Here is a 71,144-nt window from a genome sequence, read left to right on the forward strand (position 1 = left end):
AGTATTTATTGAATGAAGCAACTAGCATCCATAAGTTACTATTTACAGACTTTACAAAATAAAAGAAACAAAACATAAAATCTTTCCTCTCTGTCTCTGTCTCTCTATACTGACCATGTTCTCTACACTAACCACACTAACCACGAAGCTCTCACACAGAGCTCAGTCTTTAGGAACTCATTGACCAATCACAGGTCGTTGCTAAGGGTCTGAGAGAGAGCAGATCTGGGCTTTCTGCCAACTGCTAATTGCTTGGAGATAGACAGCTGCATTTCTGCATGTAGGCAACTCTGAAATCTCTAACAGAAAGCAGACGCCAAAGAGGCAGGCGAAGGGGCCGGTTCGGTTGCTGCTGCTGCTCCTCCTTGCTTTTTCCCCTTTGAGGAGAATGAGGAGTCTGCTCATGACCCCCCCTTCAAACCTTGGTGTTAAAGCGCGCGCGCATGCGCGCAAACACACAAAAACCACCCCTTTCCTCTGGTTCCTTCTCAGCAATGCAAACATTGCTTTCTGTCTGTAAAAAAGCAGAGCGAGGAGCGTGGGAAAAAATGGGAGAAGAGCGCGGATGCCGCGTTCTAGCTGCTCCACCCACTTTTGCTTCTGGCTCCGCCCACCACTGTCATGTGACTGTCATAGGTGAGGCTGCTGATTCATTATTTTCAAATCCGAAAGTTGACAGCTATGGGCTCCCTCTTTTTTTCTCCTTGCTCTTTTTCTCTCTCCCTTCTCCTTCGCGTCTCTCCTTCTCCGTGCGTTGGCTCCAGGGTTTTCCTGGTCCCGGAGCGCTGCCGGGCACTCTCGCTCCCAGCTCGATTTGGGTCACGTGTGTGTGTGTCAGTGGTTCCCCCAGTTGACGCACCGGGCATCCCCGGTACCCCCTTGGCAGTGGCGGCGGCAGTGGCAGTCTCAGCAGCCCAGAGCCAGCCTGATAGCACAGTTGGCTCTGGCTGGCTTCAGGAGCTGCTCACTGCCATGGTGCCCACCATTTTGCCTTGCCAGAAGTCCCCAAATGATGTGTCTTGTGCCGTTGCACCAATCACGCAACGTTCATTCCATCCCAATAAATCTACAACACTTAAAATATAAATCCGGGGGCAATAAATGAAATCTGGGGACAGATTTGTAAATCCGGGGACATCCCCAGGAAACGGGGATGTCTGGTAACCATATTCTAGACCCTTTTCACATGTACATGTACTACCGGCAATCAAGGTTCTTCCTGCCTAAATGTAGAACCTTACACACTCCTCTCTCACAATGGGCAAGTCCAAGTAATGGTTTCTCACCCTAGAGCAGAAACCACTTCTCTGTCACAATATATCCATCCAGCAATATACTTGTTAGCTCCACATTAACTAGAGCCTAGAGAAAAATAAATACACATCTACTAACCCAGGATACAACACCCAAGGATGCTCAAGAACAGGCTCACATACTGGAGTGTAAAACAATTGTTCTCCTTCTACTAGTATCTCCATCAACAGATAATGAACATTCCATACAACTCCATACTTTTTACCTAATGGTCTAGATTTTAAAAAATGAAAGTCCACAAAGAAAAATTCAAAAAAGGGCACATCACTCTTTGGGGTCATTCCATTGAGGTTGGTGGTACTTATGTGCAGAAACTGTATGAAACCAAAGCTGTGCTACTACAGGGGTTCCCTGAGGAAGGCCAAGGGTGAAACAGATACAGTACCTGCAATTCCAAACACAGTCAGACACCTGCAGCTCAATTTTTTAAGCTACTGTTGACTTTAATCATTTGTTTTTAAATCCCCTTTTCTGCCTTTTTTTTACTGAGAAATCTAATGTTTTATATCTTTGTAAGACAACCACTGCAGAGTTCACAATTAAACAATATAAAATGTGTATATAAGCGATATTTTTTGTTGAGTTAAAAAAATCCTTAGTACTTGGTTACTTAGGAGTAAGCACAGTTCAGTTCAATGGGATTACTCTTAAGTAAGTAGGAGCAAGAGCGCAGCCCTAAAAGTAACAAATCATGCAGAAATTATTCCATCTGTCTCTCGCTTCAGTTTCAAAACGATTTAAAATAGGCATCTGCGAGAGGCCACTCTGTGCGCAAGCTCAGCTTTCAAACCAGCCCTTTTGAAGAGGGCAACAAGCCACTGTTCGGACGCACGTACAGTTACGAGCGCGGGAGCCAAGGTAGGCACGTCAAAATCCGAACGGCCCGTCCTATTGGACGCGGCGAGCAGAGACGTGCTGCACCCAAACCATCGCGGGGCGTGACCAATAGCAAAGCGCGGTGCGGAGCTCTCGCGAGAGTTGCTCTGAAGCTGGCAGCGCCATGTTGAAGTAGGGAGAGGCCACATCCAGCTTATGTCGTTCTTCGGGTTTTTTAAATTTTAAAAAAGGGACGCGGAGGCCTCACGGAGGTATTTGGATCTTCGCGGCCTCTTAAGTGTGTTTTCGAGCTCCCGAAAAATTTACGGCGGTCGAAGGAAGGCGGCAGCGAGAGAATGGTGCAGTCTTGCTCTGCCTACCGTTGCCGGAATCGATACGACAAAGAGAAGCCCATCTCCTTCCACAAGTGAGTAGGGGCGGTGGCAGGAAAGCTTGAAAGGAGGGCGCGAGGAGACAGAGAGAAAGAGAGCGGGAGCGCGCGCGCGCGCTCGAGCGCGCCCACCCGGCCGCCTGAGCGGGCGGGAAAGGGTGATGCCGTTTGCTTCACGAGGCGGAGCCAGAGCGCGTGCGCGCTCCGAAGCGGCGAGGGGGAGGGGGGGCTGTTAAAATGTACGCTGCCTTGGCCTTTACTGAAGAGACGCGGAGACAAAGAAGGCGGGGCTAATCGCGCTCCGGTTGTTAATTAAAAACAAAAACAAAAAACCGTGATGGGGGGCGGGGCCGGGATTCGAAGATGCACTTTGTGGGCTGCGCGGTTGGGATGCGCGTGAGGCAGATTAACCGTCACTGACAGGGTACCTCAAGTGCCATCTCCCTCGAGGCTAATTTCTGGTGTGTTCTTTTTCTTTTGGTACAAGCCGTCACTAAGCAGAAAAAAGCGCCGTTTTTAGTCCGTTAGCAGCAGCAACAGCATTAAAAAGAGTTTTCGTGGCTGTATTGGTTGCTTGAGCTGTTGTGACCCCCCCTCTCGAGTTCTAATCTACTGACATTTACGACAAAACAATAAACACTGTTTGTCTTTAAAGCGTCCCAATGTTTTGTTTTTGTTTTAGCCCAGGGGACGTGCTCTCTCCTCTTTCCGTTCTACAGCACCCCATCTATCTTGGAACCACTTGCTATACTATCACCCTCTGCTTCTTCCATAAATATTCCATAAATATCTTGCTTTGTATTCCTGCAGGTCACCTATATCTCTTACCCTCCCACTTTTCTGTTTCCCCCCCTCCCCCTTCCCCCAAATCTATGTATCTCCATCTGTCAACTGACCTCTTTTTCTTGCCCAACAAGACAGGTTTTTTTTTTAATCCACTGCACTGAGTTTTGCGGTAATAACACCATTTCGATGAGTTGGGGTAGACCAGTGTTTCCCAAACATGGGTTTCCAGCTGTTTTCAAAGCTACAATTCCCATCATCCCTGACCGCTGGTTCTGTTAGCTAGGGATGATGGGAGTTGTAGTCCAAAAACAGCTGGGAACCCAAATTTAGGAAACACTGGGGTAGACCCAAGATCAGGGATGGGGGATTGGTGGCCCTCCAGCCGGATGCTGCGGAACTTCTGTTAGCCCCAGGCAAGGTGGTCAATGGTTAGTGTTTATAGCGGTTGTTGTCCTGCAACATCTGGAAGGGCAGAGATTCCCCATGCCTAGATCTTTCCACAAAGAGGTAGGAAAGAAGCACAAAAACAGTCATTTGGCATTTCATATCCAAAGACTAAAATCAGAAAAAGGTCCACAGCTCTTTCACAGGCCAACCAGTTGTTCACATCTGCTGACTAGCAAATCATTGAAGGCATTATAATCCAGAAGTCCTATTCCTAACTCCCCTAATTTTAGCCGAATCATCACTGCCATGTAGCAGCAGCCTGAAAACTGCTAATGGGGCTGTGGCTATAGGTAAGGGTTATTCAAGTGCTGCCCCTCCTTGGCACGATCAAGAAGTTGCACTCTTAACAGGATTTCCAGTTGAAATCCAGTTTGTAGAACCCAAAATGACATATACTGTATATATTTTGCAGTGCTTTGATATAACTGTGCCTCATTAAACAAACAAGCAAACATTTAAAGCTAAGCGAGGATGTTTTTGTTTTGCCTGACAGGCTTTCTGACCTCTGAAATTCCTTGAGACAAGCAGAAATTCATTGATGAGAAAGTTTTTAGCTGTTGAAGCTGCATGTGCTGCTTTGCTTTTTTAAAAGGCGCATAAATTCATTTATCGGCTCCCTTTTGCTGCACTGCTTTGAAAGTTATCACAACTTAAGCTGCATTTGATTTAATGAGGATTTTGTAAGCAACAAACTCACTCTGGATCCAATCCCATGTTTTCTAATAAATTACAAAGTGAGTTGAATATGGTTAAAGGGACAAGGGCTGTCTTTAAAGGCTGTATGCCTGGTAGAAATTCAGCAGGTATAATATTCCCAACATAGATCAATTTGAGGTGCAGCATATGGAATGTCTGTCTATTATGTAGCCTTTTAAAGGCACAGAAGGTTTTTTCCAACTCATGGCCACCACCAATATTGAAGCATATTGAAGCATAATCTGTAGTAATTCCTCTTGTATCAAGTGAACAACTCATGCTTTGATTTACCAGTATTTTATCTGTAGAGTTGTTAGCTGTATTTCTCATTCTAAACATCTGTTATAACCATCTTCCTTCAAACCATTTACTAAAACTAGTATCAAGTGTATCCAGGCTATCTTACGATTGCAGAAGCAGGAAAATCTTCACAGCATTCCATGATTTTGTGGATTTCAGCGCCCAGCATTCAAGCTCTTCATTTGACAACATTTACTGTTAGGATATGGACAGCCCACAGCCTGTTCTCTGGCAAATTTTACAGGCTTGAAGAAACAGCACCAGTTTCCCTCACACTGGTCATATTGCTCTGCCCCCGAGCCAAGTTGAAACATAATCCTGTAAACTTTCAGTGGTACTCTTTGTTCCCCATAAAGCACATTTGCTTTAGTTTTAGCAGATGAAACATGCACTTTAGTTTGACAGTCCTCTTCTCATTTTTTGGCCAAAAACATAGTTCTGTTTCAGCTGTTCCTTCTTACTGCCCAGTGACAACCTATATTTTCAAAGGAGAAGTAAAAAAGAAAGTGAAATCTTTCAATTCTGTCAGATGGTTAGAATTACATGGACTGAAAAGAGGTAGATCTCCTGAGTTTTGTTTTAATTCTTTGTACTTCTTATTTATAAACCAAATACGTAAAACACATATGCTGAATATGTTCTCTTATTTCCATCTTTTCTGCACTCACTGATAACCCATCTACCTTTTTCTTTTTAAAAATTCCAGAGTTTTATTCTGTGAGGATATTTAATTTTGTGAAAAGACTGTTAATGTTTTGTTTGCCACCTTAGGCTCCTTTGGGAGGAAGGGTGGAATAAAAGTCTAATTAATAATAATAATTCAGCAATCAGAGAGCAACATTCAAGGGCACTACAGTGGTACCTCAGGTTAAGAACTTAATTTGTTCTGAATGTCCGTTCTTAACCTGAAACTGTTCTTAACCTGAAGCACCACTTTAGCTAATGGGGCCTTCCGCTGTCACCGCCGCCGCATGATTTCTGTTCTCATCCTGAAGCAAAGTTCTTAACCCGAGGTACTATTTCTGGGTTAGCGGAGTCTGTAACCTGAAGCGTCTGTAACCCAAGGTACCACTGTACAATAAAATGAAATCTCCAGCCCTGCCTACTTTATTTGAATTTTACATTCATTCCTGTGTACTGCCACCGCTTTTCTACAATTCTGATTGGAACCAGAAGCAAGTCCTGTGTGGAACTCCTGTTATTTATATCTTTTAAAATCACATTGAAAACAGCTTCTGGGACAGATTATTACTGTTGCCTCATAGACAAAGTGAGGAAATACCCTTGCTAGTTTATATAGGATAGACCGACGGAATGTGTGCAAATAATAACCTATTAATTGCCTAGCCTTGTTTCAATGTTGCTCTAAGATTGCAGCTCTAAATGCCTTAATTTATGGAAGTCCCATTGCTTCATCAGTTTACTTTAGTTAAACTGCAGTCCCACCATGGTCAAAGGCCAGCTTAGAAGCCTTAGAAGTGGTCGGGATGAATCCTGCGCTGCTAGAGGCTCCAGTTACATCTGTGGGAAGTTCATCCATTGGTGGTGGGGAATGGGATGTGTTGAGGGACGCTGTGGATCTAGAAGAGTCAAAACTTCTTTGGACTCCTGACACAGTATTAGAGTTGGAGAACGAAAATCATTTAAATTGAAAAGCCAGAAGGAGAACAGAATTGGGAGAAAAATCAGATTTGAAATAATGAGCTTTTAAAATAAGTACTTCTGACTTCTGTTGAATATTAGGTACTAGTTGGTGGGTTCCCCAATATTTCTCTGCACACAGGAGTGCACTTCCCTAGCATTTTTTTGATGAATCTCTGTGCTCCACCCACCAAATTCTGCTCAAATTATGTTTTGTTTGTAGGTTTCCCCTCACAAGGCCTGATCTCTGTAAGAAATGGGAAGCTGCGGTTAGAAGGAAAAATTTCAAACCAACAAAGTATAGCAGCATTTGTTCTGAACATTTTACTCCAGATTGCTTCAAAAGAGAATGCAACAACAAGCTACTAAAAGACAATGCTGTGCCAACAATATTTTGCCATACAGAACCAAATGTGAAGGTACGTGAGGTTTGTGGATCTTTTTATAAAACTTATATTCTTCACGGATGCATTTGTTTATACATAAGCAGTGGTTCTTTTTCTAAGCAACAGATATTGTGTGAAGAGGAGAGCAGTTATTAGCATTGGCGCCAAATAGGAGAAGGCTGAATTTCTCAGTTCCTGCTTCTTGATATAGTAACTGGAATTGGCTCTCTACTCCTCTACTACTCTCTTCCATTAATGGAACACTTCTTTTTTTAATTGTTGGGGCCTTCGGTGTAAAAATATGAAAGTGGCTTTTTCATTAGGTTGCAACTTTTAAAGTGTTGTTAGCACTTTTAAACACTTGGTCCTACAAAAGTCCTACACCCAATAAACTTGATGGCTTCCATAAGAGCCCGGAGAGGGTGAATGAGCTGTGAGCAGTGCTTCTCCTTTAGGGTGGTATACTATTTGCTTTCCTCCCCATTGCAACATACTGTCAAACTAAACATATGACAGTATGTGTGGCTACAAAGTACCCCGTTTTGCCTTATGATTCCTGGAGAGGATGGCTGCTCCAAGCTACTCACTGTAAGGCCTGTAGCCTTGTCTGCCAAAGGTTTCAGGTTCAGCCAGGTAATATCCATGGGCTGAAATGTTGGAGACCTGCAGCCAGACTATGTCCACATTGCGGTAACAGCTTAATAAGCATTCAACATGGCGATATACCGCAAATCGCGACGTGTGCATGTGTGTTATGTGAAAAATAATTATGGGAAAACCTCGAAGCCGGTCCTCACTTCTCTCATGATTCCTGTTGCCCCTGTTGCTCTGTACCAGGGGTCTGCAAACTTTTTCAGCAGGGGGTCGGTTCACTGTCCCTCACACCTTGTGGGGGGCCGGACTATATTTTGAAAAAGAAAGAAAGAATGAATTCCTATGCCCCACAAATAACCCAGAGTTGCATTTTATATAAACGCACACATTCTACTCACGTAAAAACATGCTGATTCCCGGACTGTCCGCGGGCCGGATTTAGAAGGCGATTGGGCCAGATCCGGTCCCCGGGCCTTAGTTTGCCTACCCATGCTCTGTACTATAAAATAACAGTTGTAACAATATTCTAAAGGCAAGTAAAAATGTATCAGTTTTAGACTCTTAAGCATAGCTGTCAACTTTTCCCTTTTTTTGCGAGGAATCCTTTTCGGAATAAGGGAATTTCCCTTAAAAAAAGGGGGAAGTTGACAGCTATGCTCCTAATTAGTAGCAGTTGCCAGGATATTACCACATTTGCCTCTAAATACGTCCACCCTTATTTCAGACATCATATGTCAGTATATTGCTATGTTTAGCTGGTGAAATATCACGATGTTGAAAATCAGACGTTGCTCAGCCCTACTTAGAAATTTAAAAGGAGGCATTCCTACGCCCACAGGAATATCCTCTATTCATGGATAGATTATTGCTTTTACACTGGAAAGCTGCTGCATAGCAGCATTCTCATCATCAGCACCATTTTTTTTGGTGCCCCTGGAAATTTTCTAATGGGGTTTATCACTCTTTCCATACACCCTGAGAAGTGCCCGGGTTACTACATGGTGCAGCAGGACAGGGGAGCTGGAGTGTAAGTGTTCAAGTGGATTAATCTATCCTCAGTGTTTACATTTGAGATGTGGCTTGGTAATAAGAAGAGAATGGTATCTTATGGAAGTATAAGGCTTTTGTATCACTCTAAGGAGGGGAAATGGAAGACTGAGATGCTCAGAGATATACCCAACTGTCTTTAAATAGCGTAAAAATGTATAATACCAAAACACGAATGGATAAAGTTATCAATCTCCTGTTAAAACTGGCTATTTAAATAGATACCGTATTTTTCGCTCCATAAGACACACTTTTTGCCTTCTAAAAAGTAAGGGGAAATATCTGTGCGTCTTATGGAGCGAATGGTGGTCCCTGGAGCTGAATTGCCCAGGGGTCAAAACCAGATCGTGCTTTTTATTTTACAAAGAGAAAAGGGGGTGTTGAAAGGACCCCGCTCAGCAGCTGATCAGCAACAGATTGGGAGAGAGATAAGAGCCCCGGCTCCTTTTTGGCCCGCCCCCTCGTCCAGGCCTCCTTTGTTGAATGTGCTGCAGAGGGAGGTTGTTTGTTTCCCCAGCAACATGTGACTGGCTGATTAGATTATCTGTCTGGAAACAGTAGAAACGGCTCCCTTTCCTTAAGATTTTTCAGAAATGTGAGTTGAACCCCATAAAAACGGGGCTTTTGCTCTTTGCTTTTCCCCCTTTGCAAAAAAAGCTGCAAAACTTTTAGCTGATCCTCAAAAAAACAGGGCTTTTCCCTTTGCAAAAAAGCTGCAAAACTTTTAGCTGATCCTCAAAAAAACAGGGCTTTTCCCTTTGCAAAAAAAGCTGCAAAACCTTTAGCTGATACTCAAAAAAACAGGGCTTTTAGAGGAGGAAAACCAGAAAAATATTTTTTTTTCTTGTTTCCTCCTCTAAAAACAAGGTGCGCCCTAGGGCGGTACTTAACACTGGAAATTGCGAGATTACAGTTTTCTTTAAACAAACTATATTGCTTAGCAAATTGTAGTTGCTGCGTAAAAAAATTACAGATGCCTTTAACAAAACAAATTTAAATGGTATGTTCTTGTCTTGTTGTTTTTAGTCTGAAGGCACTCAAGAACCACTTGAAGTACCATCTCCCCCTTCTCCTTCACCTCCTCCACCACCACCACCTCAAACTGATCCAAGACTAGTAGACCCCAGCATTGGATTATTAATGCCCCCGCTTCATACTCCCAATAATATTGCTGTCTTTTGTGATCACAACTATACTGTAGAGGATACAGTACACCAGAGAAAAAGAATTCAGCAGCTGGAAGAGCAGGTGGATAAGCTGAGGAAGAAGCTTAAGACTGCACAGCAGCGATGTAGACGCCAGGAGAAACAGATTGAAAAACTGAGAGAGCTTGTTCAGTTCCAGAAGGAAAAAGACATAATGCCTGGCAAAGGTGGCTATGTGATTCTGCCTAATGACTATTTTGAAATTGTGGAAGTACCTGCCTAGAAGGCTTATGTCTATATTTATGGGGCACTGCCAAATTGAGCCTCATCAGACTAACTCAGAAGTTCATTTTAAAATGCAATGCTTTCTAGTTCTGTGTAGAAGATACTTCAGCCCTTGAGCATATTAAAAAATTGCTATATAAGAATTCTTCGTCACTGACTTTCTGGCATTTTTATTTATCAGTTGCTCAATAATGATAGTTGCAGTAGTTGCAGAAGGTGGTCATTTCGTGCAAGGGTTCCGTTTCCGGCCCCTGCATGCGTCGGCAGAGCACGTATAAGTGCGTTACACCTTGCCCCCATTATGCCTCTGTTCTGCCCTCTTCTGGGCCCATAACATACTTCTGGGTCCATAACATACTTCACTTGTAGCATAATCCTATGCATTTTTATTCATAAGTAAGTCTCACTGTGTTCAGTGGGGCTTACTCCCAGGTAAGTGCATAGGATTGCCACCTTACAGAACACTCCTAAGTATGGCTACTCAGACATAGATCAGTTGAATTGACTGGGCTTGCTGTTGTTGGGTGTTGTGTAGCCAACACAGAAATTCAGTCAAGCAGTTAAGCTTGCCACAGGAAAACACTGTGTAGTAGAGATAGCTTTTACACGGCAAACACACACTATATACACATACGAGTAACAGACAATAAATAAGTTTTACTCTCTGAGCCCAGAGAGGGTTCTTTGCTTTCAAAGTCCTTGCTGTGCCAAAGTCCACAAGGCAGGTACTAAGTCCAGTTGCTTTCGAAGTCCTGCAACTGTCAGAATTCTCTGAGTCCAGAAGTCTTGTAAGTCGTCCAACTACTCTCCCACAAGCTCTTCTCAAAGTCTGTCATGTTTCCACAGTTCCGTAGATTTCTCCAATGGCCTTCACAAGTCTCCACTAATCCCCAACAGTGAGTGCTGTAACCTGACCCCTTTACATACCCAGCACTACATGCTAAACTTACCTGGTAACATGGATAAAACAGTCACAATATGCCTGCAGCTGCACATTTCTGCTGACTCAAGTAAATTAAACCTTTTCCCACTTTCCTTAGCACTTACTTCCAGGGAAAAGGGGTTAGGATTGAGCTGCAGTCCTGGCACAGTCAAGACACTTGTGATTGGTGTTTAAAAGTATGATGGAACAAAGAAGAAAAGGCAGTGTCAGGTATGTAGGGGGCAAGCCATGAAGGTCAAAACCAGCTCCAGTGCCAATAACACCTGTATTCAAATTCCCTTATTTTAAAAGTACTGCTTTAATGTGCTTTCTACAGCTTGCCCACATCAACAGATGCACTGTTGCATCTGCAGCCATTTAATCCAGCTTCGAGATTATGGAGGCATAAATGACCCGTTATACCCTGAGCAGAAACACAGGCTCACAGTATTTTCACTAGAGCATATCTGGAAGGCATACCTAGCCACTGCTCCAGTCTTGGACTGCAGGCGCAGCTGATTACATGGTTGCAAATCTGAGAGGCTGAACGCTATGTGCAGTGGGTGTCCCTGTCAAGTCATGAGACCTGCCAGCCATCACCCTCCCAAACCGGTTTAGGTTCACCTTCAGCCTGCTCAACTTCATTTGATACTCAAGAGTGGAGTAGATACTAGCCAAGTTACCAGCACTGCAGGAACTGGGTTAGTTGAAAAAGGGGTGTATCCGGCTGACATCAGCACACTGAGTGACACCAATCTGGCACAAAATCTTTCCTAGCAGATTCATAAGCAGATTGACAAAGGGAGGTAAGAGCGGACACCTGTGACTCTGCAGAACATTATTGGATGTAGGGAAGAAGCAGATCGAAAGTTACCATTCTTCAGAAGCAAAAAGAAAAAAAGTAAATTATTCCCTCTCCCTTCCAGACAGCTTGCAGAGGAAGCGAGAAAGAGACGTCCGTAGCAATAGTGTAGCTCCTTTGTCCCAAAAGATTGCAGTTTTGGGGGAAAGGAAGATCAAATTCCAGCCAAATGACCGAAGAGGATTCTTGCAATCTGGATTCTTCAAGTGAAGATGATACCTTTTCTCAAGATGACAGATCTGAACAATATGTTCCCCACAGGAAAGCAAATGTTTCTACAGGGGATAATATAGACTGTCTGGGTGATAGATATGCACCATGGCCTCTTCCCCAGTATGTTTGTCGTTATAAAGATGACCGGAGGGCCAGGTGTCCTCAAAGTATGAACCGTCACCCCCAGCGGCCCTGTTTCGTTCATAAACCGAGGGAAATGTGCTGTGCTAGGACTGCCAGCGATGTGAATATGGATGAGGTCCTATCCTTGCTGCCAGGGCGCCAGCGAAAGACACGCCAGCAGCTTCAACGGGAAAAGGAGGCCGCAGTCATTCTCCAGTCTGCCTGGAGGGGTTGCCAAGTCAGAAGGGATATTGGCAAAATGAATAAGGCTGCCACCCAAATTCAGGCAGCTTTCCGAGGATACATGACCCGGAAGGAATTGCCCCTGGGACTCTGTGGTTATGGCAGGACCAATCAACAGAAGTTGCAGAAGGAAACGAGAGCTGAAGACGAGAGCAAACCTTTCCCTGCACTCCTAGATTGCCTTCAGCAGTTTGGTTTGGTGTCTGGAACAAAGCCTCCCAGCCAGGGCATTTCCCTCCCAAATGACAAGCCAAGGAACTACCCAAGAAACTTCATAGAAGACTATCCTCTTTTGAATCCGAACGTCACCTTTTTTGAAATGGAGTCCACCCTCAGACCCAACAGGGAAGTGTTCACATACACCTCTTTCAATGTCTTTGCCGCAGGAATTCAGGACCAGAGATATGAGGATGCTGCCGCCACAATCCAAGCAGCTTGGAGAGGGTACCAAATCCGACAGAAAGCAAGGCCTATGACAGGAGGAGAAGAAAAAAGACCCAGAAACCCTATCTGTTCTAACTTTGCCATGAAGAAAACCCCTTGCAAACACTCATTGTCAGGGGCGACTCACAAGGGGACCAAAATCCGTCAGATCTTTGTTGCAAAGCCGGACCTCCATGACAGATGTAAAGGCACCCTCTCGCTAAGAGATGCACCGCAGATTCGAAACATTAATATATATGCAGTGATAAAGGCCATGCCAGATTCTTCCCGGAAGCCGAACATATCCATACGGGTGCTGAGCCCAAATGCTGTGGTCCAGGGATATGAGAGAGATATGAGCAGTGGGGTGCAGGCTCTCTACACTGTCCAAAATAATAGCGCTTCAATGCCCTCTCAGATCCTCATTCATGTGAACACGCAGAAAAGAAAGGATGTTCTCTTAAAAACTGAAAAGAAGAAGCAAAAGCCCTGAGAGGCCCCCTCCGAAGGTGAAAGTGCTTAGTAAAGGCTTCTCTGAGAAACTGCACATAGATTCAGTTTTGATTGTAGATGACGCATGTGGTCATGCATTGTCTGTCTATACAGGCAGAGGGCCTTCTTGGTGGTGGCTCCCGCCCTGTGGAACGCCCTATCTGACTTTTAGAAGACATCTGAAGGCAGCCCTGTTTAGGGAAACAAAACAAAATAAAAAATAATAAAAATTCCTTCCAGTAGTACCTTAGAGACTAAGGTTTTACTGGAAGGATGTTTTATTATTATTATTTTTTGACTATGGCAGACCAACACAGCTACCTATCTGTAACTGTTTAGGGAAGTTTTTAATGTCTGACATTTTATTGTGGTTTTAATATTCTGTTAGGAGCCGCCCAGAGTGGCTGGGGAAACCCAGCCAGGTGGGCAGGATAGAAATGATAAATAATAATAATAATAATAATAATAATAATAATAATAATAATTATTATTATTATTATTATTATTTATTGTTATACATAGAATGCAGGGGCTTTGGGGGCTTGCAGAACTTCTTCACTGGGGAAAAAGGTGGAACCCAATGTTCAGCCTTTTTTTTAAATATGAAAAGACAGGAACACTGCAAACTAGCCCGTTTTCATCACTAAGGTCCTTTCCATAAATTACATGGTGATGATCCTGAATTTGCCATCACATGTACACTAGATAGGGAACTGCAGCCAATCCTGCCTTTGGTGAGTGTCTCCAATACAAGCAAAATACACATATTAGGGTAAAATGTGTAGTAAATTGCATATATTTGTGAAAATAGCATACAAAATGCACGTTCCAAGGGGAAATTGGTTTGCAAAAATGTGCGTGTTAGGTAAAATTGCTTGCAAACATGTGTACATTAGAGAACCTCGCACTACGATGCTTCTGAATTTTCACGAGGACTTTTAAAAAATTAAAGGAAGCTGGTGTGGAAATGTGGGGGGGGGGATTCAGTCTTGCCTGTTGGATCGGCTTCTTTGCATGGAATGGTGAAGGAGCACTGCCTAGTCTTTTGGCTCAGGCAGCAAAACACACTGGGCCAACCCTGACGACATGCCAAATAAGACTTTCTGGTAAGTTAGGAACCATTAGGAATCAGCGCTGCGTTTGTTCTGTGTTCTTGAGATCACCAAAAGACGCTGCTGCACTTTTTTCTAAGCTCCACTAGATGTCCCCCATCTTCTTTTCTAGCAGTGACTACGCTAAAGCTTTGCTGCTGTTGCAGAATTCTCTGCCACCCTCCTCCCACCAAAAAGGAAACTTCCTGCCGTAATAAATTTGTTAAGTTTTACAGTAAAACTGGACATTGGCTTGAGCAGAAGAGGTTACACTATAGTGTAGTGTATAGTTGGTCCGTATAGTTAAAGCTATGGTTTTCCCAGTAGTAGTGTACGGAAGTGAGAGCTGGACCATAAAGAAGGCTGATCGCTGAAGAATTGATGCTTTTGGTGCTGGAGGAGACTCTTGAGAGTCCCATGGACTGCAAGAAGATCAAACCAATCCATTCTTAAAGAAATCAGCCATGAGTGCTCACTAGAAGGACAGATCCTGAAGTTGAGGCTCCAGTACTTTGGCTACCTCATGAGAAGAGAAGACTCCCTAGGAAAGACCCTGATGTTGGGAAAGATGGAGGACACAAGGAGAAGGGGAAGACAGAGGACGAGGTGGTTGGACAGTGTTCTCAAAGCTACTAACATGAGTTTGGCCAAACTGCGAGAGGCAGTGAAGGATAGATAGGTGTGCCTGGGGTGCTCTGGTCCATGGGGTCACGAAGAGTCGGACACAACTGAATGACTGAACAACAACAAAATAATTGGAAGGGGAAAAAATGAACGGGAGAACACAGAGAAACTTTTGATATAAGTTGTTTATTTTAAAGTTACCGTGACTTTTTTTTGTTTTGGATCAGATTGCTATTACGTGTGTGATCTTTGCTGACTATTTTGTTTTTTTCCAGCTTGTAAACTGCCTTGTAAAATAGAAAAGGCGGTATACGAATTAAAAGTGAAATGGAAATATACGGCCTTGTATACCTGAAGGAGCATCTCTACCCCCATTGTTCAGTGTGGCTGGGGTAATCCAGCCATATGGGTGGGGTATAATAATAATAATAATAATAATAATTATTATTATTATTATTATTATTATTATTATTATTATTGAATAAACATTATACCTCACTCATCTATGCCCTTTACACATGATTAGATCCTTCTAGAAAGGTTGTCCTAGGATGGAGAGGCTGCATGGGATGTTCTGTGTCTCTTCCCATCTCTATGCATGCCGAACATTAGCTTTTTCCCTTTATTTTCTTCTACCAAGCAGCTTTGCCTAAAACCAGAGGTTCTGCCATCATCTCACGTGAGCCGAGCACACATAAACACGTCTGTATTATCTGCCGTCACATCCTATTCCATACTCAGCAAATGGGCAGACTCTGGATGTCAGGCCCATGTAGACGGCGTGTGTGAGATCTGTTAGCTCTGCCACCAGGAGGCCAACTGTTAACTGCTACAAGATTATGAGCAGTCAGTGCTGTCAAGCTGGATTTGGGGTTAGGCCAACGGTTCGGAGAGTCTGTCGAAACATTCCCCTGACGCCGAGTCCTGCTAATCGCCACAGGGACAGAAAAGTCCAAAATTTAGTTGCGCTTCCATTTCTGTCCTTGTCATTCCCTTTTCTGCATAAAAAGAGAACAGAATGTTTGAGAGGATATGATCTGCTGTGTGTAATAAGTGCAGCCCCAGCTTGCTCTCCTGTCCATCTTCTAGTGGAGGGGTGGGGGAGATTGTGTCCACCTCCCTCCCATCATCTCCAGCAGTCCTGGCCAGTAGGGATGGGAATGTTGGGAAATTCCATTCCACCTTAAGTTGCAGACATGGAGCTGTTGCGTGTCACATGTCTGTTTACACACCAGCACAGATTGCTGGAAGCTTCCGTTTGTGTATAGCTTTTGCTTTTGCGACTCTCGGAGGAAACAAAGGAGAGCTGATATGTTTTTTTATGTTCTGATTTATGCTTAATAAATCTGCTTGTATTTATGCTTTCACACAAGCCTCTCTCGCCACTTCAGTTGCGTGGTTTCTGCAAATATAGTGTGCCCTGATTTAATGTCGTACCAGTGATCGGGGATCGTCCAGCGGATTGGCTGGAAGGGCGTGATCCAGCTGGGGGCTAGCCAGCTGGTCTCCCGACTCCCTCTGGATGCCAACAGGGAAGACCCTTTCCAACCTGACAAAATTAGGGATGGGAAGACCTTTTCCAACCTGACAAAACTGCAAAAGATCACTTGCTTGTGACGGGAGCAGTGCATTTAATGTGACAAAGGTTGCACACCACCTCCAATCTCTGCCAAGTGGTGAACAAAGTTCCAGGAGGTCCCAGGCGCTCACCTAGGGTTGTGTTTCCATGGGGAATATTGAGGCACAGCGGAGGCTATTGTCTTTAAGAAAGATAGTTATTGTACACACATTTACACCCGGAGTCTTTGTTAACTTGAAGTTCCCCATGTCTGAAGTTGTAGTTGAACAACATCTACATAGCTCCCCATCCCTGCTCTGGTTGGTGGCAGCTTTTAATTTGGGGGTAATAACCTTCTCTTGTGATCAGCTAGGAGGGCTGCTCCTTTAAACGAGCTCGTGAAAATTGTGTGCTTTTGATCAGAACAATAAAATCCTCATTTGTACCAAATTTGAAAAGCGCAGCCATATAACACTGATGATAAAACTCTGTTTCAGTGGCAAGGGAAGTAAAAAAGAAAGAAAGAAAGAAAGTTTGACAAGAGGATGAGTAGATATTTTTGGTCTATTGGGGTGAAAGGGGAGCAATAAACCTTCATTTTAAAGAGATTTGCACAAGACCATCAAACATAAAGCACTGTTTCCCTGAGAACAGTACAGAAGGTCATGCCAAGAACGCAATAATATTTTTATAGCTCTAGCTGGAAAGAAAGCAAAGGCAAACCCAACTGTTTTTGTTATTAACATTTTTATCGAATTTCAAACAGGAGATTAACATAAATTTCTACAGTTTTATCAGAAAAAAGCAGCAGTGCTATTATTTCCTCAGTGTGCAGAGCCTCCCTCTGCATACTGAGGGTTGACAAACCCCCCTACGGAGTATAATTAAGGGAAAGAGGCGAGGAACATTGAACCCAAGAAGAAAAGGAAACACAAGAAGAAAAGGGGTGTGTGCATGGTGGGGCGGGGGCGGGGCCCCTTTTTGCCAAATGAGCAAGATCAAGCAAAAGATTAAAGCTCAGTTAAAGAACATTTCTGGAAATGGTTGCCAAATGCGTTGAATTTTTTATTCCCAAATAATACTCTTGTGGCACATAACATGTTATTTAGTGGACAAAGCTAAAAAAATAATAATTCACCAACTGCAACCCATTCTTCAATTACAGGTGAGAATAGCGAATGCAACAGTAGAGTTTGTTTCGCAGGTAGTGAGATTAGCAAATGAAAGTCCTTTGGAAGTGTCCGAATGACTGGGTGTGTCTCAGAATGAGTTGACTGAAGGAGAATTCCAGCTTCAAAGAAACTATCACTGGCTTCTGACCAGTTAATGGGAACCTGTGTGACTCAGTTGCTCTTCCATCTTCATTGGTTCCTGGTTCATGTCTGGGGTCAGTTCAAAGTGCTGGTTATTATATTTACACAACAATGTTCTACATGTTTGACAAGGGGGTTTACCCCCAGGTAACTTGATATACGACTGCAGCTTCAACACTGCCTCTGCCTCTTCTCTTAAATGATTGTGAGAGACCTTGTTGCACATCCTAATACAGGGGTCAGCAACCATTTTCAACCATGGGCCGGTCCACCGTCCCTCAGACCATGTGGTGGCCCGGACTATATTTTTTTGGGGGAAATTCCTATGCCCCACAAATAACACAGAGATAAATTTTAAATAAAAGCACACATTCTACTCATGTAAAAACACCAGGCAGGGCCCACAAATAACCCAGAGATGCATTTTAAATAAAAGGACACATTCTTCTCATGTAAAAACATGCTGATTCCTGGACCGTCCATGGGCCGGATTGAGAAGGTGATTGGGCCACAACCAGCCCACGGGCCTTAGGTTGCCTACCTCTGTCCTAATATCTGAATTTATTTAGGAAAAATGTGCACTAAAGCCTTATCGATTGCTGTGTCCCCAACGCCAGGTATAGGGGGCACTATGACTCTAGCACCTTCAATGTTTTGAATCAGGGGGCCCAGCCCCCCAATATTAAGGGAGCCAACATCTCCCATCACCACCAGTTGCCCTCTGGGTTCCCAAGCCCCCATTCAGGAGCTGGATGGGATGAGCAAGGACAAAGATTGCCCTCTGTGTATCCCACCCCCTGGCGCATGCTGTGGGAAGGAGACCGAGTGGCAGAGCCCAGTGCTGTGCTCCACCTCATTCTCCCCATGGCACACCCCACTGGGGCAGATGTGTCATGTGGCATCACGTAACGTGTCACGTGATGCACCTCCCCAAATGTGGGGGGCAAGTTGGCGCCTTTGTACTGTGCCCAGGCTTTGGAGTGCCCTGCCCCACAAGATCCTCTGCGTTCTCTTTCTGTTGGCATTAAATGACAACAGCAGGTGGAACAAATTCTGCTCTAATAGTGGAGCGGAGTTGTGGGGAGGCCCCCACAAGGCAGTGATGAAGAAGGAGAAGGAGAAGAAGAAGAGTTTGGATTTGATATCCCGCCTTATCACTACCCGAATGAGTCTCAAAGCAGCTAATATTCTCCTTTCCCTTTCTCCTCCACAACAAACATTCTGTGAGGTGAGAGGGGCTGAGAGACTTCAAAGAAGTGTGACTAGCCTAAAGTCACCCAGCAGCTGCATGTGGAGGAGTGGAGACGCGAACCCGGTTCACCAGATTACGAGTCCACCGCTCTTAACCACTACACCACACTGGCTCTCATGGTATGAAATGATGATCGTGGTATGAAAACTGGGGTTTGTTACAAGCATGCCCCTCTTTTTCATCTGTCAAATGCTAATTAGTTATTAATTAAATGTTAGAGATAATGATTGTTGGGGCCCTTTTCACAGGCCTCTTTGGCAACAACTGCTTGTGATGATGACCCTGAACCCGATTGCCTACCTCCTCAGGGCCCTTGAAGCTGAGAGCAAGAGGGAAACTTCCCGTTGTGCTCTCTGAGGAAGAGGAGGAGGATGAGACCACACTCTGAAGCTGTCAGAATCAATCCACCTACCATGCAAAGTCATTTCCTCCCTTAGAAGCCCCACTGGACGTAGCAGAGGGCATCCATCGGTACCACAACGAACATGCATTATCCAAAACATTGCTTGAGGGGTGGGTTTTTGGCTGTCACACAGCTCTGCTTGGCAATGTTAGGGCTCACTTTAGTGCTGGACTTTGTTGGACTGATACCTGCTTTTCCTAGGAACACTCCCAGATCCTACAGAGCCCAACCCTTCCTTTGTTATCTGAAAGCTAGCTCCGGATACCTGTTCCCCTGGACTACTATTCCCATCACCCCTCACTTTGGGAAATGCGTTGATGGGATTTGGAGTCCAACAACGTCCGCAGGGCCACAGCTCGCCCATCCCCATACTACAGTCTTAGTCTGTTTTGCCATCAAGGGCACCACACTTTACGATTACCACAGAGCAGGGGTGTGCTGCAGTGAACGTATTTGAACAGCTGGAGGAGCACTTCACGTTACTTATCAAATGGCAAAGAGATTATGACCAGACATTTACGGAATTCAGATCAGGTTCTAAGTTGCTTGGCTCTATCCTAGGTGTTCTTTGAATTTAGCTTTTAACAGTACCTTTGTTATCCTGGATAAGCAACGAGGCAGAGTTTAGGACCCAGGGATTATTCTTATTTTTGGCTTGCAGCCTGTGACAGCTGACCGAAAATCAATGAAGTGTACTTTAAGAAGCTTCGCTGTGGTGCAAGATAAGGCTCAAATGCTATTCTTCCCGTTTCCAGCCTATTAGCCATTGCAGTTTAGAATCATTGTGTCTAAACTCGTATCTTTGGGTGGAAGTTGTTTGCCTATGAAAAGCAGGAGATCCAGCTGCAGATGTTGTTGCGAGGATGGGGGTTCCTGCTTTTATTATAGCGTCCCTCCTTCTTTGCACTAACAGTTCAGGTAAGTGCAATTTATTCAAATTAAACATTAAGTGCTTGATCTGAGACTGCGTGCAACAACAGAGAGATGCATCTTAGGTACTAAAATTAAACCACTGCCTCGTGTTCTTTAAGCGTGTTTGACATACTTTTGTTTGTGTTCATGTGTATTAAGCAAAGGACCTGGAAAGGAGAAAAATAAAATAAAATAAAATAAAATAAGCTGCACTGGTTAGCCAGTGACTCATTTTAGTATTTCCATCTTCTGATCAACATCCTTGTCTTTGAGAAGACTTCAACAATTAAGTGAAATTATGATTATCTCATTCATCGTTAACAAATAACAAATGCAAATGTTGTTATTTAGCACAGGTAGTACACATAGTGGATTACAGTACAGAGAAACATTAGCAGAAGGCAGGTCTCTGCCTGAACGAGCTTACACACTAAATCTAGATGAAAGGGAAAGGAGGCGGCGGAGCAAGGGCAACAAGGAACAGGGGTGCCAACTTGAATTAAAATATTGGGGGGGGGCAGGTAAGCCCCGCCCCACACAATCGGTCACATGATACGGTGCACGCAACCATTTGAATGACAATGCCCATCAATGGGGTGGGGGGCTCAAAATATTTTATGGGGGTGGCCGAAGACCCCCCAGCGCCTACGAGTTGGCTTCTATGGTAAGAGATAAATGGAAGCAAATGTTGCTTCATTTTCAAAGTGCCAAATCGATTTGATAGCATGTGAGAGAGAGGTTTCTTGTTGCTGTTAAATGGAAATAATAGCTTTTACTAAAAAAACAAAAAACCTTTTAGTGGGAACTGCAAAAATACCATTTGTCTTTTTCATAGAATGCCCATTATTCATGTTCGTACTAAATGCACATTCATTTCTCCAGCTACCCACTGCCTTTATTATTTGCTTTTCACTTCTCTCCCTGTCACCCTCTCCACCCCAGAGCTGCAATGGCGCTTCCCCTGAAGTCTGGAAGGTGATAATATTCTTTGCTAATCCCATATGAATGGGGCAGCCTTTTTCTTTGAGTATTCCAAGCGTTTCACATACATTATTTCTGTAATCCTTAAAGCAAACCAGTAAATGGGCCATTTGGTACAGTGGTACCTCTGGTTTCGTACTTGATTCGTTCCGGAGGTCCGTTCTTAACCTGAAATTGTTCTTAACCTGAAGCACCACTTTAGCTAATGGGGCCTCCCGCTGCTGCTGCACCACCGCTGCCCGATTTCTGTTCTCATCCTGAAGCAAAGTTCTTAACCCGAGGTACTATTTCTGGGTTAGCGGAGTCTGTAACCTGAAGTGTCTGTAACCTGAAACGTCTGTAACCCGAGGTACCACTGTATTATTGTCCTGCTTTGCCAGTTGTGGGAAGGACTCAGATTGAGAGGTCATGGTTTACCCTAAGGCATGGGAAAAGAGGGCCAGATTTGATGAAATGAACATGCATGAGGGCCAACCACAGTTGTTGAGCTTTTTTAGGATTTAACCCCAAAACTGTTGAGCTATTGTAAGGATTTTACCCCAGGACATATACTGCCACTGGGGCCAGATTGAATTGACTGGCGGGCCGCGTTAGGCCCCCGAAGCAGACTTTGGACATGCCTGCCCTAAGGCCACATAGTGACTAGTGTGGTCGTGGCGGAGTTAAGATATGTACTGCAGGAGCAATTTCTGCAAATCCCAAATGTAGTCAACGATTTGCATCGTTGTGGATGCATTTTTCCACCTGGGAAAGACTTTTCGTAGTTTCAGTTGCATGAAAATACAGCCCCATAAAATAGGGCCTCGTGGGAAATCCACCATGGACAAGTCTTGTTTCAAAGGTCTTGCATTCCTCCCTGCAGACTTGGTGTGAATATACAGTCCTGTCTCTGTAGACCTTAAAAACAAAAAACAAAACCAAAAGTCTCACACGGCAGAATATTTACCATTAAAGTTATCACTAAATTTCCCACCCCACCCCCTCCTGTTCTTTAAATAATTCTTACTTTTGTCTTTCAGCTTTTACTGTGTCCAGCTCATTTGCCGAGAATGAAGATGCACTTTTGCGGCACTTATTTCAAGGGTATCAGAAATGGATCAGACCCGTGAAACATTCCAATGATACCATAAAGGTGTACTTTGGATTAAAGATATCCCAACTAGTAGATGTGGTATGTAATCAATTTTTCTGGGTCCTCCTTTCCTTTCCTTCTTTGCCTTCTATACATTCACTAGAGCACTTCTGCTAAATTTTAAGAATAAAACAGTTACCACCAAAAAATCCTTTGGACTTTCAGAAACAAAATGGGAATAGGGATGCTGCAATATGTCACACACATTTTTTTTTTAAAAAAAGCTTACTCATACATAGTGTGCCCACAGTCAGTTAACATGTGGTCAGATTATCCTCAGATCAGGAAAATCTGAATTGAATGTAGTAAAAGTGTCGTCTACCAGTTGGATGAGGACGTCATGTGGACAGCATAAAAAAGAAAGGGATGCAAGCAGTTTCAAATCCACATTAAACTCCCATGTGAATGTGAATAAGTCAATCCAGGGGCTAATCTATACTCGTGAGTTATAACGTTATAAATGCGTTATAAAAATGTGACACCAGGGGGTGCTGTACAGCAGTTAATGGAAAATTGCATTGAGAGCTATATAACGTTTTTCTTAGTGTTTGTTTTTAGTTCAGTGTAGATCCAGCCCTTAGGTTATCTGTTTAACACTGGGACTGTCCTGGAAAGTGGAAAACTCTGAAACGGTTGCAGACACTTTATTCTTGGAGAATGCTGGGAGGTTGTTTTTTCTTCTTCAGAAGAATAAATGATTTTTGCTTCTTTCTCCCTCCACAGGATGAAAAGAATCAGCTGATGACAACTAATGTATGGCTGAAACAGGTAAGATATACGACGACACAGTCAGTGTAAATGTTCATCATTGTCAGTGAATTTTTACAGCCTCCTGTAAATGTTCTACAGTGATGCGGTGAGGGAGGTTCTTGAATTAAGGGAATTTAGCCCCATGGACACCTGTGGATATAAGCTATCTTACATCCCAGATACTATGGTCTAACTGGATTACAGCTTCAGGGCAATGCTGATTAATGGTCTCTAGAGGCGATAAATCTATTGCACTTGCAAGGCCGGTCCACACATGAGGCAAGATGAGGCAACTGCCCCAGGCAGCTGGATCCTTGTTCCTGGTGTAGATCTTCACTCACCTCTTCTTCCCTGGTGGGGAGGGGACACACACACACCATTTTGTTGTGTGCCTCAGGTGTCAAAATGTCTTGGTCCAGCTTTGTGCACTTGTATTACAAAATGGGGAGGGGAATCGATTGTCTAGTAAACAGCAGTTTTCAAAATATGGAGTCTGAAGTGGCACAAAAAAGAATTCTCCTGTCAGCTAGCCCACCACTGCAGATAATTCCCTTCAACACCCAGTCTCAGGGTAGTCTGACCAGTACTCTGAGGGAGCCGGCTGTGCATTTCAGTCTTTTAGAATACATAGAGATGTTTGCAGAAGTCCTGTGGCAGACAAGCTGATGCAGAAAAGGGTTCTCTGAAGGAAGACTTTGGGGAAGCCATGACTGTTGATAGTGATATAATATTCCTTTAAATGCATAGTGCAGATGAGGCCCCAGTCTAGAGGAACGGAAGAGGCACCCCTAGAAACTTAGAGTGTGATCAAGGGAGAGATGCCAGCAACTGGCTTTTATATGGAAGCTGTTTCCTTGGGACCGGGTAAATAGAAAGCATTGGAGCATATTCGTGATTCCTTCAGGATAACTCAGAGTTTGCTATGAGAAGACATATGGTGTTGTGCTATGTTTATTAACACTTCATCTCCTCGGCTGTTTTTTCTTTTCTTTTTTTAAAGAAAAGCTAATGCCTAGGGGACAGATTGAGTTTATTACTTGAGGGTTTTTTTTAATATATAAAAATAAACACACACAACATGTATATTTGTTAATATTATAAGTTTTGTTTAGCTTATTATTATACACATGGCTGTTTACATTTGGTTAATGTCTAGTAATTGTGAGTTTTCCCAACGCGTTCCAATATTTTACGATGTAAGCTTTTTCCTGATATTGTGAACTCTTTGAGCAATGGTTTACAGTGGAAAATAAGGTCATGCTGATTTGAGATGGCCCAAATGTGTTGCATTCAGGAAGTGCTTAATGTCTGATGTCTTATTATGTTTTTATATGTGGTGGAAGCCACCCAGAGTGGTTGGGATAATAATAATAATAATAGTAATAATAATAATAATAATAATAATAGCACAGTGAATCAGTGGTGGACTTTGGGCTTTGAAATTTCAGTGGTGGCCTGTGCAACACCAAAATTTTATGGCCCCTGCCCAGGGGTGGAAGAAGGGGACAGCCTCAGTTGTCACCACTGAGGGGAGTGACAAAATGGTGGACAGCACTCACCGCGGGGCCTGCAGTGCGCCTGAGCCACGCATTTCTCCTAGGAGTGACGCGGTGGCTTGGGTGCCTGCAGGCTCCACACTGCCCCAAACGGTCCGCCCGCTGCCTCCCCCTCAGCTGAAGAGTGGCTGGCTGGGAGGAGGCAGGCAGACCCTGGAGGCAGGCCCTGCGGAGCATCCTGCCCCGGCTCGCCCCACCTCAGGCACCCAATAGACTTGCTCTGCCGCTGCTCCTGCCTCCTCTTACCTCCTGTTGTTCATCATTGTTGCAGCATCCCCTGCGGTGCCCTCAGCCTCCAGTGCAGGCAAACTGCTCGTGCTCCCTTGAAATCACCTCTGTGTGTATAAATGGTGCACTGTCCCCTTAAGTCCAAGCCAGTCACCACTCTCTCCCTCTTCTCATACTGTATCTTAGGGTTGGTTGTGGGGAATCTTTGGTTCCCCAGATGTTGCTGATACACTCATCATCCCCATGAAGTATGGCTAATGGCCAGGAATAATAGGATTATAATTTGGCAACATCTGGAGAGCCAAAGGTTACCTGCACCTGTCATAGGGCAATCTGTAGCAGTCCTTGGGCAGTGTGATCCAGCCAGGAAGCTGTATAGAAAGCTTTGATGGCAAAACTCAAATCAGTTGAGTTTTGCCATCAGCTTAAATTCTTTTAAAAGGTTCAGCAGAGAACTCGCTGCAGTGGCCATGCTGGTTCCTGTCAGCCAAAAATATATCTCTGTGGGCTGAAACCCCTTCCCTGTGCACAGCTTGTGTGTGTGTGTGTGGGGGGGGAGAGATCTGCTGAAGCAACAGCCTTCTATCTGCATTGCACCAGTTTGGATATATCCCACCAGGACTGTGAAACAGGGCCAGAGCCATGGAGTAGACCAGGGGTCAGCAACCTTTTCCAGTTGTGGGCCGGTCCACCATCCCTCAGACCATGTGGTGGGCTGGACTATATATATTTTTTTGGGGGGGGGGATGAACAAATTCCTATGCCCCACAAATAACCCAGAGATACATTTTAAATAAAAGCACACATTCTACTCATGTCAAAACACGCTGATTCCCAGTCCGCCCACGGGCCAGATGGAGAATGTGATTGGGCCACATCCAGCCCCCAGGCCTTAGGTTGCCTACCCCTGGAGTAGAGGGAAGAGCTATAGTGTCCTGTTCTTCACAAGGGCTTGTCAATCCCCATCCTTGAATTTTCAGCTCTCATTTTGGAAATGCCACTCATCCTTTCACGTATGGCGATTTAAAAAAAAAAAACTATCAGTCACACAGGAACTATTCTACAATCACCCAGAGGCTCAGTTAAGACATCAATGTCTACTCCTGCCCTCCACTTTCCAGGTAAATGAGTGGTGGTGACTGAGAAACACTTGGCACTTTCAAATGTTAACATTTGAATTATTCGTATTTAACATAAATAAATTTTAATTTGGTTACAAATCACCGTATTTTCCCGCTCCATAGGGCGCACTGGACCATAGGGCGCACCTCGTTTTTAGAGGAGGAAACAAGGGAAAAAATATTTTTCTGGTTTTCCTCCTTTAAAAGCCCCTTTTTAAAAAGGATCAGCTAAAGGTTTTGCAGCTTTTTTGCAAAGGGAAAAGCCCTGGTTTTTTTTTGAGGATCAGCTAAAAGTTTTGCAGCTTTTTTTGCAAAGGGGGAAAAGCAAAGAGGAAAAGCCCCGTTTTTATGGGGTTCAACTCACATTTCTGCAGCTTCTAAAGGAAAGGGAGCCTTTTCTACAGTTTCCAGACAGATAATCTAATCAGCCAGTCACATGTCGCTGGGGAAACAAACAACCTCCCTCTGCAGCACATTCAACAAAGAGGGCGGGGCAAGAGGGCGGGGCTGAAAGGGAGCCGGGGACTCTTATCTCTCTCCCGATATCTTGCTGATCAGCTGTTCAGCGGCTTCATTTCAACACCCCCTCTTATATTTGTAAAATAAAAAGCATGATCCTCTTTTGGCCCCTGGGCAATTCAGCTCCAGGGACCACCATTCGCTCCATAAGACGCACAGATAATTCCCTTACTTTTTAGGAGGAAAAGGGTGCGTCTTATGGAGTGAAAAATACGGTAGTTTGTAGAGTGACTATTAAGTTTTTGCTTCTCCTTCTGCCAAATTTGTGCCTCTGGGCTTGCTGAACTGGGGCTGAGGTGAACCACCAGAATTCAAAATAAACCAGAATCTCACTTTCTGAACTGCTCCCTAGCTCCTTACGTGCCTGACTGCAGCTCAACTTGTACCTCAGGATAAGGCGTGTAAACATACCCTTTGCTTACTGTCTTGGCAAGGCAGACCACACCAGCCTTGGGGGACTATTATTTCTCTCTTAGAGGGCACAAGGGTGATTGGCAATATCATCTGATCGACAAAAACTTTCTTCAGTCAATGTAAAAAGACAAAATGGGGAGCGGGGTTAAGCTGCAAGTTGCTTCTCATATATTGGAATGTGCTGCCATCGCTCAGTGATTTATACCTAGCTGCTCTTCAGGCGGTCAGCAAAATGGGTGACCGTCCTTGCCTCCTGGCGGGGAGTGGAAGACTGTGACTTTTCCACACAGTCTCTGGGGAATTCCCAGTCCCCATACTGAGGACCTAACTACAGCTTGCATTATCCCATGGCTGGCCCAAGACATTGTGGAACCTGAGGCGAACCACAAAATGGCTCCCCCCCCCCGGGGAACATGGAGGGAATAAAAATCTACGTCAGGAACAAGGATGGGAGGACACAAGCAGAGCCTCCAAGACGCCACTGTACAGGAGGCATTGAGGGGGGCTGCTGAGGAGTAGGCAGATCTGGCTTGCAATGGGCTATGTGTTCATTGGAGGCCAGATGTGCAATCTTTGTGAATTCTGCCGCCTGAGGTGGTCACCTCATCTTGTCTCATGGTTGGGCCAAACCTGTGTTAGCCACTTACCTGTGCTTTTGTGGGCCTTGGATTGTTTTTGTTTTTTACAGCATGGTCCCCTTGAGCTGAATGGGAACCATGGTGTGGGGGCAGGAGGGAGAGATTTAACCCTCTGCTTACTGCTATGATCCCTATCCAGATTGGGGCCCCACACCTGCAGTTTGCATAGAGGGGGAAATTTCGCATTGAAGTGAATGAGAGTTTCCCCCTAACGAAGACTGCAAGAGGTGTGTGGAGCCTAATATAGATTGGAATCACAATGGGGATAAATGCCCCTGTCCTCCCGCCAATTGCTAGGCAATTTGTGTAAGACAACCATGCACTTAAAAGTAAAGCACTGCACCTAACGTAATGTATACTGTAGTTTGCCCCTCAGAAGAACTGTTACTGTAGGTGAATCCATACCCACAATAATGCGTTGTGGGTAAACATGTCCAGAGAGAAGAGCACGAGAATAAATGTAGAAGACTTGAAGAAACTGGCACAATGGAAAGTAATTGAAAGCGTTAAATATGTGCCAGCTACTTGAAGGGTATAATTGATTATTAGCATCTGAAGTGTGTAAGCATTAAAGAGGAGGATGATTTGAGTACATTATACAGAGCAGCTTAATTAGGAATAATGACAGGAAATTGAGAAACTGAGGGTCTAACTGCATGTTGCAGGCAAATCTGTGGAGGAGAGCTTAATGTTGACCTTAAAACAAACATACACTCAGGGGTAGGATTTTGAGAGGAGAAGCAGTGAAAGGAGGGATGCTTAACCCTTTTTTGCACTTGCTATTTCATCATTCTAAATTTCTAAATTCTAAATTGTTGCCCAAGTGGCTTCCACCAATGTGGTTCAAAATGCAGGCAAACACAACTTTTGAGCACTGTGTGTGTGTGTGTGTGTCTATGTGTGTATGTCAGAAGCCCTATAAATGCAAGCAATTTGGAGCAGAGCAATAGAAAGAAAGGCAGGGCCGGCCCTACTATTAGGCAAAATTAGGCGACTTCCTCAAGTAGAAAGTCTGGTGGCAATGACAGCAACCCTGCCAGCCATTTCCTACTGTTGGAGAGCAGGTGTCTGAGCCACACGGCCTGTAATAATAATAATAATAATAATAATAATAATAATAATAATAATAATAATAAGAAGAAGTTTTTATTTATACCCCGCCCTTCCCAGCCAAAAACCGGGCTCACCCCCTGAACTAGCCCACTGCTGTCATTGTGCAGTGATGCCAGTGTTGAAGTAAAATTCACTCCAGTCGAGTTCACCACATGGAGTAGGGAGTGGTGCCATCTTGTCTTTCGACTCAGGCAGCAAACTATCTTGGGCCAGCCCTGGGGGAAAGTTTCAAGATGCACAGTGGGACATATTTCTGAAAAAGTTTGCATAAAATCAGGCTACCTCTTCTCATGACAATGTCACAAGGCTGTGCCCGGTTACAGGTTATTGTGTGCTCATTACTTCCTGTTGCTAGAATAGGAAAGAGAGGAGCAAATATTTAATTTTCAACTCAGCATTGCCTGGCACAAGCAATGCAGAGGCCTGGGGTAGAGAGCGTTTGACCCTCCTGGTGTTGTTGAACTACAACTCCCATCAACCTCAGCAAGTGCAGCCTGTGGCTAGGAATGATGGGAATTCCAGGCCCAAGGGTTCCCTTCACCTGGGATAAAGAGAGCCCTAAATTTAGTCTACTGACCTCACACCTTCCCCACACCCAGAATAGTGTATTTGAGAAATCCATAACTACTCAGAAGTATCATGAGGTGTTTTTTTTGCAGAAGGGAGGATCTTGTAAGAGTCCTGTGCCTGAATTCTCTACGGGAAGATGCTTTCATTGCAGATATTGATTTTACTAAGCTCACACATTCTTCCTTCTCTTGCATTCCCGCAGTGCAACCTAAAAACTTATAAATAATAAATATAAGGGGAGAGGTGCTTTTCTTTCCTTTGATTATTACTGTAAGCATGATGCCACTCAGATAGCCTGGTTTATCCACTGCAGCATGACGTCAATATGTGGTGGTCAATTGACCAGAAGAAAGTGACTTGGCTTGCTCTTGAGCCTTTAAGAGCACTTTGAGCTCTCCAAATCATCAGGGAAGCTTTGCACAACAGCAGAGAAATAAGCATTATACCTGCTAATGCCTGCAGATCAAGATGCTTTTAAAGGCTAAGTAGCAGAGAATAGTAATAGTAGTAGTAGTAGTAATAATAATAGTAATAATAATAATAATAATAATTTTTTTAAAAATTCTGAAAGAGGACATTCAGATGGTCCATCTGATTCATGAATTTTTGTGTCTTGCACTTGTGAAAAAGAGCTCTGATTAACTATGCTTCCGTCTCAAAGGTCTAGATCAGGGTTTTCCAAACTTGGACCTCCAGCTTATTTTGGGACTACAATTCCCATCATGATGGGATAATGGGAGTTGTAATCCAACAACAGTTGGAGGTCCAAGTTTGAGAAACTCTGGTCTCGATGGTACTTGTTGCCTCAATATATCTTGTTTTCCCTGGGAGATCTCTAGCACGTCCACTTAAAAAGCACAGAGCCCTGCTGGTTGAGGTGCTTTTGTGGGCTGAAACTGGATGCATGACTGGGACATCTTTGAAGCTGATGGATGCTACAGAATTATTCTAATTTGGTTCCTTAGAGTATTCAGCTTGTTGTGAAACTGACCAAGCAACAGTGGTGCTTTTGCTGATTATTGCAGGAATGGATTGACCAAAAATTGTGCTGGAATCCGGAGGACTATGGTGGAATCACCGCAATTCGAGTTCCATCTGAATCTCTCTGGCTCCCAGATATTGTTTTGTTTGAAAAGTGAGTACACAGATCTTGACACTCATTTTTTACAGTATTTTTTTGTGCTTGTGTGCAGGGGTCTCGGGAGAGAAGCAGAAAGGTGGATAATTTATTTTCTTTGTATAGCACCACCTGTGTACTGCATGAAGCAGGTGTGGCGAACCTTCAGATTTTACTGAACTCAAACTCCCATCGGCCGAGATTATTAGCCACACTTTCTGGGGCTGATAGGAGTTAGCATTCAGTAAAATGTGGAGGGCCAAAGATTCCCCACATCTGGTACAAAGTAGCATTAACAAAAAGACAGATCTAAGGAGCTTACAGTCAAAAATTGGACATACAGAATGGGTGAGTGGGTAGAAATAGTAGCAAGAATAGCAGAACAATGTGTACATATGTATTTGAAGTTACTTAGAGCTAGTGGCTATAGGAGATTATTACCTTTGCCTTCTCCACTTCTTTTCTAGCACAAAACATGGCCCTATTCTCCTTCTCTTCCAAGGGTTTACAGTAGGCATGGTCATTAGGGGACCAGCAAGTTGGCGTGGGCTGTGCCAGGACTTTGAGAAGGGGAGGGAGTTATAGACATGGAGTAAAATTCTGAGGCGAGGCCCAGAAGTGTAACCTCCCAATATTTACAATCACCACAAGCATTTGCCTCTATTTGGTTATTCAGTAGCCCTTGAGAGAACAAAAGCATATTTTCAAAGTGTCCTTTCTCTACCAGTAAACTTAGGACTCAATTTGGTGCTGAATTTTACATTGTTGAGTAATTTTTGTTTTATTTATTGGTTTTAATGTTGCTGCCTTGGGAGCTTATGGGTGAAAGGCAGATTACGAACATCTGGAATGAATGGATGAATAAATACTAAAAGGCTGCTGAGACACGGCACAATTTATTGCAGCCTGTTTATGATTACGTACCTGTCTAACCATCTACCAAAGCGATGGGAAGCAAAATCAGAATATAAGAAAAAGAATTGGAAATAGCAGCTTGGAAACACAATTCAAAAAGTTTTTATTCCCTACTCTCCCCTTTTCCAGTGCTGACGGGCGCTTTGAAGGTTCCTTGATGACAAAAGCAATAGTCAAATACAATGGGATAGTAGTCTGGACGCCCCCAGCCAGTTATAAAAGTTCCTGCACTATGGACGTTACCTTCTTCCCATTCGACAGACAGAATTGCTCGATGAAATTCGGATCATGGACCTATGATGGCAACATGGTGGACCTAATTTTAGTAGATGAAAATGTGGACAGGACGGATTTTTTCGACAATGGAGAATGGGAAATCCTAAATGCCAAGGGGATGAAGGGAAACCGAAGAGACGGGTTGTATTCCTACCCTTTCATTACCTATTCTTTTGTTTTAAGACGGCTCCCATTGTTTTACACTCTCTTCTTAATCATCCCATGTCTGGGATTATCTTTCTTGACTGTGCTTGTTTTCTACTTGCCTTCTGATGAGGGAGAAAAACTCTCACTGTCGACCTCGGTTTTAGTCTCCCTTACTGTTTTTCTCTTAGTCATTGAAGAAATCATCCCCTCTTCCTCCAAAGTCATCCCCTTGATTGGTGAGTACTTGCTGTTCATCATGATTTTTGTCACCCTGTCCATCATCGTGACTGTTTTTGTAATCAACGTGCACCATCGTTCCTCGGCCACCTACCACCCGATGGCTCCTTGGGTGAAGAGGCTCTTCCTTCAGAAACTCCCCAGGCTGCTCTGCATGAAAGGACACGTAGATCGCTATTCATTCTCTGATCCCAAAGGGACATGGAAAGAAAAGCCGACGAGGAAACATAAACACAAACAATGCAAAGATGGAGAAAAAATTGTGATTGCCTTCCTGGAAAAGGCTGCTGATTCCATCAAGTATATCTCTGGGCATGTGAAAAAGGAACACTTCATTAGGCAGGTATGTTAGTTCAAGAACAGGCAGGTATCATCATCATCATCATCATCATCATCATCATCATTTATTTATACCCCGCCCATCTGGCTGAGTTTCCCCAGCCATTCTGGGCGGCTCCCAACAGAATATTAAAAACACAATAAAACATCAAACATTAAAAACCTCCCTAAAGAGGGCTGCCTTCAGAAGTCTTCTAAAAGTCAGATAGTTGTTTATTTCCTTGACATCTGATGGGAGGGCATTCCACATGGTGGGAGCCACCACCAAGAAGGCCCTCTGCCTGGTTCCCTGTAACCTCACTTCTCGCAGTGAGGGACCTGGCAGAGGCCCTTGGAGCTGGACCTCAGTGTCTGGGATGAACAGTGGGGGTGGAGACGCTCCTTCAGGTATACTGGGCCGAGGCTGTTTCAGTCACACTAAGTCAACATGGGGATTCTAGTCCAAGAAAGGTAGGTTGACTGTGTGTGCAGAATCAGGCCAAGAGTCTCCTAGCCCAGCATTTGCTTAATCCTAGATGGTCTACTGGAAATTGGCTCGTTTCCATGAGTGGGCCATGTTTCACCTTCTATCCACCCCGTTAGATATTTAAAAAGTGATTGTTTGGACCTGACTTGTGTCAGGCTTACACTAGCTAAAAATGCCATTTATATTCATTTATAAATATCAAAGGCCACAGGGAGTGGGTTTTTTTTTTTGAAAGGCAGAAACTCTTCAATTGTGCAAAATACTTGTGAAACTCATCATTTTCTTTTCCAGGTGGTGCAAGACTGGAAGTTTGTAGCTCAGGTCCTTGACCGTATCTTCCTATGGCTATTTTTGGTGGTGTCTGTGATGGGCTCTGTTCTTATATTTACTCCTGCTTTAAAGGCGTGGTTGCAAAGTGGAAGTAGTATTGTCTAGAAATAAGAACACGGGAATCTGCAGAAGGAAGGAAGGAAGGAAGAAAGGAAGGAAGGAAGGAAGGAAGGAACTGCATAGGCTCAGAGTCAACACAGGTGCATACTGAACTGGAAATGACACTGCCATTGGTGGCAATTGTTCTTGTTGATGATTGTACCCTCCAATCAACTTTTAAGACTGAATCCTGTTCTCGCTTACCTGAAAGTCCTGTGAACTAAATTGCATTTACTTCTGAGTAGATAACCATAGGATGGCACTGTTAGCCTTTCAAATTGTTGCACAGTTGAAGACATCTAATTCTGTATCTGTAGATATTTATCAGCTAATACAGATACAGTCACCATTGAATGATAAGCCTCTATGTATTCAAGCACATAAGCCAGACCTATGTTGACCACAAACATATTGATTTTGCATCAGTTTAAACCATTGCAAAACCAAAGAATCCTTGGACTTGTAGTGTGTTGTGTTGAGGATTCTCTGTGAGGAGTTCCTAACACTTCTCCGTCCCCGAACACTTGAAAGACTAGAGAATGCCCATCAAACCATTTTGTCAGTGACATAGATGCGCCCTATTTTGAAAGTTTTATTTTTATTTTTCAATCATGCCCCAAATTATGAATATAGCAATATATCTTTGACACTGGGAAGATTTTATAGATATCTATATGAACTATAAAAACATGTTAGTCTTAAAATATCTGCATCAGTAGACCTTGCACAATTTCATTCAGCCATATTCAATCTTGGTTTCAGCACTTAAATGTACATATTCCATTTTATGCAAACTGTATGCAGAAAGGTGAGGTCTCTGTGTATTTGTTGCACTAAATGTGTTTTTAAAGATATTGAATAATATATAAAGGCATAGGGCACTTGTGCATAAGCTTTATGAAGAGTAAGTATAATAAGCACAGATATCATATATCTATATATAACAATCAATAACTGAGTTTACATGTATATTTATGCACGCCACTCAAGTGACCTGTCATTATGAGTGACATCTCATATTTATTTTCAGTTTTGAAAGCCATTCTCAGTTCCTCCTTTTGGTTTGTCCAGGTCTTGGTGTCCCTCAATTTCTGGAAACTTTTGCCAAGTTTTAAGCAATGAATCATGCTGGAGAGATATGAGTAAGACTCGCCAACGTGCCCAGCAAGGGCACATGTATCTCTGTTGCCATTGGAGACTTGCAGGCCTTTGAGCGGTGTTTTTTGTTTTTACGCATCTGGATTTCCTACTTCTCTTTCACCCCCAAGAGCCACATATATTCACGGGGAACCTTGTGGGGGCCACATACCAGGGGTGGATGGGGCCAGGGGGGGGGGAAGTGGGCAGATCAATGTGTACGGCTCTTACATTCTAACCTTGCAAAAGTCAGGTGCTTTGATATTTACCCAAATCTCAGTCTCCTCCATCCAGACCAGCAAGAGGCATTTTCATAGTTCAAGGCACATTCCAGGCAAGCAAGGAGGTCCTAGAGCAGGGCTGCTGAAGATGTAGCCTGAGGGCCAGATGGAAGGCTGCGTTTGGCCTGCTGGCCTGAGGTTCATCGTCTATGCTCTATTCAGATTATAACTTTCCAGGGTTGGAAGTGTAATGGTGGAGTTGACATTGTATGGGGCACACATGTTTCTTTCTTCCTACACTATCACAGACTCCGATCCAAGGGGTTTTGCAAGTTTCTGTAGCTTGTCAAGCATCACTGGATGAAACCAGTGCCAGCTCCTAGTAGTACCCCCAGAAGAGTACTGTGCTCATTTGGTGTGACGGTTGTGATGGGTCCCATGATGAGTAGCACACTCTTCCCTCACTCCAAGTATCTGGAGTAGCTTAGAGCTGCTTGGAAAGATTTTTTATTAAAAAAACATTTTTTTAGGACATAAAAATATGAACATATTCCATTAAAGGTAAAGATACCCCTGACCATTAGGTCCAGTTGTGGACGACTCTGGGGTTGCGGCACTCATCTTGCTCTGTAGGCCGAGGGAGCCGGCGTTTGTCCGCATACAGCTTCCGGGTCATGTGGCCAGCATGACTAAGCAGCTTCTGGCGAACCAGAGCAGCGCACGGAAACACCGTTTACCTTCCCGCCAGAGCGGTACCTATTTATCTACTTACACTTTGATGTGCTTTCGAACTGCTAGGTTGGCAGGAGCAGGGACTGAGCAACGGGAGCTCACCCCGTCGCAGGGATTTGAACTGCCCACCTTCTGATCAGCAAGCCCTAGGCTCTGTGGTTTAGACCACCGCGCCACAGGTGCTGGAGAAAATAAATGCACTACTTCCTCTCACCTTTACAGTGAGGCTCCCCCCCCAATTATCCTTGTAAAGTGACCAGTGCTAGAGTGGGGGGGGGGTAATGTTGAAGGAGACCATGCTTCCATTGCTCTCCATCTGTGATTGCCTTTATGCAGCCTAACTGTGAAGCCGGTCACACAAGGCTTCGGTGGTGAGATAATCTGTTTGGCAGCAGTAAACAACAGCCAAGGAGCTGCCAGGCCTTGTAGACATCGTTCTGCGATCCAGTTCCACGCTAGTGAAAAGCATCAGCTGGGCTCAATCCTCTCTAACCGTACTGCATGCTGCTGCTACTTAGTTCAATTTTTGACACACAAGGAATCCTAGATGCCGCAATAGTAGACAAGCATGCACACAGATAGGAAGGCCAAGCAGAACTTGGGGTTGCCCCAGACCCTCCAAGTTTCTCTATTTTCCAGGGTCAGTCCTGGATTTACAGAAGCCGTCCCAGTTTCTAATTTGATCACAGAATGTCCCGTATTTCCTTAGGATGCCCCTATTCTCATTGGAGAAATGTTGGATGGTATGGCGTCCAGGTCCATACAAGAATTTTGCAGTACAAAAGACCAAAGACTGGAATAGAACTTGTTTAGTGTGCTCAGTTTAGAATTAAACTGCCCCCCATCCATATTTTTTAAAAAATTATTTTTGAAAGGAAACAAGTGCCAAGTACCTACCAAGCTATTTTGAGACCAAAAATGAGATTTCACACAAAACGTGCATGCAGCATGCAAGCCTTGAGGCTAGCTGCATTGCCCCATCTGGTAAAGAGCATATATACTGGGGCAAAATAGTCCCTTAAGTGAGCCAGTGTGGTGTAGTGGTTAAGAGCGGTAGACTCATAATCTGGTGAACCGGGTTCGCGTCTCTGCTCCTCCACATGCAGCTGCTGGGTGACCTTGGGCTAGTCACACTTCTTTGAAGTCTCTCAGCCCCACTCACCTCACAGAGTGTTTGTTGGGGGGGGGGGAAGGAGATTGTTAGCCGCTTTGAGACTCCTTCGGGTAGTGATAAAGCGGGATATCAAATCCAAACTCCTCCTCCTCCTCCTCCTCTTCTTCTTTCTTCTACTACTACTAAGGAAATTGCTTTCCGCTCTGTGTTCATTCTGCACCCCCTAGGCTCAACCCTAGCGCAGGAAGTAAAAAGTAAAATGTCACAACGTGCTAGAAAACCTATCTATCCTGAATGTGAACATAGAACCGCTTTGGATGCTAGATTGTTGTCACAGGCAAGAACTGTGCATGGGTGTAAACATAATGAATAAAAGCAATAATGACTCATGAGACGGAGAGTGTTGTTTTTGTGTGTTGACAAAGAACTGGTTCTGGTGGTGAAACTTAGCTGTGGGAAAAGGCTGCGGCTGAGTTCTAAAAATAGGTAGAAAGGACATGCTAAGGCAGCCAAGTGCTTGGGGCTAATTTTCATATAATTCTTTCCCCCTCTGTCCTTGTGGAGCATCAGCATCAGTGGAGTGTGACATTGCCACTTGCCCCACATACGGCCAGTCCCAGGTGCATGGCTGCTCTCCAGACCATCTTTGCTATTCTCTATTGATATCTAATGTTCAATTTCAGATGCCGCCTCTAATTTCACAGTGCTTAGAAGAAACTGTGTGCAAAGCCCTGGATGAAATATATGAACATCCTGCTTTTCTGTGCGTTATACTAAGCAAAGGGGTCTACATTTTGAGAAATAACTGTTAGTTGTGAAACAACAACATCCCACACAGTAACATGAAGTATAATAGGCAACAATAGCAGGGTAAATAAAACATGGCATCCATCAGTGTTGTATTACCCATACATAAAAGTGTGAACCGTACATTCCAGTAGTCAGGTCCTCAATGGTGTCAACCAACCTTCTCCAACCTCGTGCACCTCTCTCCCAGCATGGACAAAGTTCAGGGCTGATGGGAATTGTAGTCCTAAACATCTGGAGCAAGGGTCAGCAACCTTTTCCAGCCATGGACCGGTCCACCATCCCTCAGACCATGTGGTGGGCCAGACTGTATTTTCAGGGGGGGAAATGAACGAATTCCTATGCCCCACAAATAACCCAGAGGTGCATTTTAAATAAAAGGACACATTCTACTCATGTAAAAACGCGCTGATTCCCGGACCGTCTGTGGGCTGGATTGAGAAGGCGATTGGGCCGCATCTGGCCCACAGGCCTTAGGTTGCCTACCCCTGATCTGGAGGGTGCCAGGTAGAGGGAAACCTATGTAGACGGGCACATGAAACTCCACTGAGATAAATTTAAGGACCTTAAGCTACATTTAGTAAAAAACTTGAGCAGGGCAGGGTTAACTCGAAACAGCCTCTCTGAAACAGCAAAATGGTGTGAAATTATTCCATAGCATCTTAATTTAATTAAGTCAAATCTCTGAGCAATCAGCAGTGATTTAATTAAAAGGCTGGGGCTGATTAACCAATGATCTGATCTAATTTTATGGTCATGAGACTTGAGATATATTTTTAAGAAACCTTAACTCAGTGATAAAAAGCAATATAAAACTGTCGTGTTGATAGGGTCAAAGTAAGCAGGAATATGGCTATATTTTTTATATATTGAAAGGCCAATTTCTCTGGGGAGTTTAAATGGAATATCACTAAATTATACTCCAGATTTATAACCAGAGAGTTTCCATGGGGGAAAAAAGCCATATAGAGTTGGTATCACCCATCCTATTAACTGACACAATATAGTTTTTATGTTGATTATGAACTAAGGAAAAGGTATCACTCCAGTCCAACTGTGCACAATCCTATAACATCCTTCCCCAACCTGGTGCCCTCCAGATGTTTTGGACTACAACTTCCATCAGTCCCAGCAAGCATGGCCTTTTGGGTGCGAATCTTAGCCGTGCTTGCATTTTTTTTAAAAAAGTAGTTAGTGTGAATTCGTTCTTAGACTTTTAAAGCAGAAAACAGCACGGCTATTTTAAATAACATGAATGCTTAATAAACTGCTTTTAATTTTTTTTATTTGAAGCTACTTAAATATGTGACATATTGTAGAAAAATACAAACATATTCCAAACAAAACAATAAATACTGAGAATGGAGGAAATCATGAAAGTCAGAACTGCATCGGTCACCATAAGCTCAGCACAGTGTTAGGCATGTGTAAAACCATTTGTTATCACATCTAAGTCTGTGCTGGATTGCAGCCACCATGTGTGTAATATATTGCGTGCTTAATATATTTCAGGTTTCTCCCGCATAAGCAAGTAACGGTACTAGTGTCATATTAACTACACTGGAAGAATAAGCAGAGTGTAGGATGCAAACCACAACATTGTTCCCTGTCTATACTCCTTGTCAGTCCCAAACACTGGTCTAGTGCAACCATCATGGGACTTCAGGCATGCACAAGCTACTTCATGTTTTTTCTGGCCCGCACAAAATCTGCCAGCTAAAGTTAGGTACAAAATAATGTCTCGGGGTGGTAGGTGGGGACAGTAGCCATTGCAGAGTTACCTACAGGATGATTCCGTTACCTACAGTACCCCATGAGTGGGATAGCCTTCCTATATAATGTATGGAATTGACGTCTGAGTTACTACACACCAAATAACAACCATTGCTCTTTCTTTCTTTTGCAAGGTGTGTTTGTGGGGGGGGGGGAGGCAGGGGACACCTTTTTGCTGTTGCTATTGTTCTTTTCTAAATGGGAGTTTCTAAAAAGTTATCAGCCTGCTGCAAATCACCCCCTGTTCTACTAGTAGATCTCCAATCTACTTTCTTTCTAGTCCTGCTGTACAACATCCTCATGTGTATTCCCCAAGGATATACGTAGAATAAAGATAGGTCCCTATAGGTGAATCTAGCCATTGACCAAGCAAATGTGGGGCTGCTTTCCCACAGACATATATACATGTAGGGGCTGTTGAAGCAGCCATCTTTTGTTGCATGCTAAGAGTCGGAAAGGATCAATGGTGTTTCCTTTGTGGGAGCTGAGAGCTGCAGATGTTCTCGTAATGGACAGTCTACCTGTTCTGCTTGCGTGTTGCTGGTGGGAAAATAAATTGTCTTGAATTTGGGCACACAAAGAGCAAGGCTGAGTAAGTGAGCTGTGATTTGCAGCCATTGGCTGATGATGAAGGATCCTTGAGCTTGTAGGGCTAGTGGTTTTGCCGATTGCTTTAGGAGTCTACTTCCTTCCAACACCCTCTCTTCGCATGTTTGCAAATTAGCAGGCTTCTGAAAGTCTTCAGGGCTCTCCTCCCATCTAAGGGAAAGCTCATAAACAGATGTGACTGGTTTTTGCTCCATGGTTATAATTCGCCTCTGAGGAATCATGCCATTAGTATGTCTTAGAATCCTGTTAGGCTAGTCAGAAGCATTTTGTAATGTTTACAATCACAGAAGAACTTGATTCCAAAACAGTCAAACAATTAATATTGTGTGGGTAGCTTCCTTAGGCTGACTAGCACACTTTATTTTATTTTGTTAGGTCTCCTCCATATTTCCTATTGTCCCACTGCTTTCCCCTGTGGGAGGGGGGAAACTGCTCTTTAGTGCTCAGTCAGAGCAAACAGCAATTTGGGTTTTCTCCAGATTGCCTTTTGTTCCAATCTATCACTAAAGAGCAGTTCTTCCTTTGGAAAGGAGGGAGTCAATTGGCACGAGCGGAAGTGCAGATGAGCTCTCACTTGGAGGATGGATAACACATCTCCAGTGGATTCTTTTTGTAAAATGCTTGCAAACGTGGAAGTAGGGTGGCTGGGAACATTTTCTCCTAATCATATAGCCATGCTTGTTCAAGCTGGTTCTTGTTTGGCTCACCTTGAACTAGTTTCTTCAAAGAAACAATGCACCAAGAGCCTGCAAATGAGCCACTTTTTAAAAATCTAATCTACTTCTTACTGTAGATGATATGCCTAATGACATATTTTCAAACAGGGTTCCCTAGAAGCTTACCAGGAACCATTCATTCATAGTGTAGAAGCAATGTGTGGTCAAAGTGGAGCAGGTGATGTGCTCCAGAACATACTCCTTGTTCACCAGTGGAGAATGATGAGCTGGCCAATAAGCCCACTCAGTGCTCAATGGGTATGAATGAGCTGCACAATCTAGAATCATTTACAACAAGCCAGGGTACCATAGCAGATGTGCAAAGGTTCCTCAATGAGCAAGCCAATGTGGACAAGGTTCCCTGAGGGTGGAAAATGTGAAAGCCAATAGAAATAAAGAAGAAAACATTGCTCTTTTGACCTGAGGTGAAAGCAGACATTCTACTGCAGGCGGGCGACTAGAATATAAAACTGAAAGGTACACGTGGAGCAAAACTTGAACAGTCAGGGAATTATGTGTCTGCTATCAGGGGCTGTAGGAATAATCCTGCAGTCCCAAATACACAGAGAATTATGAACACCCACAGGAACACTCTGTCAATTACCATGGCAACATATTTCCAGTCATCTTCCACCTGTAAACACACAAGAAGACATATCATATTTAATGTGCTAGGTTTAGACAGAATCCAACTTTTCCCAGGTAATAAAACATTAATGTACTGTATCAGTTTGAGGTTCTGCTGAAAGAACTGTTTTGCCCATTCAATTGTGACGTTTTCCAGCTTCTGTTTTGTGAAGATGCACATGAAACTGGAGCATTGTGAAGCGCTGACACGTTCTAGTATCACTGAATTCAAGAAGCTTAGCTGAAACCATGCTGACTTCAGGTCCAATGCTATGCCCATTTTGGAATAATTGTACAGTATTAGGAAACTTTCTTTAAGGCAAGCATCAGATACCCTCCATCTTTAGCTGTTTTAGACCAACAGAGAGAAAGTGTGTGTGATTTAGAGGTCCAAACAAAGCTGAACAGCAATGTCCTTTTCAGGAAGCCTTCCCCAACCTGGTGCCTTCCAGATGTTTGGGACTACAACTTTCCTCAGCCCCAGCCAACACAGCTGTGGCTAATGGGAACAAGTAACCCCAAAACATCTGGAGAGCACCACATTGGCAAAGGCTGTATTAGAGGATTGTGAACCATGTTTTGGAGCCCTGGACTTATACATAAATGACATTCTCTTTAAACCTGATTGCCACTAGTTTTACTGGAGAGCCACTTGGATGAAGAATGCTAAATGCACACAAAAACAGTCCCCCAGGACCTTCAAGACTAATTAATTTATTGTGGCATCAGCTTGACAACTGAGTGAGATATGGCTGACTAAAACCTCCTGCTTTAATGCTTCCTGCTAAGTCCACTCAGACCCACACTCATATTTGGTAATGACAACTGGGAATACAGATGAAATCACTCAAAGGTCCATGTTAGGTCCATTTGCTCATAAAACGCCTGCCTGTTATTTTGTTCCCAGGGCTACCAGTAATGTCAATTTCCCTCTTCCAGGAAGTACAGCTACTGTTCTGTTTTATTACAGTGCACTCTTCAAAGAGCTCAGTGGAAAGAGCAAGGTGGAAGATGGTCATCCTCTCTCTGCATTTGGAAGCTTTCCAGTAATTCCACTACAGGCAAAGACCCCAAACTGACTGGGACCCTACGCTGTAGCTTACTTAGCATAATGGTTAATCCAGGCTTGGCCCCAAAGCTCCATTTCAACCCTATGTGTGTCTTTTGGCTGTCTTTCAAGACAGCGCCTTTGTTCCCTTGCATCAGCACAGCTCTACAGAATTCAATAGGGCTACATTGATTGACCACCATCCTGGGATGAAGGCCTCCATTTCTGTAGAACTTCTAAGTGCATATTCAGTGTCTTCATGCCAAAGCAAACGATACCCTGCTTAGCATGAAATATTTATCCATTTAAATACGCAAACCTATTAGCATAATTGCTGAGTCCCATTTTTAAAAGCTGTTGCTCCCGTTTGTTTACTTACAAAGATGTCCCCACAAAACAGTGTTATTTAACTAGCAGCAAAATGCCCACCCAATGATAAGAAGGAGTTTTGCTGGTTGCTGCTTACCAGTGGGTGCCCATCTCCACACCTGATCCTTAACTTCCAGGATGGCCAGTGTATAGGGATTGGCAATGTCAGCGACTTGCTGAAACCCATTCCTGGCAGTGGGTTGACTGCTTAATCCCAGAGCTTCCTAGCCCTGCTACTCCACCTTCTTGCTACTTCTGCTTGTTCATCTGCCCACTCAAAGTGAGCAAGCAGTGAGAGGATAGAGGAGGAGGAGGAGAAGGAGCCGCTGCAAGCTTTTTCCTCCAGAAAGTGGTACAAACTGGGCCTAGAGGGAGAGGCGAGTGAAAGGGGCAGTGGAAAGAGTGTCGAGGAAGCGGAGAGCTCCCAAGAAGGGAATTTACTGAGGAAACTTTGCCCAAGGACCCCTAAAACCTGAAATGGGTACTACAGTCTTTCCCCCCTGTCATTAGTGTTGCGTTTGTAGATTGCTAGACATACAAATAGGTATGAGATGAAGCTGGAGATTGGTACAATGGTTGCTGATGTCAAAAAGCCACTGTTTTTTTCACCTCAAACCTGGCAAAGTGGCATTATCCCAGTAGGCAGGTAACTACATACTGGGGCAAAATGTTGCAAGCTTGCCAAATGCAGTCAATTGACAGTGCCTCTCCTGCTAGCGCTGGAAGAGCGGTGCAGGGGGAGTAGGTGGGCAGACGGAGAGTCATGCGACTATTTAATAAGACTATTTAATAATTTGTTGATAGTTATGCCCATATGGAACAGGGAAGAGGCAGAGGGACAGATCCAGAGTGTCTGGGCAACCTGGTCAGATGGGTGGGGTATAAATAATAAAATGATGATGATGATGATGGAATAGGGCATCCCTATTTTCATCAGAGAAATGTTGGAGGTTATGAGGTAGGTCTGGGAAAAGACTAATATTTGAACCCTTGGAGAACTGCTGCCAGTCAACACAGATAATATTGACCTAGATGGATCAATGGCCTGACTTGGTATTGTTCCCAGGATACTCACCCTCTCTCTCTCTCTCTCTCTCTCTCTCTCTCTCTCTCTCTCTCCACAACAAATCCCTTTTCAATACAGTACAACAGGGGTTGCCAACCTTTCTGGGCCCGTGGTCCGTTTACAAAACCAGAGAGAGACAATTGTGGGTACCACACACATGCTGCAATTAAGCACACAACACAGCCTCTTCTATTGACACCAACAGAATGCTTCTTCAAGCCTAATTTCAGTGGGGAGAGGGGGCCCTGTGTTAGGGAGATCACAAGAGCCCTGGGGATCAGATAGCCCAGAGGTGAAGGCTGAAGGAAAAGGGAACATGTCGTGTAAAACGTTCGCACTTGCATTAGATGCTTTTTTCCTTTCTAAAATGGAAAAGCTTTCCTGGTATGGATAATCATTGCAGTGCAGCCCACATAAAATCACAGGCTTGTTCCCTGAGGTGCATTCTTCATTTCTGTTGAAACCATAGGGAGCTTTCTTCCCTCAACAGCTCCCATAGTAATTGCATTATTTACATTACAACAGCTGTTCAAGGATCCTACTGAGATTAACATCCCCGCTGTGCTTCCACTTCTCAGAAAGAAGCCAAACACCGAAATGCTTCTAGCCTAAGTACACAAGACAGATGGGATCTGGGGACGGTGGGAGATGGAAGCACCTTCATATCATAGCAAGGGCTCTGAGATAAAATAAATGGCGGCTGCGGTTCTTAGACACTGGAAGACTACTGTTATGACATGAGCCTTAAAATCAGCGACAGCCAGGACTCTGAGGAAGAAGGGGAAGGGCTGTAGTTCAGTCACAGCACGTCTGACTGACATATAGAAGGTCCCAGGGTGAACCCCCAGCATAAACAGGTACGCTCTCCAAGTGCCCTTATTTTCCAGGGACAGTCCCAGATTTACAGAAGCTATCCTGGTATCTGATTTGATTCTGGAATGTCCCTCTTTCCCCTGGGACATCCCTATTTACATCAGAGAAATGTTGGAGGTTATGAGGTAGGTTTGGGAAAAGACTCATATTTGAACCCTTGCAGAGCTGCTGCCAGTCAACATAGATAATATTGACCTAGATGGACCAATGGCCTGACTTGGTATTGTTCCCAGGATACACTCCCTCCCTCCCTCCCCCCCCTCTCTGTGTGTGTATGTATGTACACAGCCTCCATCAGCTTTATTTAAGTGCCTCTGCTCACAGGCATTACCCTGTTTCTCCTAAAATAAGCCATAGCCATAAAATAAGCCATAGCAGGATTTCTATGCATTTGGAAATATAAGCCGTTCCCCAAAAATAAGCCATACCCCGAAAATAAGCCATAGTGACGTGGTACCTCCCATTAAAACAGCCTGGAGAGGCGTGGCTATGCAGCGTACCGATGCGACACGGTTAAAATAAGACATCCCCTGAAAATAAGCCATACTGTGTTTTGTTGAGCGAAAAAATATATAAGACGGTGTCTTATTTTAGGAGAAACACGGTAGCCACCTTCCCATGTTCCTAAGAATCACCTGGATCAGGAACACCACTGATGCAAACTGTGGAGGTGCTCTAAATTCAGGTCTAGGCCCCAGCGCCAAGCCAGAGTCTGTCAGTCAGGTGCCCCTTGGACCAGGGACCCCTGATCAAGAATCCCCAGAAACAGCACACCTTAAGCCTCACCCCCCTGAGGAACTACCCTTTCCGTTGACATCGGTGCCTGCTCATCAGTGTGACACTGGGCATGTACCCATTTAGCAATGCTTCCCCTCTCTTCTGGAGTTCTGCAGAGCTACACTGGAAGGAGCTGCATTTCATTTCAGGGAGTGTCACTGTTTGTTCCGTAAAAAGGCCTTCACCATTTCCCTCACAGTCATATTGACGCCCTGAGAACTAGGCACCAGGGCTAGCACCAATCAAGGTCTTGAGCCTTCTGCCATTGCTTGTGTTATGCACTAAATTTATTGATGATGATGATATATTTATACCCTGCCCATCTGGCTGGGTTTCCGCAGCCACTCTGGGCGGCTCTCAACAGGATATTAAAAACACAATAAAAAAATTAAACATTAATGACTTCCCTAAACAGGATTGCCTTCAGATGTTTTCTAAGTCAGATAGTTGCTTATTTCCTTGACATCTGGTGGGAAGGCGTTCCACAGGGCGGGTGCCACTACCAAGAAGGCCCTCTGCCTAGTTCCCTGTAACTTCCCTTCTCGCAGTGAGGGAACCACCAGAAGGCCCTCGGAGCTGGACATCAGTGTCTGAGCTGAACGATGGGGGTGGAGATGCTCCTTCAGGTATACTGAGGACTTTTGGGGACTTTTGACCAATACTAGGTGCCGTCCAGCTGTTGTTGGACTATAACCCCCATCAGACACAGCCACCCCAGCTAATGGTCAAGCATGATGGAAGCTATAGTCCAGCAACAGCTGGAGGGTACCGTGTTGGGGAAGGCCGACCTCTGTAATTCAGCTGCTGGTTCTCAGATACAAATTCATTCTCAAGACACCAGAACGCTTACCTCTTTGGTCTCATTCTGACTTCTCATGTTTTCTGCGATGAACTGGACACTGTTAATTACTTCTTTGACCTCAGGGGAGTATTCTGCTTGCTCAGCCCCCCATTTAGCCGACTGGTGGCTTGGTTTCCTTTTCTTACCCATGGACGGTTCACTGGGTTTGTCGCAGTGGCAGCATCTGTGCTCGTTGTAGACTTTCGCTTCCCCTGGGTCATCAGCCTTTTGCTTGCTGGATTTAGCGGCACCATTTTTCTTGGTTTTCTTAGGCTGGGCTTCGATATGTTTCTGGACGGGTCTCTTCATCATCAGGACTTTGGGCAGGAGACGGAGGAAAACAGTTTTGACCCACTTGGGCATTGTGTGAGTCATCGGAGTCCTGTAGTGGATGTTCAGTACAAAGACAGTGACGACGATAGAGAGAGTCACGAATATCATGGTGAACAGCAGGTATTCTCCAACCAGAGGGATTACCAGAGAGGTAGAGGGGATTGTCTCCGTGATTACCAACAGGAACACTGTCAAAGAAAGTAGGACAGAGATGCAAAGGGTCACTTTCTCTCCACAGTCAGATGGAAGGTAGAAAACCAGCACAGTCAGGAATGAAATGAATAGGCAGGGGATGATCAGATTAATGGTGTAGAACATGGGCAGCCTTCGGATATAAAACGAGTAGGTTATGTCGGTGTAGATCTCCTCACAGCAGTTGTACTTGATATCGTGTTTATAGCCAGAAGCATCAACGATTTCCCATTCGTTATTCTCCCAAAGGTCATTCATATCCACTTTGGAACCAACAATAAGAAGGTCAATTTTAGCTTTGTCATAAGTCCACGACCCAAATTTCAGGGAGCAGTTTTGGTGATCAAAGGGGAAGAAGGTAATATCCATGGGGCAGGAGCTTTTAAAGATGGCGGGTGGCGTCCATGTGATGGTACCATCATATTTGAGAAGAGCTTTGGTCCGCCCTTCAACCTGGAAATCTCCGACGGCACTGGAAATGCAAACACAAGGCAGCCTTAAGTTGTACCATGCAATATTAATACAGAAGGATTTGGATTTGTTTTGATTTTTAAAAAAGCTGTAAAATGATGAGGAACTAGAGTTCGTACTTGTTGTATAACACAATATCAGGTTTCCATATTTTATCTGCTGGCACACGGATAAACTCAATCCCTTCGTATTCCATTGGATTCCACCGTAGTTTGTAGTCGTTCCAAATCTAAAAGAGAGAAAAAAACTAGTTTTTGGATCCTAGAAAATTCACTCTGCACTTGCAGCTTGATTTTAAGGGATTTTGTTGATATTTCTTCCTTCACCCCAAGCCTCTTTGCTTAGTGAGATTAGATTTTGGGCATGATGGCTATGTTTGAGATTGGATTTTGGCCATGATGGCTATGTTTGAGATTGGCTTTTGGGCATGATGGCTATGTTCTACCTCTACTGTCTCTGAATGCCAGTTGCCGGGAATCACAAGTGGGCCAAGTGCTGCTACACTTAGGTCCTGCTTTCGGTGTCCCCACAGGTATCTGGTTGGCCACCATGAGAACAAGATGCTGGACTTGATGAGCCAGTGGCCTGATCCAGCAAGCTCTTCTTATGTTCTTCTGCTCAAACACCACTTGAACATGAATGTCACTGTGTTGCCTTAGACAACAGTGTTAGACAACCAGGCAGATGACCTTCTTGGCAGTGGCGCCCGCCCTGTAGAACACCCACCCATCAGATGTCAAGGAAATACCGGTAAATAACTATCTGACTTTTAGAAGACATCTGAAGGCACCCCTGTTTAGGGAAGTTTTAATATTTGGAGTTTTATCGTGTTTTTAATATTCTGTTGGGAGCCGCCCAAAGTGTCTGGGGAAACCCAGCCAGATGGGTGGGGTGTAAACAATAAATTATATGATTATTGTTATGAAGATATAATAGAATAATCCCATATATTTTCATTTAGTTTTATTATATTTTAATAATTTATATACCGCTTTATAGCGTATAGCACAGGGGTCAGCAAACTTTATCAGCAGGGGGCCGGTCCACTGTCCCTCAGACCTTGTGGGGGGCCGGACTATATTTTGAAAAATAAAAATAAAAATGAACGAATTCCTATGCCCCACAAATAACCCAGAGATGCATTTTAAATAAAAGGACACATTCTACTCATGTAAAAACACCAGGCAGGTTCCACAAATAACCCAGAGATGCATTTTAAATAAAAGGACACATTCTACTCATGTAAAAACACACTGATTCCCGCACTGTCGATTGGGCCGCATCCGGCCCCTGGGCCTTAGTTTGGGGACCCCTGGTATAGCGCATAGCATCTAAGCAGTATACAACAAGGATCTACCATACATAATAAAACCAGTTAATAATAATAATAATAATAATAATAATAACAACAACAACAACAACAACAACAACAACAACAACAACAACAATAATAATAATGGGACACAGGTGGCACTGTGGGTTAAACCACAGAGCCTAGGGCTTGCTGATTAGAAGGTCGGCGGTTCAAATCCCCGCGATGGGGTGAGCTCCCGTTGCTTGGTCCCAGCTCTTGCCCACCTAGCAGTTCGAAAGCACGCCAAAAGTGCAAGTAGATAAATAGGTACTGCTCCTGTAGGAAGGTAAACGGCGTTTCCGTGCGCTGCTCTGGTTCGCCAGAAGCGGCTTAGTCATGCTGGCCACATGACCCAGAAGCTGTATGCCAGCTCCCTTGGCCAGTAACGCGAGATGATCGCCGCAACCCCAGAGTCGGACATGACTGGACCTAATGGTCAGGGGTCCCTTTACCTTTTTAATAATAATAATAATTTATTAGATTAATAAACCTCCCTTCATCATAAGAACTCAGACTGGCTCACAGACTGTATTTCACATTTTTGTAACTCATCCTGGGTCCCTTGGGTGTAGGACAGGTAATAAACCAAAATAATATTGATAATAATAAACACCACGGTAATCCATGAGTGGTTATACTATGGATGTTGTGGCAGCAAGATCCCCCCTCACAATCGATTCCTGCTTCCTTATCCCAGGAACTGTTTTGGAAGCCACCCCAACCATAACTTTGAATCCCAACACTAATGTGAAATACACCCTAGCGCACAAATATCCACTTACATGTCGCAGCCATAGATTGGTTTCCATAATCTGATTGACTTCATCCTAGAGACAGAAGAGGGCAAATGAATTACTCCTACGGTTGTGTCATGGGGCTGCTTCACACAGTCCCTTAGGGTGCAGGCGGGGGGATGGAAGGCAACCTCAGAGGCTCCCACATGCCCTCCTGACTGCAGGCAGAACAACAGCACAGGAGATATCAGGCACATTTGTGGAGCATAAGGTCTCTTATCAACAGCAATTAGCCATGCTGGCAAAATGGAACTGCCACATTCAGAGGCAATGTATCTCTAAACGCTGGTTATCCACAAAGTTGGACTGTTGCCTACAGGTCACGCTTGGGAACTGGCAATGGTATCTGGCTAGTTACTGTTGGATGCAGGATGCAGGACTAGGCAGACTTTTGGACTGATTCCAGCAAATCAGTTGTTATGCTCTTAACATGTATGATAACCTCCTGCATTTATATATCTGTCAGGATCCAGAGTCAGATGTAGGTCAGCGATAAAAAAACATGGTATTAGTGAAGTTAACTCTTTATTCAAAGGGGGGGGGAAGGGAAATAGCGCAGGCCCAGTGATCCCAACAACTCTTCCCAGTAGGTCTTGCCCCCAATGAGGCAATTGCGAGGACTGAAGGTCCCTGCCTTCCCACAGCTGCCTAAGTCATCTCCTCTTCAGGGTTCCCCCCCACAAGCAGTCATAGACTGCATATGTATGCAACCAATCTCTCCTTTGCTCTTTTACGGTTGCCATATTTCAAAAGTGAAAATCTGGACACAAAAGTTGTTGAGCCTTTTTGGCAAAATTGCAAAAAATTAAATTAAATTAAATTAAATTAAAGACGTTTTTGAGCTATTTTTAAGGAAAACTGGCAAAAATGACACTGCCAAAATGGGTTGCCATACGTCCGGATTTTCCTGGACATTTTGCCCAATTTCCGCCCAGACACTGCTTCCGACTGTGGTATTCCAGGTATGTCTGGTAAATTCTACAGGTAGATGTATGGCAACCCTAGCTCTTCTTGTTTCTCTTGTTTGTTCTGGGAGACCAGGGGGTGGGAGGAGAACTGACCACAGCAGGAGGGGGAGATTCCCAGGATTCTTCAGCAGCCGGCCTCACTTCTGTCTCCTGGCCCTCCTTCTCTCCAGGATGATTTTAATGATTTCTATGCAATTCAACACACATTTTACTTACCAAGGAAAACTAAGTTACCCAGAGTGGCTGGGGAAACCTAGCCAGATGGGCGGGGTTATAAAGTTATATTAATTTAAGCAAAATATATTTGGAATTCCCAAATCATGTTACAACTTTTTAGCACCCCTCGTTTTTGAAAGTTGAAAGTTGAAAAAGTCAACTGATCCATTGCATACATGGAACACTTCATGAATCACAAAGATGGGAATGGAGAAATTTTTCAGGCACACTGAACGCTACACATCCAGGGTTTTCACCTATGTGCCGGAAGCCCCTGGGTAAGAGTGAGACTTCTATGACCAGGAGTCTGGGTTGCACAACTATTTGGCTGGCACTGCGCACTTAGCCTTACCACATTTGCAAGCTGTGTAATTGCCACTTCAAAATACACTGTAACTGGATCTGACACGTTTTCCACAGGTCTGATGTACTGGTTGTAACGGGAGAAGAGTTTTTGAAACAGCCTTTCTTCAGATTTGCATGCCAAGCCATCTAGGTAAGAAAAGGAAATAGGAGAAGGAAGAAGTCACTGAACACAGGGCAAGAATGTGGAATAATAATAATAATAATAATAATCATAATAATAATAATAATAATATAAGCCCCAGACATTTGAATATTCATTCATACCTTTTAAAGGTTTTAATCACATCACAATACTAACTGCTGCATGCTGAATTAATGCCTGATAAACCACCGAATTATTCTGCAGCAGAGAGGTTTGGTCCTGGCAAGCACCTGTCTCTCACACACAAACACAACTGGATGCATGGCAACAAGGCTGGCCAAGAATCCATACGTGTGACAGTATCACAATCAATAACACTGGCAACACAATGGGTGTGGTTGGCTGAACTGTGGCCTGGAGTCAGGGCCGGATTTAGGTTTGAGGAAGCCCTAAGCTACTGAAGGTAATGGGGCCCTTTATATGTCCAGCTGTCCTTTGTCAACAACAAATTGTCACTGTTTTTGTGTTGAATATATGCTATATAGTAATTCATGGACGTAATGGGTATCTAAATCCATTTGCACATAACAAAATATGTATTTTATCAAAGTAACTGATATAGAAATGAGCAAACCAGTGATATTTTAGGGAGCAGGCTAGCAGGCGGGGCCCATTACTTACAGGTACATCATAGGAGCCTACACAACACAAAACACTGTTGCTGTATGTAGGTTTTATTTTATTCGTTTTTTATCTTATATTTTGGGAATGTACATCCAGTTTTTCCCCCTTTAAATATTTTTGGGGTCCCCAAGAGAGTGGGGCCCTAAGCTATAGCTTGTTTAGCTTATATGTAAATCTGGCACTGCCTGGGGTTCATGCATGCCTATGGATTGCTCAGAAGCAGTATCATCCAATGATGTTGCATGTTGGGTGGTTTCGTTTGTTTAGAGAGATGGTAGGCAACCTGTGCTGGATAGGTTTGCACTCCCTCTCATGGATCAATGTCGGTCTGGGAGCGCACACCGATCCAGCCTTTGCACTGGAGGCCCAAGTAGCTTCAATGGCATGGAGCACCTTCTACCTGCTGAAGCAGCTGCACCATTTGTAGTCCTTCCTGGACAGAGGTAGCCTGGCCACAATATAAAAATGTTATCTGTACCCTGCCCATCAAACTAGGTCTTCCCAACCACTCTAGGTGGCTTCCAACAAATATGAAAGCATAATAAAACACCAAACTTCCCAAAGCAGGGCTGAATTCAGAAGTATTCTTAAAGTTGTGTAGTTCTTTATCCCCTTGACATCTGATGGGAGGACATTCCACATGGAGGGTGCCACTGCTGAGAAGGCCCTCTGTCTGGTTCCCTGTACCTTCACTTATCCCTGACCTGGCAACCTACAGGATCCTGTGATGTGTTGTACACAGGGCTGCCTTTGAGAACCGCTCAGAAATTGCAGTTAGTACACAACACAGCCACTAGGCCAGGCATAGGCAAACTCGGCCCTCCAGATGTTTTTGGACTACAATTCCCACCATCCCTAGCTAACAGGACCAGTGGTCAGGGATGATGGGAGTTGTAGTCCCGAAACACCTGGAGGGCCGAGTTTGCCTATGCCTGCACTAGGCTGACAACTGGAACAAGGTATTAGGACCAGGTCTTGTCAGGTCTCAGGCAGGTCCACTGGCTCCTACTCAGAGTGCTGGGGCTTATCCTTAAAGCCCTACATGCCTCAAGGCCTGCGTAACTGAAGGAACACCTCCTTCACTTGCAAATGAGAGAGCCAGCTGCTCTACTGGCACTGGCTCCTGTGCTTTTATCAGGAATATTAATTATTGTTATACATGGGGGTGGTTGACTATTTGTGATGTGAAGGGAGAAAGACAAGCTGCAGAGGAATTCCTGGGCTAGCCTGTGCAAAATGACTTGGCCAAGCTAGGGCCATTAAGGAACAATACAGGGCCATTGAGAGCCAATGGCAATGCAAGAGAACTGCCCTTCCCCTTTGCCATGAAGTGTGAGCAGAGACTGGGGGTTTGGAAGGTTGCGAAGGTAACTGGGTGTGAGGCGACAGGAAAAGAGAGTCTTGAGCAAGAGTTGTTGGGAAGAAGAAGAAGGAAGAAGGACTGGGATCCATCTTGGGCAGGCTGGCTGAAGGCTGGCTGGGAGAGATTCCTTGGACTCTATGGCTGCAGGGCTGTGCGGTACAAGTCCCTCTTGAAATGACCATGCTGTTAAGATCTGGACTTCCTCCATGCAGACTGAAGGTGTAAATTGGCAAATAAGCCATATTTATTAAAGCTACGGCACTCTCTGCCATGTCTCAGTTTTCCAGAGGACCACAGACCCTGAGTGAATGCCTGGAACCCCATGGTCTCTTACCACCACTTGGCAGAGAGGGAGGAGGAGGCACCCAACTTTTGTAACATTATTTATTTGGGAAACACCCACCCCACCTTTCAATTTAGGGGAAAAATCCAAAAGGTAGCTGTTAGCAAGTGAGAGTGCAATAACTTTTTTCAGATGTTATATGAATGCATGGAGAGGGAGAGTAAGGATGCTTGTATCTGGCCTCTGTGTAAGTCCTTAGAAGGTCTGAAAGTGCCTCTGCACCTATAACTGTGTGCATTGAAGTTAGGTGCCCATAGAATGCTGCCTCACTGCCCCTCAGCATGTTGATACCATATCAGAAAAGGGTTAATGCCTATCTCCATGCTGAGAAAGGCTTCACCTGCTGGTTTCTGTACATTATGGTACTTTGGAAGACACAGGAGCAGGCCAGACAATTGGCAAGTATAGTCTGGAGAACAAGCTGCTGTTAAAGGCAAATAACATTTTTTTTGGAGAGGGTGGTGGGAAAGTTGACAACTCAACTCAACTTCTTGAGTCTCAGCCTCTGTAGCAAAAACAAAACAAAACAAATAAATAAACAAACAAACAAAGTTTGGGAATAGCTGGCTAACAACGATGAGCTGTAAGTGGGTTTGCTGACATTTCAGTGTTGCTTTTAAAAAAACACAGTCTTGCTCCTAAGTTTTCAACAGCAGCCCGACTTGATCAAATTAAGCAGGCAAAGCCTTTTCCATTATCCATTTCATTGCAAGGTTCGCCAGGTTAATTTTTGTGCACATTGCTGTTTTTGTTAAAGGCGGAGAAGCAAGATCAGGCCACCCTAACTGTGAGAACGGCATTGATCTTCATCTTAAATTCAGCCTCCCAAAGGGGGCCTTGCATGTTTTGGCAAGCATGACTCGACAACAGTTTTTTTTTGGGGGGGGGGGGGCTGTAGCACTTTGGTATGAGAATCCGTCTGGTTCTTTTCCTTGGTCCTTGTCCTCCCCTTTCTCTCGGCAGGTGGCCCCGATCCACAAAGTGCCATTTGCAGCCAGATGCTACGCAGCCTTGCTCAAAGGTAAGTTCTGCTGAGTTTAATAGGGTTTACTCTCAAGGAGGTGTGCACAGGCTTGCACCTCTCTAGCAGCAGCTTAGTGGTAGAACATCTGATTTGTGTGTAGAAGGTCAGGGTTCAACCCCAAGCATCTTCCGGCAGTATCCCCTGAGCGAAACCCTGGAGAGCTGCTGCCAGCCAGTGTGCAGGCAATACCGAACTAAATGAACAAATGATGAGCTTCCTATGTTCAGTCTGTGTGGAAGAAACAGAGGCCAAGAATCCCTTGCAAAACAAAACCACTTCGTCTTTTGAAATAGCCACTTGTGTTTGGTGTTTTGCGGCAGGATTTCTGCCTAACCCTCGCAGGGTTGTTGTGAAGATAAAAGAGTGAGTACCCCACCTTGAACTCCTTGGAGAAAAGATGGGGGTAGAAATGTAACAATAAATAACAAATAAATAATCTCATTTCCAGATAGATACATCTCCTCCGCTTCAATTAAACTAGTTTATAGAATATAGAAACCTCATTCTTTGCATTCATAAATACAGCTGCCTCTTTAACCAAGAATGTGGGTCACCTACCTGGCATTCCAAATAAAAAAAAGCATGCATACAGCAATCTTTTCTTTTGAGCTGGATTCAAAAGGATTAAACACCAGCATTATAAATGTCTAACTAGAAATATAGGACAGGATGGGGGTGAGGAGAGAGACACAAGATAAAAGCAACTTACCTTGAAGGAGGATGAATAACACGTTTGCCCACAGATAGAAAGTGAAATAAAGAAACCCCAAGCATTTCTGAGAAAGCATTGTCCAACGAGCAGAGATGCTCTCTCCTCCAAGAGAGGAAAGAAATGGGCTTTGGAGAAAGAAAGAAAGAAAAAGATAATGGGTAGGTGAATAAGTCCCTCAGATCTTCAGTGCTGCAATAAGTAGTTCAGTTTAGCACCCCAAGCTGCAGCCATACTCAGACGATGGTTTTAAATAAATGTGCCATCCTTTGAGAGAGGGAGGGAATCTTCCATAGAAGGAAGAGTTTTACTGCCTGCTCGTTAAGAGGAGACAACATTGACGGACATCAGGTGACTCCTCACATTTCACAAAAGTGTGTGTGTGTGTGTGTGTGTGTGTGTGTCTGTGCCATGTGTGAATGAGAGAGAGAGAGAGAGAGAGAGAGAGAGAGAGAGACTGCACAGCAGAGACTGGCTGCATAGTGCAGAAGGCAGTTCCCAAGTACCGCTCGGAGACTTGTGCAGTGCTGCAGTGTTGATCTGACTCAGGAATCTACCTTTTAAAACTCCCCGGTGTTTCATTTTGGCTGCGGAGATATTGTGGGCAGTGTGTGGCTCAAACCAGGTCGCCAACTTTAGCGCTGGCTCAGTTTCTGTGCTGATGCAGATGTGGCAGGCAGAAATGGAAGGAAGGGTAGCTTTTTCCCAACAGGCAGGTTGAGGGGATGGAGAAAGCTACACCTGTTTCCATTTCTTTCTGCCTGTCACATTTTTGATTTCATTCTGCTTTATGTATTTTATTTTTTTGTAATGGCTTTGGCTGTTTTGACAAATATTTGTACATCTGCTTAATTTCTGCATACTGAGCGGCTGTTTAAAAGGTTTTATCTGAAGAAGTGTGCATGCACACGAAAGCTCATACCAAGAACAAACTTAGTTGGTCTCTAAGGTGCTACTGGAAAGAATTTTTTTATTTTGTTTTGTTTAAAAGGTGGCAGCCATGCACCCAGCAACTTTGTGGGGGGGCATCTATTTTTCATTTGTTATGTTGGTGCTATTTTTATCATATTGTTAATATTTGGTCCGGTTCCCATCAATAAGACCCTGGCTGGATGAGTTTCATGAGAGCTCAGTTGGTATAGCGGCTCAGAGTGGGCAGTCTCTCATTCAAAGGTCACTCCCATGACAAACTCAAAAAATGGCTTTAGGCTGCATCTGTTTCCAGAAACCATGCATATAAATGAATGTGCATAGGTGAGGAATTTGATGCTGTAGATGGTGACCCACATGGTTCATCTCAGTAGGGGGGTCCACATTCCATATACGACACATATACAAGTGGTACATGTGACCTTCAATGAACATACAGTCCCTCAGACTCTCCAAGGGTCCCTGTTTTCCAGGGACGTCCCTGATTTAGAGAAGCCATCCTGGTTTCTAATTTGATCCCGGAATCTCCCACTTTTCCTTAGGACATTCCTCTTTCCACTGGAGAATTGTTAAAGGGTATGGAGTAATCCAACCCCCTAAGCTGTCTGAAGGCAACCCTGTATAGGGAAGGGTTTTTTTTAAGTTTAATGTTTTATTATGTTTTTATATATGTTGGAAGCTGCCCAGAGGCAACCCAGTAAGATCTGTTGGGTATAAATGGCAAAATTATCATTATGGAATGGGGCATCCCTATTTTCATCAGAGAAATGTTGGAGGGTATGGTCTCTGTGTACACTCTGTGTATAAATCAGCAGGTGTACACCTTTCCACAGAAGCACTTGTACATGTGCAGTAGAGACAGCTTGTCCCTGTGTTCAGTGTAGCATATGAACAAGCCCAGTGTCTGAAAAGAGAGTCTAGGCAGAAATGTACAGAGGAGTGCCTTTGAATAGACAGGTGCCTGCTTGTAGGCTTGTTTCAATAAAACTAACATGGAGAACATGGTGGGTGGGTGGGTGTAGGGGCAGAGCCCATCACCACAACAGTGATGTCATCAGCGTAGGACTTTGGAGCAGGCACTGACTTAGCAGAATGAGTAGGCTTAGAGCCCAAATGCCTCAAGGGTAGCTCACCACATTTTGATTTGCAAAGTGGAGAAAAACATGAAAGGCACTGTGGCGATCACCCAAACGTAGGATTGGCACAGAAGGAGTTAAAAGGAAATACCAGTAAGAACCTTTAGGGGGCGGAGTTATGTGGGCTATATAAACCCCTCCTGGGGAGGGAAGAGAGTTCTTTAGTCTTTAGTCTTTAGTCTTGTCTTTGTCTTGGTCTAGGGGGCTTGTTGTGGGTATTGAGAGGCTGGAAGGAGGGTGGCAAGGGAAGGAGTAGGAACAGGGGTGGGAGAAATCATTGGGCACTTTTGTTAACAAGAACACAACCAAGAAAGTACTGTTTATTCACAAACCACATGCTTATGTACCAAACTTCAAATAAAACAGTTTTGTTCCAATATTCTCCTTGACTGAACTGAGTGAAGTAAATACCAGACAGACTGGTTGGTGGCAGCGGTTAATTAATAAAGTGGTGAGCGCAGGTATCAACAGACCGTTAAACGTCTGGGGGACCTGTGCAGGTTTAGCGAACCGCCACAGGCACAAATACAGGATGGGTGACACCTGGCTTGAGAGCAGTACATGTGAAAAGGATCTAGGAGTCTTGGTAGACCATAAACTTGACATGAGTCAACAGTGTGATGCAGCAGCTAAAAAAGCCAATGCAATTCTGGGCTGCATCAATAAGAGTATAGCGTCTAGATCAAGGGAGGTAATAGTACCACTGTATTCTGCTCTGGTCAGACCTCACCTGGAATACTGTGTCCAGTTCTGGGCACCACAGTTCAAGAAGGATACTGACAAGCTGGAACGTGTCCAGAGGAGGGCAACCAAAATGGTCAAAGGCCTGGAAACGATGCCTTATGAGGAATGGCTTAGGGAGCTGTGTATGTTTAGCCTGGAGAAGCGAAGGTTAAGGGGTGATATGATAGCCATGTTCAAATATATAAAAGGATGTCATATAGAGGAGGGTGAAAGGTTGTTTTCTGCTGCTCCAGAGAAGCGGACACGGGGCAATGGATTCAAACTACAAGAAAGAAGATTCCACCTAAACATTAGGAAGAACTTCCTGACAGTGAGAGCTGTTCGGCAGTGGAATTTGCTACCAAGGAGTGTGGTGGAGTCTCCTTCTTTGGAGGTCTTTAAGCAGAGGCTTGACAGCCACCTGTCAGGAATGCTTTGATGGTGTTTCCTGCTTGGCAGGGGGTTGGACTGGATGGCCCTTGTAGTCTCTTCCAACTCTATGATTCTATGATTCTATATTTCTGTCTAAAGAGGTGGGGCACTGTAAGACTATTAAAGGCCCCATCTGCACGATACATTTACAGCAGCATCATACCACTTTAAATAGTCATGACTTCTCCCACTGAATCCTGGGAAGTGTGGTTGGTTAAAGGTGCTGAGTGTTGTTGGGAGTCCCCTGTTCCCCTCACAGAGCTAACAATTCCCAGAGCCTAAGTCTGGAGTCTGGAATCGCCTAACTATACCATTGCATTGCAATGTGGTATAATTAATTCCTACACAGACTCATGTCTAGTAAGCGCTTATGCTTCAGCCTCAGCCACATCGTCTGCAATATGGAGGGTTGTAGACACTGGCCTTCCTTGCGGAACAGACACTTAAAACACTAGGTAGAAATGCTAGGTATGGCTATTACTGCAGTTGCAACAAACAAACAAACAAACAAACAAACAAACAAACAAACAAACATTCGAGTCCATGTGGATCAAATAACTACAGCCCAGAACTTGCACCATCGTCACAATTCATAAGACCACAGATCCAATTCCAACCCCCCCTTGAAAGTGACTTAACTTATTGAGTCTCCAGGCACAAATTCATGTTGTAAGAGCCCTTAGGGGCATTTGGAGGTTGCAGCCAGGAAGCAACCAGGAAGCAATCTAGCATTTGTGAGGACCATCTCCCATGTGCGGAGGCTCCTCTTCTCACAAGTGGCACCTCAGCATCAGTGTTGCATTAGAAGCATGGAAGGGGTAGCCAACATGTTGTATACCCCCATCCAATGTTATGGACTATAATTCCCATCATGCCTAAATACTGACTGGGTGGGGATGTTATAAATCCAAAATATCTGGAGGCCACCCTGTTGGCTTCCCCTGGGCTATGTGCTCATGGTCATGTTGGAACCACATCTGGGTATCGTTCATTTGGAGGCCTCATACATGGCAGCTCCACCTGGAGAGTGTGTGTGCAGCTGTCTCAACAAGAACAATGACAGCAACCTGAGGAAAAGGCCACTCATCTGGCTATGTCATATGTAGTAGATATATAAGTTGAAAATATATTATTGTTCCAAGCTCAGAAGAAAGCATCACCTAATTTAACACAATGAACAGCCACAATGCCTCCAGATGCAACAGACTTCAACTCCTACCATCCTGGGCTGTTGGCCATACTGACAAAGATGCAGCAGTAGTTGTCTATAGAAGAGGAGGAGGAGGAGGAGGAGGAGGAGGAGGAGGAGGAGGAGGAAGAGTTTGGATTTGATATCCCGCTTTATCACTACCCAAAGGAGTCTCAAAGTGGCCAACATTCTCCTTTCCCTTCCTCCCCCACAACAAACACTCTGTGAGGTGAGTGGGGCTGAGAGACTTCAAAGAAGTGTGACTAGCCCAAGGTCACCCAGCAGCTGCATGTGGAGGAGCGGAAACGCGAACCCAGTTCACCAGATTATGAGTCTACTGCTCTTAACCACTACACCACACTGGCTCTCCAGAGGACATCATATTGCCTACCTCTGATTTAATATTGAGCATGACATCCAAGTCTCATTTTGTACCCCTGATCAGGTTATGTTTGGGGCAGATGCATAACCTCCAACATTTCTCCGATGAAAATAGGGACATCCTATTCAGCAGCAGCAGGAACAACAACAATAATGATATTTATACCTCACCCATCTGGCTGGGTTGCCCCAGCCATTCTATATAAAACACACTACAACATTAAACATTTGAAACCTTCCCTATACAGGGCTGCCTCCAGATGACTCACACCCTCCAACATTTCTCCAATGAAAATAGGGACATCCTACCATACCATCCATCATTTCTCAAATGAAAATAGGGACGTCCTAAGGAAAAGCGGGACATTCTGGGATCAGAATTCTGTAAATCCAGGACTGTCCCTGGAAAACAGGGACGCTTGGAGAGTATGCAGATATATCATTCTGCCCAAGATGTCCTGCTACAGGGGGTATAAATGCCGGATGAATGTTCTTCCCCTTTAAGTTGCTGGACTGCTGTGATGGGGCGGCAGTTTGTGAGGAGCTGGCAGATTACACGGCTTTGCTAGGTAGTTTTAAAACAAGCCAGGAAATCTGTGCTAGCCCTGGAAAGCACACAGCTGTTGCAGTCTTGCATGCACAATTATTATTACACTAATCCATAATCAGAGAGAGCGGAGCAGCGTTCTGCTGGGCATTATGTAAGTGCAGAGCAGCTGGGGCAATAACCTTTGATAGCTGAGGGCCAGGGGAAAACAAACAACAAACAGAGATAACTCTATATGAATTAGGAAATGCAGAGCTCAGGTAATCCGAATGTCAGATGACCAGACATGCCAATGTAGATTTCTCGTGGGTCACACTGACAAGAAAACCCACTGAAAAGTCAAAAACATACCAGACGTCACAAATTGTCTGCGCACAGTATTCCGTGTTTGTTATTATGGCTTTTCAGATTAGAATTAACACACTTTCACCAAGGAGTTTAGGATGGCAGACAATATTACGAGGCAGGTTGTTTGAGAAGTAGGGCTGTATTTGACTAAGTTGTGGTTACACAAGGATCAGTGCTATTGCAACTGATCTCCATCCTTTCCCTTAATCCCCCCATTAAATTATTTCACACGTAACCACATCATACAGACAAATAATGAAATATCCCATCCTCTCACAGAAGCTGGTGTTTAGGCAACACATGCAAAATCACAAACGCATGCTATAAGTTCTTATCCCAGACTACTTATTTTCATTAAAGGCAACAAATAGTTTAAGTTAACTAAAACATTTTATAATGTAAGGGGGAGTGCTCTATTTTCATTTTAAAAAGCTGTACCATTCAATTACAAATAAGTATGTGTGCTTCAAACCTTGTGCCGGTTTTATTTTATCATTAAATTTTTCCACAAGTGCGCTTTGCCATGCTTTGTTGTACCAATTTGTCAGGGAATTTGCCTGTCATGTTAGCAAATGACTGATAATTATTAAGATCTTCTGGGTTCAGGGTAGATTTTATCAAGCAAGTCAACTTGCTGCCTCTTTTAAAGGAGATAGGACTGTTTCTTCCCTCAAGGAGACATTTACCATCTCCTAAAGGCCGATGGACAGTCTCTACCTACTTCATGTAATGTGCCAAAGGGGCATGGGTGGAGCAGATAGGATGTGGGCCACACTTCTCTGAGAAATTTGTCCACATCTCCAGACTTCGTAAATGAAAATTCACCCAACATCACCAGAAAGAGATATGGACACTTTCATAGATGGACTTTGTATCCAAACCACGGTGAATGTGAGAAATGTTATCCTCAAATTGCTGCGCAAACATGTCCCAGCAGGCTTCTGAGAGTTCATTACCATCACCAGATGGGCCAGATTGCAGAAGAGCTCAAACTATCTGGACAAGTTCCACTGGATGGCACTGTGAGGATAGAATGGTGTCGGAACAGATCTGCTTCTTTGCTGTCATCACAGCCACTAAGAAGGCTTGATAATGAGCTCTGATTACTGTTCAGATTCACTGGAGCTCTTCCCATCTTGCTGTTTGCTTCATTGCCCTCAGGTCTTCTGAACACCAAGGAGCTGAACAGGCTCCGTTCAGAGGAAGATGGTGCTTAGGAGCAATCACAGCAACTGCCCAGTTCACCAATGTATTTCACAGAATGAGCCGGGCATCAACAGTGGTGCCAGCCATGCCAATCAGAAATTCCTCAAGGCCTCTCCGAGACTCTATGGATTTCATCAGCCTCCCGGCATAAGCTATCCTAACTTGGCTCCCCACACCTGCATAGGGAAACACTTGCTGTGAGTCTAGTAATCAGCAGGAAGTGATCAGACCCTGACAAGGAGGTTAGAGTAAAATCCCTCCCTCTTGGTTTCCCCTCCTCCTGTCCAGTTCATGAAGTCTTGAGCCACTCTTGCCAAAGCAGTCTCTGCATGAATGTTGAGGTCCCCCAGCACTAACATCTTGGGGCTGCTCAGCACCAAATCTGTGACTATCCATCTTAACTTACCGGTAGGCAGAACTACTGCTGCGCAGTCCGGCTTGCTATTTTCTCTTATTGAATAGTGATAGTAATTGCAGGTGGAAGAGAAACAAATTCAGAAATATGCAACTTTTGCTAGTTACTTCTGACAGGGTAACAGAAACCTGCAGGAGATTTGCTCATTAGCTCCTGATCTGACACACAACACAGCAGCAAACCACCAGGGTATTCAGTGGCATTTAGCACAGAGAACCTGGATTGTCAACAGCATTCAACCATTTAATTTTTGTTTTTGTTTTTTTACTTCACCTAGACTGTACGAATCACTCATCACAGGGGATCACATATATATCTTTGTGTTGCTACACAGTGCATGTAATGATTGGAATCCTTTGCATGCACACATTCTCCAGGTTGTGAGCTTGCAACCTTAAGTCACCTGGCCATTTAAATAGATGGGGAAGGGAAGGAAGAGAGGCAAGAATAATGGGGAGTGAATGTGAACAAATACAGTTACATGAATTTAGGCTTTATTTTGGTTGTAGATTAGAGAGGCAGAGGTTAAGACTCTACACTGTGACTCAGCAATTTAAAACATTACCTAGGGTGGACTTATTGGGGACTAAGCTCCATTGAACTCATTGGGACTTCCTTCTGAGTTAGGACAAGCCACCAAATGACTTGGGACCTGTGTCATCTGAAAGACCACACTTTCTCATCATTAATGTTTAATTCACAAGGAGGACTGAGAAATATTTCTCTCTGAAAGCCTGGTGGAAGGCACTTTTATATGTTCTAACTGTTCTGTGTTTCTCCATTTTCAGATGTTACCTTTGTATTAACAGTGACAGGGCCTTTTTACTGTGGCCCCTTGACTGCTTAAATGCCACCCCTGAACTTATTTGCCTGGTGTCTGCACCCCTCTCTTTTAGATGGTGGCTAATGGCTGTTTTACTTTTAGCAAAAAATAGTTCAGATCCCCTTGGGTCTTGCTTTTATGCTGCTGACTTTAACAGTTTAAGTTGTAACTGCGCATTTTGGTTCATTTTCTTTTTGTTTTACAGTTTGAAAGCTGCCTTGGGGAGCCTTTGTGTTGAGATGTCTTAAAATAATAAATAAGTAGGGCTGAGATTCTACACCAGGAACAGAACACAACATGTTCCCAAGAACAGCAAGATCTTTTTATTGTAATATGCATTGAGAGGTGGGTGAACAACACTCCAGCAGACTTCAATGCGTTTTCTATTTGTATCGTTGATAATGACAACTTGGGATGCTTTTTGTGAACGTTTCTTTGTACTGAAGCTGAACCCGATCTATTACACATCATTAAAAATTAAACTGTGCTGAATCCCAGTAGGGCGTCTTGCTGGTATCTTTAATGTGTACTTTTAGAAAGAAGATTAAAAAATTTCATTTAGCAACTCAAATATCTGTTGAGTAGGGCTTTTGTATATGGGTTATTGGCTGAAATTCTGCACACAGTAGCTTGCCCACAAATTTAACTGAAGCCAGTGGAGCTTAGGAATATGTAAACTGATGGACCGCACTCATTATTTGTTGTAATCACAATGTTCTGCAGATTTCCTCAGCATGAGCAAACATTTTGTTGATCATTCTCCCACTCGTTGTAATTTCCCTTTATCCTGGAGTGTTGTTTTTGTTACTAACTACGGTATGTATTTTTGTGTTTTTATATTATAAACCGCCCTGTGATCCCCAGATGAAGGGTGCTATAGATATTTAATAAATGAAATGAAATGAAATGGAACCTGTGGTAAAAAGGTTTGTGTGCTGAGGGCAGAGAAGAGGCATCTCTGAGGGAAAAGGATGGAAATCAACCACAAGGAAGGCACAGCAGCAAAGTTCAGTGCATTATTTATTAACCAGGCTTTGAAAACATCAATGATGTAAAGATGGAACATCGTTGAATATTATTTTGGGCAACTTCTTGCTCATTGGCAAACTTCTCCAATAATACTATTCCTCATTAGCTGCCAGTTTTGCTGAATACATTCTGAAAAGTGGTAATTTCAGGGAAATGGGAAGTGTGATGGGAATATTGCTGCCACTTAAAAGGTAAAGGTGAAGGGACCCCTGACTCTGGGGTTGCAGACAACTCCGGGGTTGCAGCGCTCATCTCACTTTATTGGCCGAGGGAGCCGGCGTACAGCTTCTGGGTCATGTGGCAAGCATGACTAAGCAGCTTCTGGCGAACCAGAGCAGTGCACGGAAACGCTGTTTACCTTCTCTCCAGAGCGGTACCTATTTATCTACTTGCACTTTGACGTGCTTTCGAACTGCTAGGTTGGCAGGAGCAGGGACCGAGCAACGGGAGCTCACCCTGTCGCTGGGATTTGAACTGCCAACCTTTTGATCAGCAAGCCCTAGGGTCTGTGGTTTAACCCACAGTGCCACCCGCATCCCTTGCTGCCACTTAGCTCCCTTTAAAGAAGGCGGGTATCATGACTGAGGCTCCCAGTAATCAGCCTGTTTGAGAATGAATGTTTTCCCTGGCACTTCAAGATATGCAATGAGGGTGCCAGGCAAGCATGCCACAAAGGGGGGAGCAACCGCAGAAAAGGCCTGTTCTCATGTTGCCACCCTCTGGACCTAGAATAAAATTAGCTTCTTTGTTTCCCAAGAGCCTCACTTGCTGAACCTGCTCAGAGGCAAAGCGCCCAACAAAAGCTGATGAAGCAATGACTGAGTTTGAAGCTCCCGGGACCTGTCCAGGGTCCTGAAGGGTCTGTCGCTGATCATTCTTCCTAGGTCCTTTTCAAAGTGCCACAGTGCAGAGACAGAGCATCTGCTTTGTATTCAGAAAGTCTCAGGTTCAACTCCCGATATCTCCATGGAGGGCTGAGAGATACTTCCTGTCTGAAATCCCGAGGAGCTGCTCCTGAGCTGTATACTCAGTATGGACAATTATTCTTATTTTTTATATATATATTTCTACTCAGTATAAGGCAGCTTCCTTTGTTCCTGTTGCTGCTGCTCTGGGTCAGAATGAGGTGAGATTGGGATAGCTTTTCCTCCTCTGCAGCACAGGACAAGGCCAGGGGCATGCAAGGAAAAGCCTCTCCATGTATCTCTCTCTCTCTCTCTCTCTCTCTCCAGCCACCTGAGTTTTTATTCAATAGCTTCTTCTCTCAGAAAAACCTCTCCTAAGATCTCATCTCTCCTAATGCTGCATGAAGTCTTGTTGCTAGTTCATGTTGGTGGTTGAAGGAAGCAATGGACCAAGAGGGAAGGAATGGAAGGAGCAGGGGGTCAAGCCTGTTAGTTCCTTAATCAATATAAAAATAATAGTATACAGGATTAAAACTAGATATACAGTTGCACCCAAAATCCAGCAGGGGTGGCAAATGTGGGGAGGCCATTTTGCCACCAGCTTGGGAGCAGCTTGAAAAATAATACAAAATTAAAAATACTGGAAATTATTTTCTGAAAATCAATTCAACCTTTCTTTCTTTCTTTCTTTCTTTCTTTCTTTCTTTCTTTCTTTCTTTTTGTTTATAATATTTTATTAAGTTTTCCAATTTAATAATCCAATAAAAACCACATTATAACATTCCAAATTTCAATACAATAAAAAAGCCAAATATATTGCTTTTTTAATTTCTTAATTAGTCAATAAACCATTCCGATGTTGATCCTTCACTTAATTTTCATTTATGTATGCAACCACTGTCCTTCCTTCCTTCCTTCCTTCCTTCCTTCCTTCCTTCCTTCCTTCCTTTTCTATGTACCAGAAGACTTGCAGTGAGCTGGGGTGCATTTATGTTCTAGAGCCCTCTTCGGGTGCTGAAAAGAATAAGAATGTGCAACATCATCCACCGTGATTGGCAAACAGCATGAGATCTCTGGATTGGGCAGGTTGAGTATAAATTACTTGGAGCCTGAGCTTCTTCGCCTGCTCAACAAAACAGAACACTATTTCAGGCCTGCTCTCATGACTCCAGAAATGCTTGCACTGAAGGAACAGTTGTAAAAGTGTGGTGCTGAATTCTACCTTCTGTGGCATTTTATCTGTGAATACAACCCAAATAAGCCTTTACTAGGTTTCCATTGTTGCTGATGTTTCTGTTAGAGATTTCAAAGTGCCTACGTGCAGAAAGTCAGCTTATCACCTCTGTAGCAATTACCAGTTGGCAGAAAGCCAAGATCTGCTCTCTCTCCAGACCCTTAGCAATGACCTGTGATTGGTCAATGAGTTCCTAAAGAATGAGCTCTGTGTGAGAGCTTGTGTGGTGGTGGTTGTTAGTGGTATGGTGTACTGAAGGTTGAGAGAGAGAGACAGAGAGGAGAGGTTTTATGTTTTGTTTCTTTTATTTGTAAAGTCTGTACATAGTAACTTATGGATACTACTTATGGTTGCTTCAATAAATACTGTATATAGTTATCCAAGTGAGTTGCTGAGTTCCTGCGTTGTGCTGTCCAGTTAATGCTCTACAGCCAGAAGCTTCAAGAAAACCTGCGGTTAACTCTGCTGTGTCCAGGACTACATTATTTCCTGACACTAAATCTTAAGAGTTTCTTCTTTTTCACTTTTTAAACACTTTAAATATTTTATGTGCTGTGTTATTGTATATCACCTTGTTGCCATTGGATGGAAAGTTGGTAAAATATCCCCCCCCCTAAATAAATCTTTCAAGCTGAGAAACAGCAAAATATGATAGCTTTTTTTTTTTGAGGGGGAGGGAAACCTACAGGTTGCAACTGAATCCTCAAGGTTAATGGTGAGATAAAACAGGGGGAAGCCTACGTGCATTATTGAATGCATGGCTCTCTGAACATCATGTGTTCGGACATTTCTGGGACAGCAAAAGCCTTCTGTGCCTCCCATGCCTCAAGCCAAACAAAAATTAAGTAGAAATTCTGATGTCATTAGGATCGGAAGGAAACCTCTATATATCTTGCTTGGATGGGCTTGAGAGAACATATGGTGGTGGTGGTGGGGGGTGGAGATTCAAGAGGAAGAGAGCATCTTGCCTTGCCACAGAAGGAGAGAGTCAGTAATTAAAGGACTGCGTAAGCTAGCTAAGTCACAAATGAATGGTGCTTGTGGCAATGTTGGAGTAGAGTGGTCTCTTTCTATCAACAGTCAAATTCAGCTCCTCTGCAATTTGGTCAGTTTGATTGAACAGAATTTGCTTGGGCAATTTTTGGTTAAGTTCAGCAACCAGCTAACATTGCAGGGTAGCAAACTGTAGTGGTATTCTAGTACTCTCAAGCAAAAAACACTTCTACAAGCTTCAAAGCTACTATGTGCCAATTCACACAACCTTTCCAGAATGCTGCAGTGTGGGTTGACCTAGGAGGAGTTTTGGAGTTGATATCCTGCTTGATCACTACCCTAAGGAGTCTCAAAGCGGCTAACATTCTCCTTTCCCTTCCTCGCCCACAACAAAAACTCTGTGAGGTGAGTGGGGCTGAGAGACTTCAAAGAAGGGTGACTAGCCCAAGGTCACCCAGCAGCTGCATGTGGAGGAGCGGAGACGCGAACCCGGTTCACCAGATTATGAGTCTACCGCTGTTAACCACTACACCACAATAGCATTCAAGAGAGTTGAGATTATATATTGGAGCAAGAGAAAACTCAGGCCTGAATGCGGCCCTCTATACCTCCCAATCCAGCCCTCAAGACTTACCCAGGCTTTGCACCCTCCTCTAGTGATTTTACCTGGCTGGAATGTGTCCACGATCTGTTATAATACCTCTTGCTCACCTGGATGGAGAAATATGTGGCTGTACACAGTCACCATTAGCACACAGCCCTTGGAAGGATACTCATGAAGAAACATGGCCCTCAGGCTGAAAAAGATCCTCCCACCTCAGAAGAGGATCAAGCTGTTTATGTACGTTTCAACTGCAGCACAAAAATGGAAAGAAGCAGAAATTGGCGAAGCTAACAGCTTAAATAAGAGAACCTATTGATGAAGGTTTTGTGAAAGAATGGAAACCCTTTTCAGGTTATTTCAATAAATATCATTATTATATGATGAACACTCAAGCAGTATTTGAACTATGAGCAATAGAAGGGAGGAAAGATTACAGAGGTTTTGTTAAGGTTTAAGAGATAGAAGACAGGGTGCACCACAGGGAGAGAAACAGAAACACCATGGAAAAGGGGTAGGAAGTTGGGGGGGGGAGAAAAAAAAGTTTTTATTATGTATTGAAATGTATGTGTGAAATTTTGGAAAAAAAACATTGGGGAAAGATTTATCCCACCCCTATGATTGAGGCATAGAAACACAGAAAGCTGCCTTATACCAAATCAGTCCAGTTGTCCGTCTAGTTCAGCATTGTCAACAGTGATTGGCAGCTCTCCAGAGTTTCAGACAATACATTTTTCCCAGCTCTACCTTGAGATGTTGGGGATTGAATCCAGGAACTGCAAAGCAGGTATGTGCTGAGCTCTGCAAGTAATTGCCCAGTCACCTCAAATCACAAAGTGCATTTTGTGTAGCTAGCATATGGCTTCTTATGAAATTCCAAGTTCAGTTCTTTTTTCCCACACACTGTAAATGTTTCAGTTAAATAATTTAACCCCCATCAATGAGAAACTGTATTTACAAGGCAAAGTTCACAGCCAAGAAAAGTAAGTCACAAAAGCATACATTTTTTAAAAAAAATATCCCAACTCAGCAGGAGTGCATCAAAAACAATCCAGCTCAGAATTATCAAAGGCAAATTGGATCAAGGAATGCAAATCAGTTTAACACCTCTGACACTCGTTAAGGCAGCACTCCTATGCACAGTTTCTTGAGAGTAACTTCCATGGAACTCAAGTTGGTTTACTTTTGGGTATACATGCATAGAACTGCACTCACCAAGTGAAGTATGCATACATAGGTTGTAAGTAAGTGGGTATAATATCATGCATTCACTATTCCCAGGCAGGCACATGAGTGTGTTGTAAATAACTCAAGACTCTGGGCAATCTGCAACATTAGGTGTTTTATTTTAAAGTCATAAATGCATTATAACACTGTGACACCAGATGGCGCTGTAGAGCTGAAATCAGAACTGAATGAAATTTTCCATTGTGATCTTTACAACGGGTGTCCCCTCCCCCCATCATTTTCAGGGTGGTTTTTTTTTTTAAATGGCTGTGTAGATGCAGCCCAGGTGCCAGATTGAGGCAACAATCTTTATTGGCTAAGCAGCAGGTAAGTGGGGTTGGCATGGCAGTAGCGTGAGGATCAATTCATTATTCCATTCAGCCTTGTTGACGGAATGGTATTCTCCTACCATTTATTTTTTATTTATTGAATTTATATACCTCCCTATACCCGGAGGTCTCATTGGAGCTTAGGGTGCTTTCAGATTATTGCTAGTTTTAGGTGGAACTCAATCACAACCTGGGCCTTTCACAACAATCCCCGCCCCCATGGGACTTTTTTGTGATAGAGAAAGTGACAGGAATGTGTGGGGTAACACTTGCTTTGATGCACCTTCACATAATATCCCTGCAAACAAATGATAATGTTTGCAACGGCCTCGGTCCTGTATACCTGAAAGAGCGTCTCCACCCCCATCATTCAGCCCGGACACTGAGATCCAACACCAAGGGCCTTCTGGCGGTTCCCTCACTGCGAGAAGCAAATCTACTGGGAACCAGGCAGAGGGCCTTCTCGGTAGTGGCGCCCGCCCTGTGGAACTCCCTCCCTTCAGATGTCAACGAGATAGACAACTACCAGACATTTAGAGGACATCTGAAGGCAGCCCTGTTTAGGGAAGCTTTTAATGTGTGATATTTTTGTATTTGATTTTTGTTGGAAGCCGCCCAGAGGTCACCTGGAAGAAAACTCACAGGGGTCAAGTGATTCTGACCAGGAAATTCTGGAAAGGGAGTGGGATTTTTTTTAATGTACTGAAGCACTTTTTAATCTTATGTGCTATTGTACAAATATTACAATTTTTTTTAAAAGACAAAAAGCACAAGTTTTTAAAAATAAAAAACCCCTTTAATTCAAAAGTTACAATACAGTTACAATACAATACATTGTCAATCAATATATCCAGTTTAAATAGTCCATACTGGAACGGTAATATTGAAGATGTAACCACTGCAAACATGAAAATCATATCTCTTTAAAAAGTTGGGAAAGTAGGACCGCTCTGTCCTTTTCTTTAAAAATCCAGATTTCCTGTGATCTGAAAAAAAGACAAAGAAAACCACATGGACTACACAAGTGGATAATGATTTTTACACCTTGTGTGAATGTGGTCATTCCATAGTAAGCCCGTTCATCGTTCCACACAGAAAGTCTCGAGCAGCCCTCCCCAGCCAGGTGCTCTCAGATGTTTTGGACTACCATTCCCATCACTCCCAGATACTAAGGCCAATAGCTAGGGATGATGGGAGTTGCAGTGCAAACACCTGGAAGGCACCAGATGGTGTTAAGGCTGCTCTTGGGTCGACCCTGAGCTTCTTTCCTGGATATTAGCTCTGGTTCTTAAGGCGTTGCAGTAGCAACTTGAGCACTGAGCATTGCATTTCCTTGATGCAAATCTCATAGATCACGAGAAGGTGAGCTCATCACAGCGGGAGAAAAAACATTTCCATCATGGCAAACTTGCTGGCACCCATGCCACACAGTGCACAAACGGAAGACCGTATAATGAGCCACGGACTCATCGAGTTTGCAGCAGGCTTTTTTTTTGGAGGGGGGGGGTAGGTGGTACTCTTTTGAACTCTTCCCGTTCAGCTCAGAAGTATCACTTAAGGGGCTCTCAAGCCTGTGCTGCTGCGAAGCTGGGGATTAAAATAGCCAAGCCACAAAGTCGCTCGGATGAAGATGATGGACAGCTTTGCAAATTGTTCCAAGTGAACCATAAAACTGTCACATAGATGAGACATGCTAGTTGTGACGGCCCCCCGTGCTTTCCAGAAAGCTTCCAGAAATAAAGCAGGCCTATAATGGAAGACTTTGGTACGGCATTAAAAATTAATTAGGGCTTACACAAGACGAATGTAAAAAAGGATTAGCAGCAGACTGTCGATTTGCCAGAGCAGAGATCAAGCAGA

At 43.9% G+C, this 71,144-nt stretch overlaps 3 protein-coding genes across 4 annotated transcripts; 2 read left to right on the plus strand and 1 right to left on the minus strand.

Moving 5' to 3' along the window:
* Nucleotides 1-2,031: 2,031 nt before the first annotated feature.
* Nucleotides 2,032-9,996, plus strand: THAP1 (THAP domain containing 1). Of its 2 annotated transcripts, none has more exons than XM_033173586.1 (3): nt 2,032-2,557; nt 6,615-6,810; nt 9,445-9,996. In XM_033173586.1, exons 1-3 carry the CDS (start codon nt 2,487-2,489, stop codon nt 9,844-9,846), a joined length of 669 nt encoding a protein of 222 aa, XP_033029477.1. In that variant the 5' UTR covers nt 2,032-2,486; the 3' UTR covers nt 9,847-9,996. The 2 variants fall into 2 exon arrangements, with proteins under 2 accessions (XP_033029477.1, XP_033029478.1); XM_033173587.1 differs by lacking the exon at nt 2,032-2,557 and adding an exon at nt 5,265-5,308.
* A 9,843-nt stretch (nt 9,997-19,839) lies between these two features.
* On the plus strand, nt 19,840-33,738 carry CHRNB3 (cholinergic receptor nicotinic beta 3 subunit). The gene is made up of 6 exons (XM_033173832.1): nt 19,840-20,285; nt 22,280-22,431; nt 23,116-23,160; nt 30,327-30,436; nt 31,463-32,336; nt 33,090-33,738. Exons 1-6 carry the CDS (start codon nt 20,231-20,233, stop codon nt 33,231-33,233), a joined length of 1,380 nt encoding a protein of 459 aa, XP_033029723.1. The 5' UTR covers nt 19,840-20,230; the 3' UTR covers nt 33,234-33,738.
* Nucleotides 33,739-40,426: 6,688 nt separating this feature from the next.
* CHRNA6 (cholinergic receptor nicotinic alpha 6 subunit) lies at nt 40,427-55,217 on the minus strand. The gene is made up of 6 exons (XM_033173788.1): nt 54,837-55,217; nt 50,618-50,757; nt 49,070-49,114; nt 47,053-47,162; nt 45,947-46,934; nt 40,427-40,970 (listed from the first exon to the last, which is right to left on the minus strand). Exons 1-6 carry the CDS (start codon nt 54,913-54,915, stop codon nt 40,848-40,850), a joined length of 1,485 nt encoding a protein of 494 aa, XP_033029679.1. The 5' UTR covers nt 54,916-55,217; the 3' UTR covers nt 40,427-40,847.
* Nucleotides 55,218-71,144: the final 15,927 nt, after the last annotated feature.

The sequence above is a fragment of the Lacerta agilis genome, chromosome 16 (assembly GCF_009819535.1).
Source record: "Lacerta agilis isolate rLacAgi1 chromosome 16, rLacAgi1.pri, whole genome shotgun sequence".
Lineage (NCBI taxonomy): Eukaryota > Metazoa > Chordata > Lepidosauria > Squamata > Lacertidae > Lacerta > Lacerta agilis.

Bases quoted from the DNA above. Each gene is read 5' to 3' on its own strand.
- THAP1 (XM_033173586.1), top strand. From the start codon at position 2,487: ATGGTGCAGTCTTGCTCTGCCTACCGTTGCCGGAATCGATACGACAAA. The intron at 2,558-6,614 runs GTGAGTAGGGGC...TTTTGTTTGTAG, and splicing joins AAGCCCATCTCCTTCCACAA to GTTTCCCCTCACAAGGCCTG. The intron at 6,811-9,444 runs GTACGTGAGGTT...TGTTGTTTTTAG, and splicing joins ATACAGAACCAAATGTGAAG to TCTGAAGGCACTCAAGAACC.
- CHRNA6 (XM_033173788.1), bottom strand. From the start codon at position 54,915: ATGCTTTCTCAGAAATGCTTGGGGTTTCTTTATTTCACTTTCTATCTG. The intron at 50,758-54,836 runs GTAAGTTGCTTT...TTTCTTACCTAG, and splicing joins GTTATTCATCCTCCTTCAAG to ATGGCTTGGCATGCAAATCT. The intron at 49,115-50,617 runs GTAAGGCTAAGT...TTCTGTCTCTAG, and splicing joins TTACACAGCTTGCAAATGTG to GATGAAGTCAATCAGATTAT.
- CHRNB3 (XM_033173832.1), top strand. From the start codon at position 20,231: ATGGGGGTTCCTGCTTTTATTATAGCGTCCCTCCTTCTTTGCACTAAC. The intron at 23,161-30,326 runs GTAAGATATACG...TGATTATTGCAG, and splicing joins CTAATGTATGGCTGAAACAG to GAATGGATTGACCAAAAATT. The intron at 30,437-31,462 runs GTGAGTACACAG...CCCCTTTTCCAG, and splicing joins GATATTGTTTTGTTTGAAAA to TGCTGACGGGCGCTTTGAAG.